We start from the raw sequence: 70453 nt of genomic DNA on the forward strand, positions 1-70453 counted from the left end.
GTTTGCCTAACATTCTTCCCTCAATTACAGTCTTCAACATCCTGCTGCCGGTCTATACCCCCTTCATCCACTTTTCCTGCCTCCACATGATTTCTCCCAACAAACAACATGTTTGCAGAGAAAATGATTAAAGAGGCATGGGAAGAACTGGAGTTAGGAATGAAAGTGGGCGGAGAATTCGTAAAATCAGTTAGGTTTGCGGATGACCAAGCTTCAGTTTGTCAGTCAGCCAAGGGGTTGCGGGCATTGCTGAGTGAATTAGAAATTCAGTGCGACAGGTATGGGATGAGAATCAATATTAATAAAACAAAGGTTATGCGATTTTCTAGAAAGAAAAAGGCTAAGCTAAACATTAAAATAGGAGGGCAAAAACTGGAGCATGCAGAACAGTTTACGTATCTTGGAACTGTTTTGGACCAACACGGTCAAAGTAGTAGGGACGTAAGGAGAAGAATTGCACTAGGCAAAGAGGCTTTCACAAGGAGGAGGGAGTTGATGAGAGGGACGTTGAGTAAGGATGTTAAGAAAAGACTCGCAAAAACTTTGGTATGGAGCGTAGCTATGTACGGCGCGGAAACATGGTCATTGAAGCAGGAGGATAGACGTAGATTGGAGGCTTTTGAAATGTGGGTGTGGAGAAGAAAGGAGAAGGTGAAGTGGACAGAGAAGAAAACAAATGAGGAAGTACTTGGTATGGTGGGCGAAGAGAGGGGTTTGTTGGAAGATATCCTGTGGAGGCAGGAAAAGTGGATGAAGGGGGTATTGACTGGCAGTGGGATGTTGAAGACTGTAATAGAGGGGAGAATGTTGGGCAAACGAGGAAAGGGAAGGAACAGGATAGGGATGTTAGACAGGATGAAGGGAGGAAGAAAGTACTCAGAGATGAAGAGGGACCTGATGTAGAGTAGGATGCTTGATGTTGTGTTTTGCTAGGAGTCACAAAATATTTATTTAGGAGCTGTGTCCATCCAAAAACCTACCTTAACGGGTAGATTACCTTATAATAATAGTAATATATATATGTCAAAAATGTTACAGGTTAGATTTCCAGATTTATACCACGAGGTCTACATGATTCTCTTTTTGGAATTTTGGCCATCTATCTAATAACTCTTTTTTGCATGATGAATACTTTGTTGACACCCATAGCAGGGCCCCAGTAGATGATTACATAGCACACTTCAGTTTGGAAATTATCAAAGTAGGCTGTTTTTAAAACTGCTTGATTTACAACCTTTGCTAGTTTTGTGAGGAAATGGAAAATTCTGGAAAGTTTACTACAATTACTTCAATTCTAAACAGGGACAGGAAACTAAACTAAAAGGTCTGAGATATAGTCTTTAGACTAGGAATAATATTAATCTCTAAAATCTAGGAATAATATTAATCTCTGAAAACTATAATGTTTGACACCCTGGAGGATTAATATTTGTGTTGTTACTGTTTGATTCATCTGTGTGTTTGGGTGGGGATGAGGAGCTTGCTGCTCTTAAGGGAGGATGGCACTGATCCATATTATTTACACAGTCAGAAAAGCTACTGTTTCTTTGCATTGATCAAAAAGAGAGCTGTAAGATTTTATAATCTCATTTATCACAGTTTGCAGAAAGGTTAATAGTGAAGGCTAAAATTTTAGGAACTGAGTCCTAGGTGGACAAGAAAAACATAAGCAAGGCTATTAAATGTTGAAAACTTGGCCTGTGGTCAGTGATTGCTTTGAAAGAGTAACTCTTATGCTGTACATCACCAATTAATCAACCGTAAAAAAAACAAGCAAATGTTCTTACCAAGTTTTTGAAAATTGCAGGGAAAAGTATTTTAACCAGTAAAAAGATGGCCTCCTCTTCTATTTTATGTTATTGAAGTTTATTAGGTGCATTATTTATAACTGGCCAAAATTCAAATTCCGCTTACACATTTTTAATGTATTTACCTTCTTCCTAACCACATAACTTGAAAATTTAGACATTTCATTTGGAAATAGCTGTGGGACTTTTAAAAAAAATCGCATGCATATTAAATACAGTATAGATGATTTCAGTTTTTTTGATATCTTGCAGAGGCTGGCACTTTCAATTTTATCAGTGCAGACATAGATATGAACCCATACTAATATTTTAATGTTCCCAAATATGCTAAAACTGTAGAATAAAAGCACCTCTTTACATATTTTTACTTTTCTATTCCAAATTAAAAATCTCAGCCATGAGTCCTTAGTTGACTTAAAAGGGCTTAGTTGACTTGATTAATCTAATGTAGCTTTCAGTATGAAATTGCATCCAATCTCATAAAAATTAAAGTTTCTATGAGCATTGGCTCTCAATTCTGCGGAGAGGTACTTCACTATTTACAGTAGTTTATAATGTTCCCCATGATCATTGTACCAAGTATGTATTAACTTTGTTTCATTCAATGCTCAGTCAAAAAGAGATATTGAATGGAAGATCTTCTTATATTAGTTCTTAAAACAGTTGTCATGTATATTATTTTTATTTTGCAATTACCTTGTTTGATATTCCACAACACTTCCCTTAAATTTTCAAAACTTGAAAATTTTTGTTTCCGAGGAGTTTTTCATGGCAATTAGGTATTCATAAATTTTAAGCGTATAGCAAAGTAAAAAAAACTAATGAGTATATTGCAGAAAATAGGAATAGATTGGAATGTCTCAGACTGCTCAGGTGCGGGTGGGAAACGGGGAGTCAGGATGGGCAGTGTTAGGAAGGGGTGTGAGGCAGGGTTGCCCATTATCACCGTTGCTGTTCAACCTGTATGCAGAGGAAATGATTAAAGAGGCATGGGAAGAACTCGAGGTAGGAATGAAAGTGGGCGGGGAATTCGTAAAATCAGTTAGGTTTGCTGATGACCAAGCCTTAGTTTGTCAGTCAGCCAAGGGGCTGCAAGCATTGCTGAGTGAATTGGAAATTCAGTGCGACAGGTATGGGATGAGAATCAATATTAAGAAAACAAAGGTTATGCGATTTTCTAGAAAGAAAAAGGCCAAGCTTAACATTAAAATAGGAGGGCAAAAACTAGAGCAGGTAGAGCAGTTTACGTATCTCGGTAGTGTTTTGGACCAACACGGTCAAAGTAGTAGGGACGTAAGGAGAAGAATTGCGCTAGGCAAAGAGGCTTTCACAAGGAGGAGGGAGTAGATGACGGGGACTTTGAGTAAGGATGTTAAGAAAAGACTCGTAAAAACTTTGATATGGAGCGTAGCTATGTACGGAGCGGAAACGTGGTCATTGAAGCAGGAGGATAGACGTAGATTGGAGGCTTTTGAAATGTGGGTGTGGAGAAGAATGGAGAAGGTGAAATTGATAGAGAAGAAAACAAATGAGGAAGTACTTGGTATGGTGGGAGAAGAGAAGGGTTTGTTGGGAGAAATCCTGTGGAGACAGGAAAAGTGGATGAAGGGGGTATTGACCCGCAGTGGGATGTTGAAGACTGTGATAGAGGGTAGAATGTTGGGCAAAAGAGGAAAGGGAAGGAACAGGATAGGGATGTTGGACGGGATGAAGGGAGGAAGAAAGTACTCAGAGATGAAGAGGGACCTGATATAGAGTAGGATGATGGATTTTGTGTTTTGTTAGGAGTAATAAAATATTTGTTTGGTAGTTGTGTCCATCCAAAAACCTACCTTAACCGGTAGATTACCTTAAAAAAAAAAGCAAAGTAAAGGATTTCCAAGATTATTCGGGTCTCCCACCGGGTCCACGTTCGTAGGTTTGCCGACGTTTCGATGGCCGAGTCGTCCATCGTCTTCAGGGCCCTGAAGACAATGGACGACTCGGCCATCGAAACGTCGGCAAACCTACGAACGTGGACCCGGTGGGAGACCCGAATAATCTTGGAAAACATTATTCGCCGGGAAAGTACCAGATCATTCAAAGTAAAGGAATTTCTGACAAGTCTTTTTTTCAGATAAAAAGGAAAAACAAATGCTCCTCAATGTAGCCGAGAAGTATTTAATTAGAGAGAAGCTGAAAAAAGAGAGAGATGATTTAGAGAATACTATCAGGTAATTTTTCTAAACGATTTTGAGTGTGACCACTAAGGTTAAAATTGCTTCACAATACTTGTTTCATTCTAGGTTGAGAAGGGGTGACTTAGAAATGAGAAACCTTCAAGGGTCTCGACTTCCATCATATGAACCCAATTCAAGTAAGTCTAAATGAACCATCAGAAAATGTTGCTTGTTCCTTTTTAGATCTTTGATCATGTTTACTTCTATTTAAAATTTCCAGGTTTGTTGAGATCTGATTTTGAAAATGACATGCTGGTTTCTGATACCTTATCGGATTTAATGGATACTTTTTTAACTGAGTTGTCGAAAGATAATGTAAGTTGTTTCCTGTATTAGGCAGTATATTTTTATGATATAAAAGTGAATTTTTTTTAAAGGTGTGTTCATGTGCATGTGAATGAAAGAATTGGGTGGCAGAGGTGTGATAAAAAAAACATAAGAGCCTGCTGAAATAGATACTCGCAAATATTTTGAAATTTTTGGTGTTGCAGCCACCTTCACCTCCTTCTGTGGATGGAAGGAGTGGACTAAGGTGGCAGCAGAGAGGGAGGAGGGAAGGATTTGATCAGGGATTTGAGAGGGGGGAAAGAAAAATAGTTTAATGGGTATTTAGTGAGAACATTGAGTGATGGATGATGTTGTGATTCAAAAAGCTCTATGAATGTCTGCTCTTGTGTTTTAAGTTGGACTGTGGCATCTGCATGGTGAGAGTGTGGGAATTAGAGAGCCATTGTGGCAATTATTGTAGAATACATTGTGAGGAGGCATGTTTTGTAACTAGGGAACCGGCTGACAGGGAAGAATCACAGCAGGTTAATTATTCAAATGTTGAGAGGTGTGGTGCAGTAACTCAAAACGTATGCTGAGCATAGCTTACATTGTATCAGGTAAAAATCATTACTAGAAGTGCAATAGGAGGAATGATGGAGAGTTGATAAGTGGGTGGGATAAGGATGAAGCAGGTAATCCATCTGGCCTGATTTCACAGAGTAAATATATGCATGCTGAAGTGAAGGATTAAAGAGATGCTTAACATATATGTAGTTGGTGTTAGTCAAGTTGGCAGAATATCTTTACAGAACAGAGGGACATGTAGAGAAAATGATGACTGTAGTCTTGTGGTTTTTGAAGGTGGGAAAAGATCTTTAAGATTGGATCGTATAGATATTATACTGGAAAGTAGGTTGTACAAATGAAAAGAGGGGGAGGATCTTTAATGAAGATTGGTTTGGATGTGCTGGAATAAGGAGTTTTGGAAATACAAAGACCATAGATAAAAATGGATTAGAGGAGTGGGCCTTTTGTAAGTGAGGGCTGCAGCTACTGTGATGAAGGTATTGTTGCTTTTTAGTAGATTTGATTTGAGCAAATGCCCAGAATTTATTTTTACTGAAGGAGACCTCAACATCAAGGAAAAATATGTCTATGTCATGTAACTTGAGCAAGAAAATGTCATAAATGTATCAGAGCTAAATGTGTGATTTCAGGAAGTTATTGGAATGTAAATTTTCGTCTGTGTGGCCTAGGTAGAGGCTGGTATAGGAAAAGCAATTTACTGCAATCCAAGCCACAGCCTTTGATCTGGAGGATAGTATTGGTCATCGTATCATTAGGAATTATGACTAAGGATTAAATGGGAAAAAGTTAAGAGTAAATCCATGCTAGGAGTATGTGGGGTCAGGCATTTTGAAGTAAAGTAATGGATGAAGTAGATACCTTCAGTGTACATGATGGAGGTGTAAAAAGAGGTCATGCCAATGATTGTGCTATGATTATTACAGTGCCTTAAGGGAGAGGGTTGAGTTCAGAAGTTTGAGCATATGGCAGGTGTCTTTGACAAAGGAAGGTTAGAGTTGGTCAATCAGTCAAAGGTGACGATCATTTAATGCAGAAACTCTTGTAGCCAGGGTGTTTTAGAAACGCAATGGAATGGTCTGTGCTATTGGTCATTTATATAGTTTTGTCCTAAATGATAAACTTTGGGAAGGACAAAAAAATGAGAGATACAAGAGTGAAGGATAGTAAGCATGGAGGTAACCATGCACTGATAAACCTGACTGACCAAGGCCCTTGAGAAAAAACAATGGTGCCCGGAAATATTGGGTTTAGTCATTTGGAATGGGTGTTTAAGAGAAGGTATCGGAGAGATATCTGTTGGTTTTGTTAATATACCAAGAGGTGTTGAGAACTGGTACTATGGAGCCTTATCTGCAGAGGTAACAACAATGCAGGGTTTATTAATATGTTATATAAGATTAGTGGTTTCAGCTGGGATAATTTTAGGTTTGCAGTTTATGAATATGAGGAAAGGAGGACTGGAATTTTGAAGAGGAGAGAATCACAAAACTTTCTGATAGTTGATTTGGGAAAATTAGTGTTAGGGAGGATTTTTGCTGATTTTTGAGTGACTGATTTCATTTGCATTTATTTCTCATCTTCTCATGGCTTGCTTTCAGAAAAAGAAATTATGGGGTATGTACTGAGCTAAGGAATGAGATTTTGGTTCCTGCAGAAATATTTCCTAGAAAACAGAGAAGCAGGAAATGGCCAAGGGCCAATTAAGTCCAGAGAGCTAAGAGAAAACAAAAAAACATAATTATTCATAAAATATCATATGTGATTACAAGCCCAAATGTAGAACAACACCATAATATTCAAGAAGTTCTCTCGGGTTTCCCACCGGGTCAGTTTGCTGTACACCGGCGTTTCGATGGCTGACTCTGCCAAGTTGATCTTCACCCTGAAGACGATGACGGAGTCAGCCATCGAAATGTTGGTGTACTGCAACCTGACCCGGTGGGAAAACCTGAGATCCTTCAACACCAGTATACATTTTGGTAAACAATGAACCTATGACTAAATCAACAGAAAATGTTTGATAAAAACTGAGGCTGAGGGTAATCCATAAGTGTTTAAAGCATCAAACAGGAACCAGACACTCAAGAGCTTATGTGAATGTTAAAGTTGAGCAGTTCAACTTCCCCATATTATCTCATTGCTGATAACTTTTCAAGCTTATTTACAGTTTTCATTTTTATCTATTTAAAACAAATTTCTCTTCCATTTTGGTTGAATATATGTCTAAAATGGGTCGCGGTAGTCCAGTGGGTAGAGCGTTGGACTGCTGACCAGTGGGTCCCGGGTTCGATTCCCGGGCAAGGCACTCTGGGCACCTACAGCTCCACCCAAGCTAAAGTGATTTTTTGGGTACCAGGTCTTCCTGGGAAACCATAACCGGCACAGGGAAAGGAACTGGCCCCCCTACCCTGATGTGAATTTTCACATGCCGTATAGGGCTTAGTCCTGGGTGATCTCTACCATCACCTACTAAACCGACCTTCGGGTTGATTACTGTGTTTTATGTCTAAAGTTCTCAGGGCTTGATGAGCTAGAGCTCACCTTGTTTTAAGCCTAATGGCATATGAAATTCACAAATCAGGCCAGTTCCTTTCCCTGTGCTACCTATGGTTTCCCCGAAGGATCTGTTACCCAAAAAATCACACAGCAGACTGCAGAACAGTGGGTAGGGGTTCAATTCCTGGGGATGCCTCTAGGCTCCCTCAGCTTCACCCAAACTGTATTTTTTTGGGAACCAGATCTTCCTGGGGAGCCATCGGTGGCTTAGGAAAAGGCAATGGCCTGATGAGTGAATTTTGCACACCATTGGGTTTAGTACTAGGCGTGGTCTCCTATCATTCCTTCCCCTCACCCAATCAAACTAGCCCCTGGCACTATGTATGTACATATGTGAAAATAATCTTCCCCAAAAAATATTAATGGCATAGAATAAGTTCCTGCTATCATCCTCTTTGGTGCTAGATTCAATAAATCTTCCCATCAAGTTTACTGATGATTATCAATTGTCATATTTGTAAGTTTATTTCATTACACAATTTACAGCTATCATTTGTTGCTGAAAAATCAAGGAGTGCTGATGGGAAACATGGAAATATTCTGCACAGTGAAGCAACCTTGAACAGAGGGATATCTGATCCAGTCCTGAAGGTATGAGATGGCTGGAGAGGCATGACATTTGGTAAATTTTAATATTTATATATCGCATACATTATGCATAAAAAAATAAAAGTTACATTTCTGTCTTCCTTTTTGAATCTTAATTGTAAGTAGTGTGGATCATTGTGTGTGCCAGTAAACATTTACAGGGATATTTATTAAGTTGAGTGAATGGGTACAATTATTCTGCAACATTTTTATTCAAATAATATACAATTGAATATTGCAATCCTAAAAACATATTCTAAAATACCTGGCATGCAGTTTATTTTCACGATGGATTTTTTTCCCAAGAACAATAAAAAGTGGCACATGTCTCAAAACTGAATCATGCATCAGCTTCTAATTTAGTAGTCACTGTGATGGGTTCACAATATGATGAATTTGCTTTACAGTATAGTTCGTGAAGAAGCTTTTGATTTTCCCAATTGGAAACTCACATTACACCAGTATTTAAATATGTTAGGATGTTATATGTGTGCTAAAGCATGTTAAATGTTCTGCAAAATGCATATAAACAAAGCACTGACACTTAGGTTTGGAGAAAATGTTGAAATGATTCCAGGGGCAGTGAATAGAGGTCTTGCACCAGATTATTGTAATCATTTCAGTGTCTTTAGATGGGGTCCCTGGTGAAAATATTGTTGAATATGATAAAACTAATTTTGTTGGTGATCCTGGAAAAACCAAAGTTATCGTTAAAAGGGAATCATGTTATTGAGAAGTAACAAAAGACACTTCAAAAGTTAACACATCCATTCTGATGGCTGCTTCTGCAGGTAAAGTATTTTCGCCCCCATACACTCTACGTGGGGGTATTTTTTAAAAATATTCATTACTAAGAAATATCTGGATTAAACTTATTCTGAATATTAATTGATCCTTATGTACATAATGTTTTAATTACAGCTGTTGATTTGTTTTGTTTCAGGAAGTCATAAATTGAAGTACGCAACTCTCAGTATGGAGAAAATAAAGGCTTGCAGTGTGATTATTTCCTTCATTTGAAAGGTTACAGTGCCCAGCAAAGACACGATAAAATGATGACTTTTATGAAAATTATAGCCTACTATATGACATGGTAGTGAGATGGAAAAGGAATTTATAAACTGGTCAGACGTCCCTCATAGATAATCCAAAAAGTGGAAGACCATCACTCACAGATGTTACAGGCCACAGTGAAGAAGGTGGACTTTATCCTACTATACTGAAGAGTAACCATCCAAATGATCATGAATGAAATGGGTCTAGTCACGGCAGTATGAGGAAAATTATTCATGGAGAACAGCCCATTTTAAAGGTGTAAGTTCACTGGGTTCCATGACTACTGACTCCTTTTCAGAAGCAAACATGGCAAGACCTGTCAAGGAAAATGTTGAATCTTCTGAAGCAAGATGAAGAGGATTTTTTCGGTCCCCTCGTGACAATGGATGAATCTTGGATCTATCAATATGATCCAGTGGTCAAAGATATGCGCAAGGAGTGGAAGTACAGCAGCTACCTGCCCCTAGGAGGCTAAATTGCAAAAGTCTGCGGGGAAGGTCATGTTGTCTGTTTTTTGGGACTGCCATGGAGTCATCTTAACTGACTATTTGGAGAAGGGTCAGACCATCACTAGTTCCTATTACTGCACACTGCTGAGCAAATTGCGCGATGCTTTGAAAAATTAACAGCTCAGTATGATCATCAAAGGCATCAAAGACTCCTTGCCAACAATGCACCAGCTCACTCATCTCAAGGTGCAGTTGAGGAATCAAAGCGATGCGGCTTTGAAATTTTGCCCCATCCATCCTATTCTCCTAATATCACCAAGCAACTTTTTCTTATTCCCAACTCTCAATAAACCATTGTGGGATTGGTGATGTGACAACACATATGATGTCATTCGAAAGGTGGAACCATGGTTTTCGACGTAATCTGCTGAGTTCTAAATTGATGGCTTTCGACAGGTCAAGAAATGCTGGGAGAAATGTATAGCCCTGGATGGTGACAATGTAGAGAATTTTTATGAATAATAAATAAAAATTAAGTTTCTATCTCCATTATTTGTTAGTAATTACTAAAAGTTAACAACACAACCTCATATCAGACGTAGGGCAGGGTCCTTAGGATCCTTATTATACTTGGATAGATGCAGGAATTTCTGGTTTTTATTTTTTAAATTTATGTTTTTTCAAGAGAAATACATCTGGATGGTTTGACATGGCAGTATTTGAGGATTGGTTTGTCCATCAATGTATGTTTTCCTCTAATGGAACACCTTCCTAGCACTAAAGTATTGCTCAGAAATTATTTGCCAAATCACTTGTTTGTGGCTGTGTTAAAATTGTGTCTGGAGTAAGGAATATTAGGCTTTTACCATTTCCCCCAAACTTGACACATCTCTGCCAGTTATTAGATACTGCATTTTCAAACCCCTTTAAGGTAATTTGGAGAAAATGCCTTGACCGCTGGAAAAATTCAATGCAGGCATTTACCAAAATATGAATTCCCAAGAATGCTGAAATCTGCTCTAGAAGCAATTGGCCCTTCTTTAAAGGATAACATTCATAGTGATATTGTTTTAGTGTAGTTTGCGAAAAATAAAAGAGATTTAATCTTTCAGCAAAGTAATATCCATGCTGAAAGGTGATTCCATTGAGGTTTCTTTCTTAAGGAAACACAAAAATATAAAAAACACTTATTTTGTATTCCTAGAAATCCAAGAAACTTTGTTTTATCAGTGAATCAAGTTGCTTATAAACTAAAACAACCTAGAGACATTTAAAGAGGACCACTTATTTTCTGTCATGTGGAGCCAGAGTTTATGAAGTGAATTAATGCTGCTTTTTTTTTAAACTTAGAAATAAAGTGGTAAAAACATATTTCAGTGTATATTTTGAAAATCTCACCATACATACATAAAAAATAAGAAGCCTTAAATATTGCATTCAAGCATTATAATCATTATCTTAAAAAAATATAATTTTTTGGACAATTATTAGGTAAAATATTTTGTGGCCAAAGTCACTCCACAGTGTGGTGTGACTTTAGCTACTGTACAAAAAGATTCTGTCACTTTAAGAAAAACTTTTTTCCATTATTTGCATTACCATGTACACTTTCATTTAATATAATTTTTCTGGGCATGAAAAACTAATCTACTTGAAGAAATTGTGAAAAACTGTCAAAAATGGCCGAAGTCATTTGATGGAAATAATCAAATCAGTCAAAGGCCCCTTTATATAATTTTATGGAATCTTTTGTTAACAATCATTTTTTTCCATTACAGCTTCTGCCTCTGCCTGTTTTTGACTCTCCTCCAAGGAAAATAAGAAGTGTAGGCAATCTTTTAAGTCCTCCAAAAGAATGGACCAGAGAATGTACTGGCAATGTGGAAGTTATTTCTTTGCCTTTAGCCGAAGTGGGCTCTAACAATTTACCTATGAGTGTTACTAGAGATGTAGGAAACATACTAGATGCTGAAGAAGAGCCAACTGATGCTACAGAAATGGATATAGATTATGTTGAATCCGATCCTTCAAATGTTTGTACTGTGATGCAAGTCTCAGAAAATAAAGCTAATGCTGAGGAATCACAAACAGAAATCGTAATGGAAACTGAGGTCTCTGAAGTGAATGATAAAGCAAAGGATGCCAAACCCCAGTTTGAAGGTTTTAAACTCTCTACAGATATTGAAAATTATGAATTGTTCAATTATTTTTGTGCTATTTATTTAAAAAAAATTTGAAACTTCTGAAATTTACCAAGCTCTCATACTGCTTGTGTGAATATTTTATCCCTCTTTTGTTTTAAATGGCTCATTTTGATTATTTTTTTATTTCAAAAATAATTAGAAGATGACCTCACAGAAAAAGAGAATATTAATGCATTTGCACAAAATCCCATGGAAAACATGGCTGGTAAAAATAGCATGATTGAAAAACCAGTATTCCCATCAGACTCTCCTGAGTTCAAATATGAACCGAGAACCAAGAAAACTGCCAAGGTAAAAATGTTTTCATTGTGAATTTTTGTGCAAGTTATGTGAAATTTCCATCCGAGTTACTCCTGTTGGTAGCAGCAGTATGTCTCACAAACCATGAGCAAGTTGGGCCACCAATTTAAGTGTGAATAGGTTTCAAACAAATTTTGCTATTGTGAGTCAGAGCATGCTAGGGAAAAGTTGTCAGTTATAATGTGTTGTAACATTGATTATTTGTGCCAACTTATGGGGAGGTGGTAGCAAATCATTTCAAATGGTGAATAAACAGATTCATGTAATTTCCTTTTATGTATTATTTCCAGGGATATGTTATGTAAAATCTCACCTGTACTAATGATGGAAAATGCCACATTTCTACTCTTTAACAAATGTACTATCACCCAGGTTTCTAAGTATATTCCTATTATTTGGCTATTAATACGTTCTAATCCCACCTGAAATTATGTAATTCTTTGCATGTATTGTTAATTGAATTTTTTTTTCACCATTTCATTGAGTCATTTGTTCATTCGTTTGTTTGTTTAATGATACAGTTACTCTCTCCCTCATTTTCTGAACTGTTCTGAAGTTAATGAAAATAAGATTACTAAAGCATCTAAAGCAGCACATTCAGCTGCTCCCTTACATCACAATAATACAGAGCATTTCTTTAGGTAACCCATCATATTTGAATTAGTGAATTACTTGTAAATTTGGATAGTCACCACTCAACTCGTGTAACTAATAGGATGTAAATGTGAGGAATTACCAGGAAAAAGTTATAATTCATTATGTAAGAACATCTACATAATACCCCGAAAGTCGGTGCAAGGGCTTGTGGGGGGTGTTAGGTCACCACCCATAAAAAGGAACAAAACCGCATGTTAAATCAACATGCATGCAAAACTATACCCACATTGGCATATTCATTCATGCAAATATCCTTTCATTCAACACACATGCAAATGCATATACGATCATACATTTACAATTTACTTAAATTATAACTGGACCTTGTGTGGCAATGCATGTGGTCTGACCAAATTAATATATCTTTGATGGGAACTGGTTTTTCGTGTCCCTGTAATTTTTTTTATCTTCTAGATGGAAGAAGGTTCTACACTAGAAACAACTTCTCCCTATTTTGCTGAATCTTCATACCTGAACTTCATGGATGTTCCTAAAAATATTGCCAAAAATATTAATAAGGCAACAACCGCTAAGCAAGATGATGCAAATTTTGATGGTGAAGTTAAAGGAGGTATACCAGTCATTGATTTAACTGAAAGTGTAGCTGAAATGGATGATGTGCAAAATGATAAGTCCAACAACGTACTCAAGATGGAGTCTAAAGCCAGAAAAATGCATGGAATGGATTTTGAATCTTCTCCCCACACACCAAATGTAAGTTCTAAACACAGTGTTTTCTCTTTCATAAACCTTTTTTCAGTCCTAATTTTCTCCTGTGGGAGCAATAAAACAAAAATCATTTTCTAAAACCTAGGAATCTAATATGGCGATTGCTGACGAGGGCTTGGCTCATAATAATGATTCCAGCAGCAGAAGTATCACTATCAAGCAACAAATGCCAACACACAATGATGACATCACAGCTAAACAATCTGAAAACGACCTGAAATATAAGAAGGAAAGAATTCACAATAATGCTGCTGAAGTTCTCTCTCCGCAGCCCTCTGATGATTTGAATATTTCTTGTGAGTATAGTTATTATTGAGTAAACCTTTGGCGGCAAATATAGCTATCTAAAATTTGATGGAAAATACAGTCATGTATGTTGGTACTATTATTAAGCTACAAATTGTTTCATTCCTTAGTCATAACCTAGACCACTATCAATATTTCTAAGTATTCCACCAAAATTGCTAATCAGCTGAAATCTCAAGGAATAGAAGTTTCAGTAAAATGAGATGGATTTCTGGGGAGTTCAGCATGATATTTCTTAGTTCATCAAAGTTCTTTAAAAACCTGAAAATTACTAATATGAGCACCAGCACTAAATTTCCATGCACTATTCATTTTGTCTTTCTGGAATATGCAAAATACATTTTCCCTTTGGTTCTTATGTTGAGGTTATATTCACTTGTTTGATACAAGAGATTGGTAGGCATCTAGATTCATACAAAAGTCATTGCAAGACTTCCATCCATTCTATGCCTACACGAGAGGGAGAATACTAATAAAAGAATCACTTGTACAGTCTCAGAGTCTACTTTTTAACAATTTGGTAATGTTCTCAAAATGGCTTTGAAACGAGCACAGAAACTTGACATCAAAAATAATTTTTGTTTTTACTCTCCACATTATTTCACCCCACACTTAATGCTTTGATCTATTGATATGCCCGACAATAATTTTAATCTTTTAATCCCTTGACTGTGTGGAATACTAATACATACTTGAACTCCTTCCTGATAACTCTCATCTCAAAGCATTATCAATGTGTAATGGGCACTATCAATGTATCACAAAGGTGTAATAAATGCAGGAATTTCATAGTGTAAAAACCATTTGCCTCGACTCAGATTCGGATCAAAGAAAATTATTTTAAAATTTGAAAAGCATTTGCTGCAGAGATGATTTCCTTCAATCCGTTTCTTTTACTTACCTGGCATATATAACCCTACCAGAAGCAATTATCATTGATTCTGCCAATATCTTGAGGATCATCGGAGTGCACATGCCCTCCCATTACATCCAGGTTTTTGGCCACGGAATGGTCAAAAAATAATACCCTAGGATTTAAGGCTTTCCCAGTGAAGAGGCTTCACCAAGATTTCTTGGTTTCACAGTAGCTAGTGTTGCAGTACATCAACATTTCAATGGCTGAAGTGCTTAGGATTCATCTTAAAGACAATGGCTAAGTTAGCCATTAAAACATCAATGTTCTGTAAAGGTACCAAGTTGAAAACCCAAGAAACCTTTTGAAACAATATTCTAACTAATATCCCAGTTTAATTTCTTCATGAAAACAGTACTTTCCCCTATACTATGAGTATGTATGGATAAAGTAAAAATGCATTTTTTATCTTTCATCAGGACATCTACAGATTTATCATCTAGATGTTACATTATTGGATTAAATTGATAAAAAATCTTAGGAAACTACTCTATTATGGCCAAACCTCCCCTGTGGCTCGACTCTATAAGAGATTGGGTCCCATGAATTACCATTACCCTTATTGATTCCATCCTCACTCTCCTTTGTTTCTTCTTATTTCTCCTCGCCATTAATGAACAGACAACACACATATCTTATCTTCTTACACTAAAGTTCATGAAGTGGGAAACAAATGCAATGTGCGTATAGTGCTTTAATTTCAGTAGTGGTGCACACAATTTGCTAGTTGAATTTTTTCACTTTAATTTCAGTGTGCATATGTGAACTTAGAGTGGAGTAAAATAACAGTGCTCTTTCCCAATGATTCCCCTCTAAAGCCTTCTTTCCCTATTAGCATGGCTAACCACCACACTCATATGCATGGAGAGCTACACTGATGCTTTTTAGTAATAAGTCTGATGGAACACCTTCACCAAGTAGTCCCAAACGTCATGCATTCAGTTACAGCACAGATACACTAATATTGTGATTTTATATGCTAGATTTTCCCAAGTTGAGTTATTAATACTATAGAGCCTAAGAATGATTATAAAACACTACCGATACACACTATGTCCAGCTAATCCTATAGTCAATGATGGCTTTTCTATCTTCCTTGCCCATTATTATTATTGGTTATAGTAGCATCTCTCCTTTCAGCCAAGGCCAGCTCATGCTTTATCAATGCTATGCTATGATATCATAATTTTAAAATTTGAAATTGCATCTTCACTTCTATAGATGGGTCACCAATGAACTACAGTCAAGTAAGCTATACTGATTCCATTGATTATCAAGATGCATACCAATCATTTTCCCCTGGTGCCTGTTCCATTGATGAAAGTCCTCAATTTATCCCAGGAAATCAAGGGCATAGTAATATCTTTGAGTCTTGTGCTGAGAAGTCAGGTAGGTGTCTCAAATACATAGAGTTTTAATGAAATCTTTGTTTCACTGCTTTATAGGTTTCCTCTAGCTCTAGCAATTGATTACTTGTTTCAATTTATTTTACTAGGTTTCAGTTATGGATTTACTTCAACCCCACACCAGTCTTCAGCATCATCCCTGTTTGGAAGCATTAATGTACAGAATAATGAGCCCAAAGAACAGAAACAAAATGAAGTTTTCAATTTTTCCTTTGATACTAAATCCAAAACACCAACAATGTTTAAGTTGTTTTAAAAATGTATTTTGATTTTGTCTCAAAGTTAGTGAAGACATATATGCAGAAACAAATGTATGTTTGTTTTTGCTTTTCACCATTATTAATGATTATACTATAGGAAGCACATTTTATGTTATCTCTTTGGATTATAAATATGATTCTAAATGTTAACTGTTCGGAAAACTTAAGATCACTTTATAATTTTGTTTGTACTGTTCACAGTTACATACTGTCTACATGCTACATACTGTTACAGTAAATACTGTTTACTGTGCAGAGATTCTTTTAATGTTTTAAATTTTGTTGATCATCATATTAGTTATGATTTGTTGCAAGCAATAAATATTTTTATTGTATTAACATGATGAATATTAAAGAATTTCAATTTCTTTTATGAAATTTTCAATAACTCATTGCACCTGTTACTCATTGAAATTTGTTTAATATCGCTGAGTTCTTTTCTGGCGTCAGGAGAGATATTAAGCATTAGATCATAGAATGCTATGCCGCTAGTTTCCAAGTGAAGTGGTGTCTTGAAGAGATTTGAATTGCTTGGTCTGTGAATGTGTCTGTCGTGAATATACTGAGTTCCAATTCCTGATTAACCTGCGAAAATTTTAAATCTAGGAAATTAAGGAACTCATTCTACTCTACTTCCATATTGACTCATTGAAAAAATGTGTAACATAGTACTAGATTTCCTTTTACAACAAATAATACCAAACAAATTTCATTTATCACACTAAAGACTAACAAATTACACAGAAATATTGCTTTCAAACTTAGGTGCAACGACTACCCAGCAATACACACTGGCCAAATACAGAGGCAGAAAGTTTTAAGAACCTAAAAATTCTTTCCAAAATGTTGGATAAGGACCCACAAGTGACTTTGAAACCACAATTTTAAACTTTCAAAAAAGAGACTCAGGCCTGACCTATTACTATCTTAACTAGAACTGTTCACAATAATCAGGAATACATCAAGAAACCCTTTCTTGGTCAATGGCATATTGTAGTCCACCAATCCCCACTTTTCAATATTGGTCACCACACCTCCAACCTACCTTCCCCTTTTCTCCAAATGACCCCGATTTTGTCATGCAGATTGTTCTTTCCAATCAATCCTTGCCCCCACCATTGTGCCAGGGCATCCATATTAAATACATAAAAGGAAAAACGTTTTTCATTTGATTACGACTTTGATTGAAGTTAAGGAGGTAGTCTTTGGACCAGGTCACAGATATGTGGTGAGAATACATATGATTTGGGTGCGGGATGAATTCTGAATTCACTTGCCTTCAGCAGCAAAACATGTAAGATTACATTTGCTAGTTGTTGATGAAGATACCTCGTGTAGCTTCGAAAGTATCATATTATCATCGTTCCTCCCTATGGATTGATACTATCGTGATTAGTTCATCATTCCATTGGGACCGGAGGCAAAACTCACCTTTCTGTGAATTAGGAAGCAGTTTCCAACAACCTACTATGATAGAACTGAATCAAGGCGGAGCAATATAAAAAAAAGAGTAGGCAGTACGACCGATTTCCTTAAGTTTGATTACATAATATATATGACCCTCACAGGAGGGGTCTTATATATTATAACTTCTACACTGGAGAGTATGACCTCTGTCACAGCCAACAACATGATAACCTGTTGAAAGCCATTCAATAAGGGCCTTCAGCCTTCCTAATAAGATATTTTCACCACCAGCTAAATTATGTGGATTTTCAGACTAAGAAACAAAATATGTGGAGGCCTTCTCCAGCAAAAGGAATTGCCAATCATCGGTAATGGAGACCATTCAGGTGCCTCTCTCCTTCCTGAATAATCACCAAAACCGAATCTGGGAAATCCACAATTATGGCTGTAGAGGTGTCTTTAGCATAAACTTACTCTAGGTATTTTTATTTTAACCTTTACCACATAAAACCACGAGCGGAAGACAATGCTGTGGGTGAATTGGAGACTGCGAAATAACCCAGTCATTCCCGAATTATATTTGATTACTTACCAATCCAACTACCATTTGAAGAGAGGCGTATCGGTGCCCTTATTGACCCACAATCAGAATTTCGACACCATTTAAGATGAGTCTTCACAGTTACATTTCATTTAATTTACAAACCTACTCAAATCATTGTTGATGGTGACAAATTAACAAATCTCTTGCTGAATTGAAGGATATAGTTCAAGTATAGATACTGAAATTTAGATAGTGAAGATATTATAATACAAACTTTAAAGTGCTAAGATTTTTTGTCAAGAGATAGAAATAAATAAATGCTTATGGAGATGAAAATAATTTGTTGTAACACCCAACTACTTTGAAATGTGCGGGTACTACGGACATGTTTTTCTTATGATCGATTCATGCGCTTGGACGCCATGGTTAACTCACTCCCCCAGCAAAATGTCTTCTGATTCTAGTGGTAATAATGAGTTCGTATGTGTTATCATGTAAAGCTTCAGTTATAAACTGGAGTAATGCTTTTCGGGAGCAATCTAGAAAATTAGAGAGCGCGATGGACAACTTGGATGACAAAAATGGCGTCAAGGAGCGGATCCTAGACGAAATAGGAAAAGCTGTCAAACTGGCAAGTATTAGTCATTTTGTTTATTATATACGTAATTTGTGATAACACTGAATTGACTCTTTGAAAGGCAACGTTTCTTTTGGCCGAAATTCTATGACATTTGTCTAGAGGCATTTTTTGTTGACTAAACACAATAGGTCATGCGACATTATGAGTCATCGTGATAATAAACATGAGTTCATCAACTCGAATGTCATTTAATTTCTCAATCAAAAATAACTAAATTAATCGAATACTTTTGCTTGTAAATAGCCCTTGTATTTATTTTAAAATATTCTAATAACTACTTTTTTTCAATAATAGATATCGTATTCGTTTGGTTATTGTTTATTTTCAGTTTGTGTTATGCGTCATTGTTTATTTCGTATTCTTTTTCGACTCCAGTAATTTACTTCGAATGAATGTGTCTGGTCGATTTCTGGTTTTCCCCGGATTCGTAGACCCGAGTGGGGTGTGGCGGACGAAAAATAATTACTGATGTGATTGCAGACAGATTCTTTACGAATTCTCAGGAGGATTCTTGTGAATAATTTTTTTTCTTGACAATACGTATAATAGGTCCAGTACCACGCTCTCTCGTCATCGGGATCTCCCGTCCCTCTTGGGTCAGATTCGTGGGTCGTCCAAGGCTTATGCAGATGGGTTGACAGAGCTCTCCTGCATGGGCTACGTAGACTGCAAGCTGGTTATTGGCCAGTTATGCGAGTCTTGGCCCATAGTGATACAGTCAGTGCCATCGAGACCCTGTCGCACATAGACTCTCCAGTTGGATTAGGTAAAATAATTAGTATAGTTGTGTATTATATTTATCATAATGCAAATTAATAGCGCTGTACCCCTTTCCCCTCTTTGCATAGATTAATAAAATAATCCAGGAACATACTTTGGAAAATGCTCAATTTTGAAATAATTCTGAATACATTAAGAGGAAATATATCACGTATCATTACAGCAAAAGGAAAAACCTCCAAATCCTTGGTGGTGTTTCCTCATATTCTATCACAACTGATCTTTGCTTAAAGGTGTAATCAGCTTTTTACGGTTGAAATGGATATTAGAAATCATGAATCATTTGTCAGCCCAAATGGACTGAGCTTATTTTGCCTAGTCTATTTTTAAATTTTCCTAGAAGGATTGGGAATTCCTGAGAACTTTATACTTAAGTATTTTGTAGTTAGTGGTAGATGAGAAGAATAAGTAGTGTACTAAATTGAATGAGTTTACCAAAAATTTGCATTAAACTATCATTGTGGCTAGTAATACCATCTCCAAAATCAGAATTAAATTCTGGAAACAGTGTTCCCACTGAGATTCATAGTAATGGCCGTTCACTAAAAGGTTATCACAGATAATTAACCATTTGAAATACCAAAATATGTATGGACACTGATTAGTCATTCAATATACCATTTCGGTATATGTCGTGTTAGGCTTCCAAAGTTTTACTTCGTCTAATTTGAAGATTTTGAAGACCCTGTCTCAGTATGATTTTCTGAATGAGGAAATTGCAACTAGACCGTGTAATGACATTTCCTGGTCACAATAAAGCAATCTGAATATCTCATTACAATCAATTTATAATGTTTGAAATATGGCATTCATTGTGCTTTTGCGAATTGTACGAACACTTACAAACCAACCTTTTATGGAAGTTGAGTAATTAAAGTTGATTGTTGATGGTTCTAGCGTAGGCGTTTGGAGGTTGGACCGAAGATAAAAATCTGCTACATTCCTGGCTGTACTAACAGCCCTTTGAATTTTCTCTTTGGTGCTAAAAAAAAGCATTAACTGTAATAATTATCTTAATTTAGTAATGTAGATTGTCATTATATATTTCATCATTAAATTATTGATTTAGTATTTCCAGTTTCATGCATCAAAGAAAGAAGACATTATTTGTCACATATTATGACAGCATTAGGTTTAGAATGAAAACAGTTTAGATGAAAGTATATAATATTTAAACTTAATAATATATTAAAGATGATAATAAAGTATGTCAGATCTTGTAAGCATTACTTTTAGCGATGGATAACAGAAACCATAGTCTATTTAAACTGTCAGTAAATTAAAGTTCAGACATACTACCTTGATCAAAAAGTTCCCGGAATAACCACCGTGTGGCGCTCCCATCGTTCCGATTTGAGTTCTGTTTTTTTTGTTAAATTGGTACATCTGTTGTTGATATTCCCTTTAAATCTTAGTGTCATAACTTGACATTTGCAAAAGTTACGTAGCCAAGAGTACATCTATCTCTGTGTGTGTTGGCGATTTTTTACAATTTCAGAAATGGATTTAAATTTGCAACAACGAACTTGTATTAAATTTTGCGTAAAAAACGGATTTAGTGGCGCACGGACGTTGGAAATGTTGGAAAAGTGTTTCGGCCACGATTCTCTAAAAAAAACGGTCGTTTACCAGTGGCACGAGCGGTTCAGGAGTGGTCGTGAGTCAATCGAAGATGATGAACGCAGTGGCAGACCATCGACATCGAAAGTCGGTGAAAAAATTGATAAAGTAAAAGAAATGTTGGTCAATAACCGCAAATTAACCATCAGAGAAATAGCGGAGGACTTGAACATTGCCTATGGATCCGCCCAAGACATTGTGGTTAATGATTTGGGTTTCCGTCGTGTAGCAGCGAAGTTGGTGCCAAAAGACCTCAATTTCATGCAAAAAAGAGACCGTGTTGACGTCGCAAAAGACATGATTTGCGAGGCTGAATCCGATCCCACATTCATCAAAAGGATCATTACTGGAGACGAGACGTGGGTTTATGAGTACGACACGCAATCCAGACATCAGGCAAGTGAATGGCGTTCACCAAATGAGCCGAGACCAAAAAAACCACGTCGTTTTCAGTCAAAAAAGAAGGCAATGCTGACGGTTTTCATGGATTACAACGGTGTAGTGCATCATGAATTTTTGCCAGAAGGCCAGACAGTAAACAAAGAGTATTATTTGGGCGTTATGAGACGTTTGCGTGAAGCAATTCGCCGAAAGAGACCAGAAATGTGGGCAGAAAACTCGTGGATTTTGCACCATGATAACGCACCGTCGCACAGTGCTATCATTATTCGTAATTTTTTGACGAAAAATGCAACAAATACCATCCAACAGCCACCGAATTCACCCGATTGGCTCCCTGTGACTTCTTTCTGTTCAATCGAGTTAAAAAACCATTACGGGGAACGCGTTTTAGCAGCCGAGAGGAAGTAATGGAAAAATCGCAGGAAGCACTGATGGACATACCGAAAACCGAATATAAAAAATGTTTCGAGGATTGGATCAAGCGCTGGCATAAGTGTGTTGCAGTCGATGGGGATTACTTTGAAGGGGACAATATAGATTTAGACGAATAAACTTGTATTTTTAATTTTCTGAATAAATTCCGGGAAATTTTTGATCAAGGTAGTATTTCAGGATTTCATTTCCTCTCCTCTACCAATTTATAAATAATTACATCTTCTCTTATTAAATATTTTAAAGTAACTGTACTTTTTGAACATTAGCTTATTTATTGGATCTCTGAATGGTATGGAGGGTGCAATGGGAAAAGTGTTATGACTTTAAAAGTTCAAAGTTATTTATATTTTAAATATTCCATATGGAAAGATGTGATTGATCCAAGGTGATTTAAATGAAACCAGTATTTCAAAATGGTGCTATAAATTACTGAAATTTTGCAATTCACTGCCATTTTAGCTTCCAAAGCACTGTATGTGGGCATTTGGTAGCTTAAGCTAGGAATTGAATTGTTGAGTTCCAGCAGATGTACTTAAGTAAGCTGTATTTTAAGATGCCAATCTATTTTTGGTACTAATGAAGTTATTTAGAATTACTCTATAGTTTTCTTACTATTTTAATGTTGCCATTTGGTTGTTGCATTATGTACAGTAAACTCAATTATCATTGCGTGGATTATCCTTTTTGCAGATTATCCAATTCTCTTTCCAAGACCTCAAAATTGTTATAAAATTACAATGGTAAAGATAATTAAATGCTTTGAAATTTTGATACACTTTTTTAAAAGCACAAATTTGAAATATCTGGACTTCTTGAAAGGTTTCAACTTCATGAGATCAGAAGAAGACGCCTTTTAAGGCGTGTAAATGCATTAGTTTTATCATGCAACAAATAAGTTATTGACTAGCGACACTGCATTATTTTAATGGGTATCAAATGACAAATATGAATCCGTGTCAGTGATCCTTTGTCAATTTGCATCCTTCATGTATCATTTATTTTTTCTGCCCTTATGTTGGTTTGGCTTTCTGAGGAAAACATGTTCTGCTTTTCACTGGATGATAATTCTGAGTTCTTGTGAAACTATATTTCCATTGTAATAATGGCTGAAAATGGAAAAAATTGTTCATTCCAATACTAAATTACATGAATTAATCCCAAGGAATGTAAAAAGAGTCTCCATGTAGTATATAAGTATTTGCACCATGACCATATTTGCCACTTATTTATTTTGGTAGTATGTTTTCTTCAATCATCCGTACTTCTCCATCTATCCATTAGGATGGATTATTGAGAATTTACTGTACGTACATCATTCATTGTTTTGAACTATCATGTTTTTATAAATTTTCCATTGGTATTTCTCAATAGTTTTTTTTTCAAAAGGTAGTTGTTAATTTTTTTGTGTTCAAGTGAATTCTGAGCTATTCACAGTTATTCAAAGAATTTGGGACTGTCATCTACTGATTACAGTGGTAAGGAGCATTTTCCTTAAAACATATCATTATAATTCAAATATGATGGTGGAATCTCTGCTGATTTTATCGTATTTTAGGAATGTACTATTGAGTCTGATTGTATCATGTCTTTAGTTAACACCTGTATTGATGTAATGCAGGTCGTTCTTGGCTACACATGGCCCTGACTGAAGGCACTTTAGAGAGTTACATTGCGGCTCTGCTGAGAGAGGGAGGTGATTGCCCAAGAGAGGAACTTGAAGAATCTCGTTCCCTTCTTCGGAAGCATTATACTCCCCGTGCCCTTCTTCGTGATCCATCTCGGGCATCACGTTTCTTAGCTGCATTATTTCCACTACGTTCCGCCCATTTTTCCCTGGAACTGGTAAGTTTGAGTTCCGTTTATCATTTTTGTGATGTTAATGTAATCTTTGTGATGTGAATACTCAGCTTTTGAAAGGTTTATGTGTGCATAGTGACACTTCTACTCATGGATCATATGCTTGTTGACTTAGCGTTATTCATTGTTTTCCTTCAAATTGTGGCAGCAATTCATCTTCAGGTGCAAATTGTCTTTGCTGCTTTTTTTCCATCATGAATTTTTAAACCAATTAGTCCTCATAATTAGAGCTCACTAAGCTAATTTCCCAATTATCATGATAGTGCTGAAATTTCCCCAATTTTGTCAGCTCATGGGATCAAGAAAGGTTTTCTGTCATTTATTATTTTGAAATTTATTTTGATTAGCTTTTCCTGCATCTCACTAATGTTCCCGGGGAATTATGCAGCAAAATTTGGCAGACCATCAGGTAGTGTTACAAAGGTGTGTGTGAGAATTAAATGATTTTAGAACCCTTTTTTTTATATGTAGGTACTGTTTTTTATGTATCAGTATTGTTTTTTTGGAGTAAGATGGTCCCAGAACATGGCACATCGTGCACTAAAAACCAATACTGATGAAAAACAGTACATGCACGTAAAAAAATACTGTTCTTAAAATCATTTACTTCTCAAACACTCTTTTATAACACTACCCATTGGCCCCACATTTCATTTTCATTGCAGTTTTCTTATCAACTGTATTTTATCGTACAGTTGATAAGATAACTTGTTGTTTCACATTGTGACTGAAATGTCAGTTCACAGTAGATGAATAGCCCATCTAGAGATAAAACTGATAAGACTTTGTAAAAAAGTGAGGGCAAAGATTCTTTTTAAATGTTATATATAATAGAACAAAATCTAAACTCCGCTATTTTGCTGTTAAAACCATCTTGTGGCTGCTGGTCATTGTCATTTTATAGTGTACTCTTAAAGATAGGTTTTGGATGGACGCAGGCTAAACACCATTTCAAAGAAGACTTCTGAGATATGCGGGTGGAAAAGAATGGAAAAGGTAAAAATGGATGAATAGGAAATCAATCATGGGTGCCAGGCATGGTGGAGGAGGTGAGAGGATTGTTTGGAGAAATTCAAAGAGGCCGGAAAAGTGGATACAGAGTATTTCGATTGGCAATTGGTTATTGAAGACTGATATAGAGGGGAGGACGAGGATAAGCATGTTGAATGGAATGAAGGGAGATAGGTGATATGCTGAATTGAAGAGGGACTTACTGTAGTGTCAGATATCAGGTTGTGTCTTGTTAGGCAGGGCTGAGAAACGGTGCTCTCTATCTAAAACCTACTTTAAATGGTAGACTATAAAATAAGAATAGCCAGCAGCCACATTTTTATTCTTAAAGAAATTTAAATAAAGAGTTTTGACATTCTTCTATTATATATGCATTTACAATGAATCTTTGCCCCCAGTTTTTTGGTCTTATCAGTTTTACCTCTAGATAGGTTTTCATTTCAGAATGTGAAAGTACAGGGACTTTTATCAGCAGTATGATAGCATTTCACTCAGAGTATGACACATCTTACTGTAAAAAAACCAATACTGATGTGTAAAAAATGGTACCTATGTGTAAAAATACAGTTCTAAATCATTTAATTATAACGCACACTTTAGTAACACCTTCCAGTCTGACAAATTTTGATGTGTCTGTGTTTTCCCAGTACATAAATAATTAAATCTACAGTTTTGTGCTAACCCTAATGGAATCTTAAATATAACTATTGATACTATTATTTATTGACCATATATGTGTTTATTATTAGCAAATATATATTGTGTGGTCATCAATAAGCTCAATCAGTCACATTAGGCAAGTTTAAAATAATTGTGAATATTAGGAATAACAATTTTGATGTATTTCACTTAATTATGTGTAGGACATTTTACATTCCTATCCTCCACTGTCAATATTCAAAATTACAATATTTAAATGCCTGGCAACTGATATGATAGATCGATAGATAGTTTTATTCGCCATAGAACAATACATAATTGTATGGGCTTCGTCAAAAATTCAATTACATCAATTGTATACAGGTTCTTAGGAATAATAATGTACATGACATATATGAGTATTAAGGATTTAAAAAAGTTGAATTTCCTACATTGGCTCTTTCTGTGTACTCTTGGACGCTATAAAAAACATTATTTAAAAAGAAATGTTTTAACATTTTTTTGAATTTATTTTCTTGGGGGAGTATTCGTTTTAACTCTTCAGGAAGCCGATTAAACAGTAGTCTTCCTGAAACTTCTGGGGTTTTTTTTAGTACTGCTACTCTGCAATGGCCATTATGAAGATTTTCCTTGCCCCTGGTGTCGTACTTGTGAACGTCCCTATTTCTGATCAGTGAAGGTGTTTTCGTGCAGGCATACAATATCACATTATACATATATATACTGGGAATGGTCATGATTTTGTGACATTTGAAATACTCCCTGCAGGATTTTCTTGCATTTAGTTTAAATATAACCCTTAACGCAAGTTTTTGAAGTGTGAGTATTCTATTGATGTTTCCATGTGCTGAACTCCCCCAGCAGACAATGCCATATCGAGCTATGGACTCAAATATACCATGATATACTGGGATTAATACTTCTGTATTACAATAGTTGGCAAGATTTTTTAAAAGGAATAGGGCTGAACATAATTTTTTACTACATTTTTCCATTTGAAACCTCCAGCTTAACTTGTTGTCTATTTCTAAACCCAATAAAGTGGTATATTCTAACTCAGAAATCAATTGGTTTTCTATTTCTACAGAAATATTTGACTGAAGGTCTCTATTACTAAATACCAAGTAAACTGTTTTTCTTGCATTTAGTTGTAAATTATTTACATGCAGCCATTGAGCGACTGAATTCGCCATAGCATACATGTCTATTTCTAATTGAGATGATTTAGTATGACCTGCTATTAGACTTATGTCATCTGCATAGAGCACCACGTTATTATTCTCTGGAGAGATTATAGCTTTTTCAATGTCGTTCACATACACCAGGAAAAGTAAAGGCCCTAATACAGAACCTTGTGGAACACCATATTTAATAGTTTTCATTTTTGATTTGTAGGTAGCACCATTTTTTCCGACAATTTCTACATACTGTTTCCTATTTTCCAAAAAAGATGTAAGCCAATGATGAGCTACTCCCCTGATACCATAATGTTCTAGTTTAGTTAAAAGAATGCTAGATTTTACAGAATCAAAGGCTTTTGATAGATCCATGTTAACCCCTATAACATGCTTTTTATCACTTAAAGCTTGGGCAATTTTAGTGACATAATCACTGCATGCAGTTTCTACACTTTTATTTTTTGTGAAGCCATGCTGTGACTGAGAAAGAACTTTATTTTTTATGAGGAATTTTAATAGTCTTTCTTCCATCAATTTTTCAAGTATTTTTGAAATACATGAAATTAGTGAGATTGGCCTGTAATTATTCAGTTGGTCTTTGGCTCCCTTTTTGTGTAGTGGAATAACTTTGGTTATTTTTAATTCTTCAGGAAATTGCCCAGTTAGAAACGATTCATTGGCTATATTGGTAATAGGTAAAGTGAAGGATTCTTGACAAAGTTTTATTAGATAATTTGATATGCCATCATGCCCACTGGATTTTTTTGTTTTTTAGTTTCTTGATTACATTTCTGACTTCATTTTCTGTGGTGGGATTTAAGTAAATTGATTCACTAATGTACATTAATTTTTCTATGCTATCATTTAGAATGTTTTTCTGCGCTGTTGTTTCGCCAATGATATCTACGAAGAAATTATTGAATTCATTTGCCACATTTTGAGGATCTCTAATTTCTTTTCCATCAATTGTTATTGAGAAGCATTTATTTTTTGCGGGCTCTGATATTTTACTGGAATTTTCATTATTTACTACAGACCACAACGCTTTTGTTTGATTGGTAGAATTCGAAATAATTTGTTGGACATGGTCATTTTTTGCTTTCCTAAGCAGCATCCTGTACTCGGACTTCATTTTATTTCTTAAGGGTATCAGACTGGCATCCACTTTACTAGCCTTAGTTAAGTAGTTAAGCCTATTTGTAGCAGTCAGAACCTCATTTGTTATCCAGTTATATCCTTTATTTGCAGATTTATTTTTTATGGCTAGCTTTTTCAATGGGAAACAAATATCCCAGTAGTACTCAATAATTGATTGAAATTCTTTGAACTTGTTTGTAACTAGAGTTGCATTTAGTACTGCTGCCCAGTCAACACTCTTCAAATCCCATTTAAATAGATTCATATTTTCCTGTGAGTATATACGTGTGTACACTGTATCTGTGTTTCTGTCACTTCTATCTGTTAGAGTGTGTGCGTTAAATTCAATAATTTGTGCATGATGGTCTGAGATAGTAGTTTCCAAAACTAGAGATTTGAAGTTATGCTCTGGTAGATTTGTAGCTATGTTGTCAATAACAGTTTCTGAGTGAGATGACTCTCTGGTTGGGGTAAAAATAGTTAGCTGAACACTGTAGCAGAGAAGTATTTCTTTTAGCTTTTGAGTAGAGCTGTTATCTTTTGAGACATCTATATTCAGGTCCCCAGCAATGATAATTTTATTGTTTTTCTTGACAACTTTCTCAAGTATTTTATCCATTTTTTTGAGGAATTCATCGACTGGTGAACTTGGAGATCTGTACAGACCAATAAAAAAATAAGTTTCATTTGTCTTGGGCCATTTGCACAAGGTTATTTCAAATCCCTTTTCTTCGCCGATTCTATTTTTTAAGTTTTTATAGGCTCTGGTTACTGATTCAAGACAAGTTTTGGCGAAAAAAGCAACACCGCCACCTTTGTTTCTTTCCCTACAGAAATGATCGACAAGAAAATAATCCCTAAGCTTTAGACTTTTCATTTCATTATCTTTTAGGCCATGCTCCGTTATACAAAGAAAATCCGGCCTCTCTTCCTGCAATAGGATCTCAATTTCCAGCTTTTTATTTGCTATGTTTTGAATGTTTTGATGTAGAAGCTTTACAGAGCAATTTTTTGTGCAATCAACTATATTTTTTGTATTTTGATTGGGGGTACTGATTATATTGACACGGGCTACCTCCGTTTTCCGTTTCCCTTGTATGCACAAATATTTGCTACATTTTCAATTGCCTTACCTAACAGATATGCCCCTTTGCAATTTAAATGCAAGCCATCGTGAGCTAAGCAGTGATCATTTATACGTTTGTTTACGTCACAGAATACAACCTTAAGAGCACCACAAGCCCATCTAAGATTATCATTTATGTTTTGGATATAACTAAAGTCGAAATCTCGTCGACGTAAAATACTATTTACCACAATAACTGATTTGGAGAAATGTTTCTTTGTGCACCTAATGAGCTCGTACATTTCTCCCATTACTTCATCAGGCGATCTTGAGTTTCGAAGATTGTTTGTTCCCACATGAAGAAAAATCGTATCTATCTCGTTGGTTTTCACATTTTGAGCGATTTCTTCCACCTTTCGACTCATTTTCTCAGCTTTGATTCCACAGAACACTTTTTTTTCCACTCCTGTGATATGGACATGTTTCACAATGGAATCACCTATTAGAATAACTTTTCCGAATGGAAAAACACTTGGGGACGTAGAGCTTGTTTCAGCACGGATCAAAGGGGTAACAGAGGCACTTTTTTTCGCATTTTCACCACTTTCAATGTTATTTCGCTTCGTATTTTCCCAAACAAATTTAGATTTGAATGGGACAGTTGTTGTTGATTTAGCCAACTTCTTACCAACAACCGATGGACCGTTTTCTTTGTAGAACGCAAGTTCCCTTTCCAATTTCTTAGTTTCCAGTTCCCACTTTTTATTTTTTTCTTGAAGTGCGGCCAAATCCTTCATTAAAATGGATATAACTTTGTCCTTAGATTCAATCTCCTGCTTATGCTTGGCGAACTTCTCTTCTTCCGAACACGAGGTACACATCCAGTCACTATCTTCTGAGATTTCATAACTTTCCACTTGAGCACACTTAGTATGAATCCATGAAAAACACTTATCACATCTTATGCCCTTTTTTACACCTTTTTGACAGATTTTGCACTTATTCACGGAATGTTTTTCGTTTTTTTGAGCGGGCTCTACGAGAAGAGTTGTTAAAGGCGCCATTTTGTATCGATGATATGTTTTTGTGGTCAAGTTATGGAGATATCACATCATCATATGTGGTTCTAGGCATCATAAACCTCAAAGAATTTAATTGAACAGTAAAAATATTGGTATGATGGTTATGATTTGGTTATTGGTTGAAGTGGTTCAAGTTCATGATCATACAATTTGGATACGTCTTTCACATTTAGCTGATGAAAAACTTTGTTTTTCTCACTCATTTCCCCTAATTTTCTCAAAGTAAGCTGGCAATGGTTTTCCACATCCCTAGTATTAAGACCATTTATATATCTGCTTGGATCTTGATACTGTCTGTACTGCTACTTGAAGAATTGTTAGCCCTTATGATTTGAATGTGTCATCATGAATTTAACAAACAAACAGTGACCCAACCTCATCCATGTGAGAGCAAGGTATAGATTCACAGATATCTATGCATTTTTGCTGAATCTAATGCATCATTGACTCTTTTCGGAAGCAAAGAATCATTCTCGCTATCATCTTCAGAGTCTCTCTTTTGCTATCTACTCTAGGGAGTCAGTGGTTTATTCAATGGCAATTCCTCATCAGCATTAATCCACTGATGGAGGGCTTTATCAGAAATATCCATCATGTATTCAGAACTCTGCATGAATTCGCTGAGGACTCTCTTTTACCTTCGTCACTTTTTTATGAACAAGACATTTCTAAGTTTTTTTCCTTGCTGTTTAGTAGTAACTTCAAATTACTCCAAAAACATTTTGAAATGTACTAATAACAGCTTTCACACATTTAATCGCAACCTCTGTATCTCCTTGACTCATTTGGTATGCTGTGCTTGATCAGTGATGTGCATGAATATGCCTCAAGAGATTGTCCATCTTAACATCAGCATAGTTAGCATAAAACTATTTTTAAGTTACCACTCCATAATTGCAAAACACTGGGGTTCACATGGTTCAGCTGCGCTATTGAATAAAACAAAATATATAATAGACCTAGAAAAGTTGAATGATGACCTAAATAGTAATGGTATTGAAATGTTTTTTTACAGTATGAATCTAGGCAAATAACTTTTTTCATCAATTGTATTACTTTTTTATATCGTTGTGATATATTTAATAATTCTGAAAACATAAGGATAGGCATATTTACTGATGTATTGTAGTTTAAGATAATAATCTATGGTATGTACATAAAAAACATAAATTCTACCCTTTGGGATCTTAAATCCTTGTGCCTGTTTTTCATCCGCTCTAGTCAGAAGGGGCCCATTTCATTTGTATAAAATATTTGTTTGGCAGTTAAATTATGCTCTGTGAATATGCTAAAAATGTTTCCAAATAATTGCACTAAGCTTGTCAGCTGAGAACTGTTCCCTAGGCACTGCAAGTTTCTGAATGATGGCACCAATGATGTACCAAACACTTATGTAACTATGAGCATCTATTCTTTTATGTATCTTAACTGAGCCTGTGTCTTTGCTCCTCATTGACGTGCCTTATATCATGTACATACTTCACCCACCTGGTATTTTTGTATTGTGATCTCTGGGCAAATAAAAAGTAATAATAATAATAATAATAACTTAATCTGCTTGGTCAATTAACAGAAAATTCAAAATATCCTTCTGGAACTATCAGTTCAGAAGTGTTTGGCCTTGTTCATTATTATGGTTCTTTAGGGGGTTTGTGCTTCACTACACTGTTGCCTAAACCACTGAAACAATATTACATCAAGGAGACATTCTTGGCTTGGCTTCCTTTTTGTGCCTGATTTGGTAACCTGTTTCAATCAAAAACTTTTCTTTCTAAGTTGTAAGATCATATAATTTAATCATTTCAATGCCATATTTTGCAATCAATTTGATTGCTGCTTCATCTGCTTTTCAACTTTTTGTAGATTAAAACTAAGTGAAGTTTACATCATTTCGATTTTGTGAACAATGTTTTTTTTAATTTATGTCCACAGCTTTTGCTGCTGGTTCTAAATTAGAAAGGAGAAATATTATCTCTAGTTATCTGTGATCTTTTACATATAAAGTACTTGTGAATGCCTATTCCCCAATGAATGAATTATTGAGATAGGTAAATCACTAGAGCCTTGTTGTCAGTATTGGGAAATCTTGGAGCTATAAATGAAATAAGTAATTCTCTGAAGGAAAGAAGGCTTTGGTGTCCTTTGGCATCAATAACAAAATGCAATATGTTTTCTTGTTCATGAGAGATGTGATTATTTGAGCTTTTGGATGCACTCAAGTTGCAGAATAAGTTTTTCATTAAATTTGGGAAGCAATGATTGTGTATTTAATATTGTATGTCTGTATGCATTAATTGGTTATTTTTACTTATTGATTATTTAAATTCTAATTTCATTGTTTGCAATTGCTAACTGAAAGCTTTCTTTCTGTTTTGTTCATTGTTTAAGGTCTCTGTGTTTAACAATTTTTAGAAAATATCAGTCCCTTTTTTTACATCTTCTGGTGCATTGGGACAAATAGAGGACCTCTATGTAGAACAAATAATCTTCTCTGTTGGTGTATAGGACACTGCAATTGAATATTTTTTGATATTGCTGCTACATTTAAACAGAATTTTAAATTTCAGGATGTGTCATATCTTGAAGTATCCTGCTTTGCCCCAGGAGTTGTTGGTATTGGAGGTTTCATGGGAGCCTCATGGGAGCAACCATATTCGGGCCCAGAAATAGAATCAGGTGGATGCAATACACCCATGACTTCATCATTAACATCCTCAACACTTCCTTCTCCCGGTGATTCTGGAGTGGCCCTTCTTCCAGAAGGTGATGATGCAGATGCCACTGAGGTAATTGCTCTTTCATTATTCAGTTTATCACTTAATGATATTTTTAAATTTGAACATACCATTGGGTTAATTGTTAATTGGACTTGTATTTTGAATTGATTTCTACCTACTTGAACCAAGTGAAAAAGCTCCTACCTAGAGTAAAATTACACCCAGACTTAAATTATGTATTTGGCATAGGTCTGGCCATGAGCTCTCACATCCTCTCTTTGAGGGAGGATGTGAGAATTGAATTAAGTAAGCTGACTAAGTGCAGAATGCACTGAAAGTGTTTTAAGGTTAAAATACTACATCAGCCTGTATTAAAGTCAATATTATTTCATGATTGCCCAAGAAGCGGGTATGTGTTTTGGGGGCGGTTGAGTTTTTTGTGAAAATTAATAGCAGGAAGATACCTTTATAATAAAAAGGGGAACTTTGCATTAACTTTGCATTGGACAAATGATTATTGGTATGCAATGTCTTGGGTAAAATTTATAAATAAAAGTGTTTTCAAGGCATGGGACTGGACTATGTCTTTATATTTCATTGTAGATGTACTTAGACTAATCCCTACGAAAAGGTATAAAGTCCTCTGCTTTCAGTCGGTGACTCCCCTTAGCTTAGAATCACACCATATTTTGAATTAAGCAGGATTAAAAATTGAAGTTGAGGTTTTACTGTCTTTAATAAAATGTCACTTCTTATTATTATCATTGTTCCATGTATCTTTTACATGCTCAGGATGATTCCAGCTACAGCGAAATAGAGGACAATCGCATCAACAGAATGTTGTCAATGGAAATGGAGTGCAAGAATGAACCTGATGCAATAAGCTCGACATTAGACATGGATTGTAAGAGTAAAACAAGTGAGGGGTGCGAAGCGGTTTCTGAGCCAAATGATTGCAAGAAAGCTGAAGTCATCCGACCCAAGGTCACAAGTATAGTTGGCTTTAGTCCCAGTCTACCTAGGCCATGTGGAGATACAAAAAATCTACAGCGAGAGAATAAGGACGGAGATGTAAATGAAGGAATGGAGGACCAATCACCCTCTCCCACCACTGGAATGTACAGCGAGTCCCTAGTCACTATGATGCCTAAATCTCCTACCATGACAGACTCGGGCATTCAGGCTGAGTCCCCACTGAATGAAGTTGTTAACAGTCCATGGATCCTTGAGGAAAACAGAGACTTGAATCCCATGGAAGAAGTGACACCTGTGCCTGAACAAGAACCAAGGGAAGCATGTGCTGTTATTTTGAGGAAAAATGCTCGAAGGAAAGATGCTCCTGTGAAAAGGGTATCTTTTCATGAAGACCTTCAAGAAAGTACTTCCGGAAACAGTGCTATAACCTCTGAGGTGTCTGCAGAGCCCAGTGTTCGCCACAGCTGGTGTTCAGGTGCTGAAGTGAATCTTAAAGATTGGGATAATGAAGGATCAGATGGAAACTTGTCAAGGTATTTTTTTACCAAAGGATCTCAGCTAGTCACACCGATTAAGAATGAGTCAAAAGAAAATGTTCTGCATGTATCTGTGCCCCCAGTGACTGAGAGGGGGGTCCCAGAAGGTCAAGAGGATCCTCCGAGTACAGGAGTCTGTAGATCACCTTATAAGCAGGCAAGTCGTACCCTTGCCAGCTCAGAAACTAACATCGCCAAGCATTTGGCAATGACCTCTTTGTCCAGCAAACCTATTTCTTCATCGGTCCACCTAAGAGGTAAACCAGTGGCTGCAGTACGCCCCCGTCGAAGATGTGATGGTCTGAGTAGGATTGGTTCATTGCAAAAGTTGGAGACAGAGAGTTGGGGTTCAAAAATCGATGGCCAAGGAGACAAAGGATGGCAGTGGTGGCCTCCCTTACTCGTGAATGATGCCTCTGTGAATCCGGAGTTATCCAAGTTGGTTGACGAAGAACTCGCAGAGGAAATTGAGCGAGGGGTTGGGGAAAAACCAGTGGTCATTGTTGGGGATTGTCCAAAGAGAGTCAAAGAACTTTTAGAAAAGGAGGTCCTCCAGGCTGAAGGAGATCAAGTATACAAAGTGAGTGCCAGCTTAATTTCTCATTAAAATCCTTACCAAATGTTTTTGCACACAGTAATCTCTTAAAGGTTGGGGAAAATTTGCTATACATTCACATATGCAAGCATAGGATACGTCAAATATATAAAGCCCAGTTTTAAATGAATATATATAGATATATATATGTATGTATATATATGTATATATGTGTATGTATATCACCGTTTTCAACATCCCTCTGCCGATCAATTTGCCCTTCATCCATTATTCCTGCCTCCATAGGATTTCTCCCAAGAAACCCTTCTCTTCGTCCGCCATACCAAGTACTTCCTCATTTGGTTTCCTTTCCGTCCATTTCACCTTCTCCATTCTTCTCCACACCCACATTTCAAAAGCCTCCAATCTCTGTTCATCCCCCTGCTTCAGTGACCACGTTTCCACAATGTACATAGCTATGCTCCGTATCAAAGTTTTTATGAGTCTTTTCTTGATATCCTTACTCAACGTCCCCGTCATCAACTCCGTCCTCCTTGTGAAAGCCTCTTTGCCTAGCGCAATTCTTCTCCTTACGTCCCAACTACTTTGACCGTGTTGGTCCAAAACACTACCGAGATACGTAAACTGTTCTACCTGCTCTAGTTTTTGCCCTCCTATTTTAATGTTTAGCTTAGCCAATTTCTTTCTGGTAATCGCATAACCTTTGTTTTATTAATATTGATTCTCATTCCATATCTGTCACACTGAATTTTCCATCCACTCAGCAATGCCTGCAACCCTTTGGTTGACTGACCATCTAAAGCTTGGTCATCAGCAAACCTAACTGATTTTACGAATTCCCCTCCAACTTTCATTCCTACCTCCAGGTCTTTCCATGCCTCTTTAATCATTTCCTCCACATATACGTTGAACAGCACCAGTGACAATGGATAATCCTGCCTTAGACCTCTTCCTAACACTGCCCATCTGGACTCCCCATTCCCAACTCACACCTGAGCAGTCTGAGACATGTACAGGTTGCGGATTAACCTCCTGTCCCTCCAATCTCTTCCTATTTTCTGCAATATACTCATGAGTTTTTCCCCAATTTACTCTATCAAATGCTTTTTCTAAATTTATAAAACAGGCAAATACATCCTGATTGTATTCTATATTCCTCTCGATTAGTGATCTCATTACTGCAATGGCATCACGCGTACCTCTCCCCTTCCTAAACCCAAACTGATCATCCCCTAAGTAATCATTTGCCATACTCTCTATCCTTTTATTTATGATCCTGAGAACAACTTTAGCTGCGTGGGATATCAAACTTATTGTTCTGTAGTCCTCACATGATATAGCCTTTACCTCTTTCAAAATAGGAACTAACACTGATCTGACAAAGTGTTCTGGCCAGATTTCTTCGTCATAGATACTACGAATCAGCCCATATAGCCTCTTCCTCCCACATTTTCATAAACATTTCAGTAGTTCCACGGGAATGTTACCCACCCCCATGGCCTTATTTAGTTTCATCTCCTTTAATGCCCTTTCTATCTTATCGTCGAGTATGCTATCTTCATCTACATCATGTTCCTTTTCTATGTCTAACTTTGTTGGTCTAAGTTCCTTGGTATACAGTTCTTCTATATATTCCTTCCATGTGTCTTGGATCTTTCCTGTGTCAACTATTATCTTACCTGCCTAATAGAACAATTGTTGAGTGGAACACCTTACCTGCAAAAATATTCGAGCCCTTTCCTAACAGAGTGTATACTTTTAAGAATAGATGTAAGGCATGTATGTAATAATTTGATTGATGTGTGGTGTAATGTATTATATGTAATAGCTTAATTTTATTTTTAATTTATCTTTTTTTTTCTTGCTGATTAATGGCTGTAAATGGGATGGGGATTCACTTGTTTTGTTAAAGAGATTTGTGTTTTGAAGTCTGGTTTTATGTACTATCTTTTGCAATTATTTGGGACTTGTGTGCCACCTGACAATGTGTATTAGCACATGTGTATTTTTAATAATAATTATCTCTAACTGTTAGCATAGATCTCCCTTTCCTACTTCCCGATAAAGATTTAACTTTGCTGTACAGCGCACCAATTTCACCCTTCCTCTGTCTGCAAACTTTCCATATCCTCGCGCTGTGTCTTCCACCGTGCTTATTTCGCTTTATTTGTTGCCCACCTCAATTTATTGTTTAACTATTTGTACTTCCTTCTGCCTAACTCTGTATTTCCATTCATCCATTTTCTTCTCTCATCCGTGATCCATGGTTTCCTTGTCCTTTTACCGTTAACAGTTCCTATAGTGTCTTTTACAGCTTTTGATATCCCTTTCTTGATACATTCCCATTTTTCTTTGACAGTACTCAGCTCTTAGCATCTTCCATGATTTTCTCTACAGCCTGCAGGTACTCCTTCCTTGTCAATCCATTTCCTAACCCACCGCTCCTGCCTTATCTTTTCAAAATAAATGCTAAATTTCATAACAACTAAATTGCAGTCAGAGTCCGCATCCGCTCCTGGGAAGTCGTACGAATTTATCACAGTGTTCCTAAACATGTGCCTAACCAGAATATATTCTAACTGATACCTTTCTGAGTCACCTGGCATTTTCTGTTTATACCTGCATCTTTTTTGGTATTTAAACCAAGTGTTGGTGATGAATAACCCCGCTCTCCTACAGAACTCAACTGCTTTCTCCCCGCGGTCATTCCACGTATTTAAACCGTAGTCCTCTACCTTATCACCGTCTCTTCCTTTGACTACCTTTGCATTCCAATATCCCATCACTATCAAATGTTTCCCTGCAGGAATACACATGATTATGCCCTCTAACTGATCATATATCCTATCGACAGCCTTTGTTTCAATTTTGTTAACAACCTTTGGCCAATGAACTCTTTTTCATCTGCCCTGTGAATTCTAATTTTGATTCAAATTCCTCAGTTTTGGGCAGTCCTCCAGGGCATGAGGTTTTCAAGCGGATGCATTTAGGAATAACACTTTTGTTCGTTTGTTACTGGGTAACCATCAAGGAAAACATCCATTGTTTTAGATAACTTTTCAGTTCCTTCCAATTATTTTTTGCCTTCCAATTTTAAGCCCCTCCTCCCATTAAATTCTCTTGTAAACGACTGCTTGTGATCCTTCTAATTATAAATTAGTAAAATTCTATCTTGAAAAGTAATTTCAGGTTTTCAAATTTATGAAATCAGTGGGAATCCAACATAATAACCTCCTCAGTAAGTCTGAAAGACAACCGAAAGATCAGTGTGCCTTTTAATTTACTTTTGTGATTTTTGCTGTGGTTTTATGTTGAACTTTGTGGCATATAAAATACTTGATTTTGTCATCTGTGTGTGATTACTATCAATTTCAAAAATTATTGTCTGTTGACACCTGGGCCATTTAGACTGTTTTTTTTACTTACTTACATGTATATGAATAGTTCTTGGAATGAAGAACTGCAGGAAATTTAATTTAAAAGATTTCATTTAAAATCATTTTTTCATTGCCAAGGAATGTTTACATTGGTTGCATGTGATAACGAAAACTATCGCAAGTTTTCTGTATTCAATCACTATAGGTTTATTATTCTGTCACCGTAGGTTTTAATCCAACAATTGTAGAATTTGAATGCAAAATTAAATACTGTGTGTGCATTCGGTCTCCCATACTTTGGGAAATGCTAGCTGATATCAAGTTTTATTTACTCATGTTATGTGATTCCAATTGTACTTTTGCACACATTACAATTGTGATTTAGTCATTAAATTATTACTCTCACCAAAGCCAGTGACACCCTAAAATTCCATGTAGTTAATATGCTGATGTGACTCCATATTCCAGGTATTTAAAGTGAGGAGTTCCTTTTCTGTCACATCAGACCAGAGTTCTCATCGAGCATGTGGATCTCCTTTGTTGGCTGTACTTTCCACGCGAGCTTTGTATATGGTTGGTAGTTTGGGAGACCTAAAACTTCGTCCAGGATCATGGTTAGCTCAGAAGGGTGCTACAACATATGAGAAGAGATTCGAAATTCTATACGATGACCTGGATACTGTAGTGGTGAGTCTTCTGAGATATAATTAGAATGAAATGCATGTTAATAAAATATTTTGGTGCAACATTACGAGGTTACAGTCTAACATGAAAGTGAATACATCATGGTTATGTACTGGGGTAATTGAGTCTATGGACATTGAATTTTAGCATGAAATCAATGGGAAACTGGTAGGCAACTTCATCTTACAAAAACATTAGAGCAACATGCCTTGTAAACAAATTTCACCAGGACTATATGGGGGTACATTTGATGCACATGAGTTAGTTAGGTGGAATGCCTCAAGTGCCTTATTTTTATTCATGTTTTATATTGGATTAGCCAAAATAATTTATCTTTTTTGTCAACAGGTGGGTCCTAATAATCAATCCTTGATGATATGCACAAAAGCTAATAACAGAGTTAAAACAAGTCAGAAATTGAAACATTTCTGCATCACTGTTGGGGAACAGGAGGTTACAATGGATATATTAAACCACTTAGAATTGGCTATGAGGAGATGGAATCAGTCAGCTTTAAGAAAAGCCATAACTTTAAAGCAAAAGCAAAGTTCTGGAGCTAATCCATGGCCTGCAATCGCTGTCCTCGGTTTAGATAAGTTATCCAACTATCTGGCAGCCCTGCAGCCCAAGGTAAGATAAGAATCTGAGATGTAATGTAAACATGCATACATGTAATTGAATTGTAAAAATTATGCATTGTATCAATTATTATTTGTGCTCCATGTTGTAAAAATCCAAGGAACAGTCCTTGAATAAGCAAAAACGTTAAAGGGGTTTGATTTCTGGTCACAGTTATTCCCAAAACTAAGATTAACAATGAGCTATCCTGGCGGTTGCTCATTGTTAATCTTACAGAAGGTATTGGGGGATAACTGTGACCATAAAATCATTCCTGAAAATAAATCCAGGTTCACCTTGGACTAAATATTAAAAGTATGTAAATATATATTTTATTGAGGATTCACAATGAGTAACCACCAGTGAGGTTGTTCATTGTAAATCCTCAATAAAAATAATTATACAGATTAAGAACTGGATTTTTAGTTTGCCTGGGAAATGAATGTAATGTCATCAAGAAGGCCAGTTGTGCATTTTATTTTCATGTAAAGTATTTTAGTCATTTATCATCTATGGCCTAGCATCATTTCCCACCTGGAAAGAATAATTATTTGAGGAATATTCAATATATTAATAGTCTGAATAAAAATTATTTAGTGAGCTTTATCCTTTAATTTAGGCAACCTTGGCAATTATGTTGCTGCATTGAATTTGTTTACTGTGATAAATGATATTTCTGAATTTTATTTACTTCGAATTCATCGCACAAAATCCTGACTCTTGTGTAAAGTTGCCTATTGAGAAGGATGTTACCTGAGAGGCATCCATTTATGTAAGAGTAAAAAGTAGAAATTGATATCTGACAATTTATTTTATCTATTCAAACAAAATGTGGGAGATGCCATGACAGTAACATTTAATAGAGTCATCCACTAATGCACATTACATAGCAACTATTTCAATGTTTAAAGACCTGGGCTGAGAAAAAGGCCGGTTCTTTAAAGCCTCCATAATTTTGGAGTGTAAGATGACATTCTGGTAACTTAATTGACTAAAGCTCTCGGCCAGACATTTAGAGTTCCAGTTTGGATCCTGGTCAAGGCGAATGATTTTTACTGTTTGAAATTGTGTCATTGTAATGTATCTGTACCTTAATTAAGAGCAGTGGGTTATTTGCGAAATGTCTTTTATTTTAATTATACTAAATACTTAATCCAAGCTGGTAAGATCATTAGTTAAAATAATGCACAATAAAAATTGTCTTGCACTTCTTTTCCTCCAGACTTCAAATTGTGTGTAGGGAAACAATCTCCTCAAAATTGTGAAAGTTAGTCCATAAATAATTTTTATCATTCCATTTTGCAAGTATTTGTATCGTTCTAGTGTATTTATTTGCTATACCCCTGATACTTTCGATATAGTGCAGGCAATTGTATAAAAGTAAGGTTTTAAGCATTTTGATGAGTCTGTTTTCTTTATTTTTGCATAATTTTATTTTTTAACATATCTGAGAGTATGGTTTTCCCAATATGGCGGTAGCATTCAACCATACTTGCCTTTATCATCAAATGGTGTTTGATATTCTCATTTATAGTGAAAAAATCTTGTTCTTTTTTCAATATAATTCACCTTTTAAATATTGTTTCTAGGGTCAGAACAGTGAGGCCTTGAAAAGAATGATTGGATTATTGGAAGGTGAGCCAAGCCTTAGTAACACCCAAACGCCATTTAAGGTTCTTCACTATGGTTTAGTTCATGTAGAAGATGAGCATCCAGCAACTCCACCATGCACACCTCTTGGGCCAACACGTAGAGGGCATTTGATGTTTCATGCTCACAGCATACTGCCTGGCCCTACACCTTCAGGTTCTTCTCCTGGATGGCAGCCTGCATATTTTCTTTTGAAGTGAGTGCACAAAAGAAAATATGGCCAACAAATAATCAGTATTTATGCATACTTTGTCCTGGAACAAACTACGTCAACAGTAATGTAGTGTGACTGAGTGTCTTGTTAATCAATTTGTCTCTGTTTTGAAAAGTTTTTTGGGGTACCAATATGCCATTTCAATAGCATTTTAAATTTATAAACAAGAATAAATGAGTGCACTCAGTTTTTAAGCATCTCAAATTAAACATAATGAAATACAGTAAGATATGTGCATCTGTCTTTAGAAAAAGCTTTTGGAATGTACCATCATGATAATATTTTGGCTAAATGCATTATATTATGTTCTTAAATCCGCTCTAAATAGTGGCTTCACATCAAGCCACATGCTGTTATGTAATCTTGCATGTAATACCACAGGATCTTCTGGGAATAATTTTGAATATAAAAGGAGGCACAGGATAATGAGAGAATGGAAATTATGAATACCTAGGCAATAATGATGAAAGAGGAAAATAATTTTGTAAGGAATGATGAATTCATAATTACTCGTAAAATGGGAAGGGACATGCTTAGGATGATGACTGTCCTTGGCATTCAGAGTTGCATTAATTGAAACATTCATAGTTTGTAGTAAATCTTACAGTAGCCTCTGTGTCTCTCAATGTTTGATGTCCAGGCCCAACATTTTTAGTAATTCGGCTATTAGAGATATTGGTTACTTTTCATAATTAACAATGTCACAAATAATAATACATTTTATTTGCCCAATGACCCTTTTAAAAAATACCAGGTGGATGGTGTATGTACATAATATAAGGCACGTCAAAAAAGAGTAAAATGCATACATGCTCAATTGAGATACAAAATGTGGTACTAACAATCACAGCATTCATGTAACCAACCCACACACATTGAATGTATTACACACACAAATATCCATTAAAAATCAGGGAGCATTAATATAAACTAGACTAAGAGCATTGCTATAAACTAAAAGTATGGACTCCAAGAGGAGGAATATTGTTGAGATATTTGTCAATGAAGTAGAACATGTTAATTGTAGATATCTTTTTAAGTTATGTTTCAATGCAATAGCTTCCTTAATTCGTTGTATAATCTGATTCCCATTTCCTTAGCCCTAATTTAAATGTTTAGTTTTAAATACTGCCGTAATGGATGTTGTACCTTTCTCTGGTGTAATGATGATGATAGAGTTGTGGGAATAGTTGGCAATGTCAGTAAGAGTTTCCAAAAGATGCTGTTTATTACTCATATTGAATAGTTAATTATTTTGCCAAATTGATGTACATTTCCATATTCAACGTAAGGAGTAGCCTAACAAAAATGATAGGAAAATGCATATGAGCCCTGGTTAGTCAACCTTGGAACCCTTTTGACCATTCTCTGCACCCCCTTTCCCTCTTGGCAGTATTCCATCCCTCATTGTGTATCAATTTTTATTGATGTTTTAGGGCTGGTGTATTGTACAAATTCGATGATGCCTTGAGTCGCCTGCCATCCTGGGCAATACCTCTAGAGGGTGGTCAGCCAAGTGGTCCTCATGGTTGGGAGTGTCAAGGTTTTAGGCGTATCTTGGATGAGCCTCGCCCTCACACCTTTGAGGTTTTACTTGGTAGGGGCCGTTCATTGAGGCTTGCTGCTGCAGATGAATACGAGGCATCAGACTGGCTGCAGGCATTTGTCCAGTCTGCATCATCTGGGGTAAGACTTCCAAGCATTAATTATTTTCATGTTTATGAATAAGTACATTGTACTAGTACTCCTTTGTACTAGTCCTGAAAGAGTTTTTTGCGTGGAGTTCCCTTGAATGGATTGAATTGTGGGGTGTCTTTAGTGGAGCCCACAATGTTTCATTCCTCAAGTGTGAAAATATGTAGTAAGGCTTGCACAGAACCAAAGAAATATGGGGAAAAAGAAATTTGGTTAATGGCTCTCCTTTTTTTGCTGGATATAGATTATGAGAGGTATTAACCCTCTTAGTGCGGCGGGGATTCCAGGGGTACTAGTGAGAAGTGTGAAGGGTAATTTAAGAAAATGTATCACCTTAGGAAAAAAAACATTATGAAGTTATTTGTTTAGATATCCATATGCAGCTTTTTTATGTTAAAATAAAATTTTGTTGTTAATAATGATGTAATATATTTACATCATCTGAAAAATAAATGTAATTATTACAGTATTATAAATTTGAAGAATATTTTTTTAGCAATAATATTTCGATTTTTAGACACAATACTAATATTTTTTTGAAAACATTTTTCAATAAAACTACGATATTTAAATATAATAAAGAATCAAAAAGACATGTAGAAAATATTATAAATAAGTAAAGAAAAACCAGTGAATTACAAATTTTTTTGTCAGCCTCTGCATAGTTCGATTTTGTTGAAAAGGCTGATCTCACTGAGTCAAATTGGGACTTTTCCCCTTTCCTTGAGACTGCGGCAATGTGCTTACAATCTAAAGGCGGAAAAAACCAAGTTCTAATTCACAGAGAACTGCTGACAATGTAATCCAATACACAGGGCGCAATTGATTAGATAGGATGGACGGCAAGAGAAACCAAAATGATTACAAAGCAGTGCTCTCATTTCCATCGTCTCAATAAAGTCTGAATAAGCAGCTGTATATCAACACCATGACACCATAACACATTCAAGAGATTACAGATTAAAACAGATTAGTAGCCTTTCAGTGGCTTTTCATAGTGGAAAGACCGCTCAGAAAAAAAACGAGCAAACAATGAGGCTTAGCTTCCTGACATGTACAAAACTGAACGAAAAATTATAGTAAGAATTATACTTTTTGAAAAGCATTTAAAATTGCTAATAAAAAATTAGTTAGGTAATTCTATGGAATTTAACCTATCGATAGTACAAAAACCATAAATTATTAAAGAAAAAACCATAACTTACAACGATTTAAACAATAGCCTACCCAAGAGCCGATATATTGGCCCGCCGCACTTTTCGCCAGGGATACGAAAGCCGATATATCGGCCCGCCGCACTAAGAGGGTTAAGGTGTTACTGTGAGAAAAACAGTGGTAATGCATACTTGGCTAGTTCCATAAGATGTACTGCTACTGCATGCTATGCTTAGCTACGAGTATGTACAGGAACTTAGCAGTTTTGCAGCATGAACAGGAATGAAGTGTCAACTAGACTTCCTTGCAAGAATTCCTTTTGTCAAAGAATAAACTTTACAGATAAGAAGGGAGCAAATGCTTGCCTTAAATTCCTGTACTTTATCATTTATTCCAATAAAAATGAGTGATAATTCTTGGCCTTAAGAAAAAAGAACTCTATGACAGAATGCATGATCTACTTCCACCCCCTTGTCATATGACAACCAACTTGTCATATTGACTAAAAACTGACTCCTGCCCATTTCATGAGGACTAGACTTTTAGGTATCTCTTTTTCAGTAATGAATCTCAGTTAATAAATAGAAACTATAAATGTAGCTAAATAAGATATTTGAATGCTGAAAATCTGATTATGACCAAATGCTGAATGAAAAGCACATCGTACTTGCTCTGGGGCTATTGCATGTATAATGCTTGAAGAGGCTACATTAAGAAAAATAGGTAAACCTAATAAGTAAGTTAACTAAGAAACTGAAACATGTAAATGTGAAAGTTATTTATCATCATGGAATATCTGAAAATATTACATACACCTTTGTGAAAGAGGATTATATGTAGTCTCCTTAAGTTAAAATGATGTTGTAGAGCTTATTAGGCATCGTAAAGGACAAAGTTCAGTCATTAGATAAATGTGGTATGTATATAAACTGAAAACAGTGATTGCATTGTATATGCATAGAGGGAAGACAGGAAAATCATTGGTAGTGCAAGCATAAGGGTTCGAACATTGTTCCACCACAACCAAAATTTCTAAATTTAAGAGGGTGATTTTATTTCGTGTTCACTAGTGGTTTTATTTCCAATGTCCTTCTTCAAGAAATCAAAGGACTTGCTGGATGCATGGGAGTGGTTAAGAATCAGGTATAATTGTTAAAAGTGAACGCTTAATGAATGGTAACCTATTCAACCTATTTCTTATGCAGTCCCCCTCTCTGAATGTTCTGTACACCCAAAGTTTGGTGATGTAATTATACATGAGCACTACCTCAAAACTCATCTCACTTCCTCCTCACAGTTTCACTTTACCCCTTAGGGTTCATTCCCCTCTGCCATAGATTTTTTGGTTTGGCATGCATTCTCCCTTCTGATATCCTTGCCCCCTATCCTCATCCTTGCCTTTCCTCTGCCCCCTCACCTCTCCTCTACTGCACCACATTCTTCCTCATCATTCATAGTCATCCTTCCCTCCGTCAATCTTATCCTTCCTCCCTCTTCCCCGGCTGCTTGACCAGTGTCTGTGAAATGCCAAATATTCTGTCAAAATGTACCTGATATCAGCTCTTCAGTGAAACCTTGTGAAGCCTGAATACATTTTCCATGGAACCCACTAAGTTTTGTGTTTTGTTCTGTCTAATGTAAGATTTCAATTATTTTTCACCCGATATCATATAATTAATTAAAATAATCCAATTATTTCAAGTGCTATGGGCAAAAATATTTTGTGAAATGTTATGTAGTGATAGTGAAGGATTACTATGTATTAAAAAGATTGCTTCAGTGTATTAATATTTGATTTTCCTTTGAAATTAGATTGATGGCTGTCCAGATGGACTTGTTGGTGATGTAGAAGGGCCTTTTGTACAACCATGCAGTGTGATGCTTACTGACAATGGCCAAGTTATCATTTGCCAAGAGGAAGAAGTTAAGGAGAAATCTAGAAAAAAAGTAATGGGGCATTTTCACACAGTGTCCATGGCTTATCTTTCTGATGTGACTTCTCTACGAGTAGCGCCAGATGGAGCAGGTTTCTGGTGTGCCTTGGTAAGTTGATAGCATAAGATTTTTCATATTATGATGATTAAATGCAGGCCAGTAGGCAGTCCTGCCTGTTTAAAAATGTTAAGTTGATTCAAGAATGATTTTTTTTTTTAATATTCTCAATATTTTTCTATGTCGAGTATGGTCATAACTAACTACCAGATAAATATTTTGTGACTCCTAACAAAACACAATCCAGCACCCTACTCTACATCAGGTCCCCCTTCATCTCTGTGTACTTCCTTCCTCCCTTCATCCTGTCAAATATTGCTATCCTGCTCCTGCCCTTTCCTTGTTTGCCTAACATTGTCCCCTCTATTACCGTCTTCAACATCTCACTGCCGATCAATACTCCCTTCATCCATTTTTCCTTTTCCCTTTGCATGTCTCCCAGCAAACCCCTTTCATCACTGACCATGCCATTAGCACTTCCTCTTTGGTTTTCCTTTTCATCCCTTACATCTTCTCCATTCTTCTCCACGACCACATTTCAAAAGCCTTCAATCTCATTCTATCCTCCTGCCTCAGTGACCACGTTTCTGTGCCACTCATACTCGTAACTACGTTCCCTATCAAAGTTTTGACAAGCCTTTTCTTAATATCCTTACTGAACGTCCCTGTCATCAACTCCCTCCTCCTCGTTGTGAAACCCGCTTCCCTAGTGCATTTCTTCTCCTTGCATCCCCACTAATTTGACCATTTTGGTCCAAAACACTTCCAAGATACGCAATCTGTTCCACCTGCTTTGGTTTTTGCTCACCTATTTTAATGTTAAGCTTAGCCTTTCTCTTTCTGGAAACTAGCATAGCCTTTTATTTATATTGATTCTCATCCTTTGTCTAATGCACTGAATTTCCAATTCACTCAGCAATTTTTGCAACCCCTCGGCTGACTGACAAACTAGCCTTGCTCATCAGTAAACCTGACTGATTTTACGAATTCCCCACCGACCCTCATTACTACCTCCAGTTCTTCCCAGTCGTATTTCATTTCCTCTACATATACGTTGAACAGCACCGGTGACATTGGGCAACCATGCCTTACACCTCTTCCTAACACTGCCCATCCGGACTCGGTCCCCCACTCACACCTGAGCAGTGTGAGAGATGTACAGGTTGTGGATTAGTCTCTTGTCCCTCCAATCTGTATTCCTATTTTCTGCAATATCCTCATTAGTTTTTCCCAATTCATTCTATCAAATCTTAAAAACTGCTTCAGTGACTGTAAACATGCATCTACCCAAATGATGATTATGTGGAAAAATAGAGGAATGTTCTAGGTTTAAAATGGTGAATCAATTAAAGAAAATAAACGTTTCTTTCTATTTCTAAAAGTATGGAAGACATTTCTTTTAGGATTATCCCATACTGTGAATATTATACATGCCTTGAACATACATTGGAAATTTGTTCAATGTTAAACCTAATCTGAAAACTTTAGATTTCCTTTCTTGGATCATTCATTCTTTTGAATATTCATTAATAATGTAGTGGACGGATACATTTTCTGATAGGGCTTATATCAAGGATGATTTTCTATCAATATTCCTTGAACATGAATCAGATCTGATATTAATCACATTATCTGAAAAGTATGCAAAATCCAATTTCATGTCACTAGAAGATATTTTTATGGCTGAATGGGTACATTGACAGTTGGAGAAAATGAACATTGAAAGAAAAAGGAACATGCACCCATATGTACTACGATGCTCCAACATTAGATTCTGGTCCCCTATAGAGATTATACAAATCTAATCAAAATCCTTCTTATATAGAATCAGGTTAATAAATATGAAGTACCAGTAGTTAAGTTTTGTGCATAGTCTAGGGGGTTCGTGGATTTAACCACAATAACTTTGCAAAAATTGTGATAAATAATACAAGGAAGCTCCAAAGTAAATACTTTCTTCATATATTTCCTTAGCATTCAGTTTAAAAATTGGAAACATATTGTTTATTCTTTAAAGATCTGTATTGACTAATTAAAAGATCCAGTGTAAGTATTCTATCTTTCAAGAATGTTCATGAGGTCAACTGGTTATTATTGTTTCAATGATAAATCAAACCAGGTAGATCTCTGTACTCTGAAATTACCTTACTTTCCATCTTTGCCCTGTTATCATTATTAATTTCATTGCTGGATTAGATGTGGAGATGTTAACTGAATGAGGAAAATTGCTATATGCAGCATGGTGTATAGCAAACTGGAAAATTTCATATTTTTAGTATTTTTAATGCATGGATTCTTATTAATAACAGGAATTTGACTGTCGTGAAGTTCATGAACGAGGTGGAGATTGGATTCTGCATTTCCCATCAATGAATGAAATGCAAAGTTTCCTAAAGACTTTAAAAGATATTTGGAGTTCCCTCAATTTTCAGGTAAGAATAAGTAGCCATGCTCACCGCTGGATTTTTATAAATCAAACTAACATGTCTGCCCAAATAGTAGCCAGCCCCAAAAAATTCCCAAAAATTTTTTGGAAAAAGTGTAATTGTTGTAGATTTTATGCTGACACATTCCAGGCATGCGTAGTCAATCTATAATATGTTATACATCACATTTGTTCAAGGCTTGAGTGAGAAATACAAGTGGTAATATGTGGTATTAACATCAGAGTTAACTGGTCATTGTTAATGAAAGTGTATGCTTTTTATGAATATAGGATTTGACCGGAGGGATAAACATTTCATTCAAATTAAATACTTACTGAAGTACAGTTGCATGCCTTACTCCCCTCAATGGCTTGAGTTAAAACTAGTACTTTCTCTTATTTTAGGAAGCCTTACCAATGAGTCTTGCTGATGAAGATGAATTGGTAAGTCGATGTGCCCACTCCAGCCGCCACTTATCATCTTCTTGGGATACTCTCCTCCTCTCTCCACATGGGGGCAGAGAGCTTGAAGAAGTGAGAGATAAACTGAAAGTGAGGTAGTCCACTCATATAGAGTCTACCAAAATACTCAATTTTCAATACCCAGGCTGCTGCCAGTGCTGAATTTTTAAGTTTTTGGTGAATGAACCTCTCATACCCTTTGAGTTACCATAATGATTTATTTGATCAAATTTGGTGCTTGTTTTTTTAGTTACTTGCAATTCAAATCTTTATCATGTTCCTCGTAAATCCCAGAAGATTGAATGGAAACATGAATGGGTGTGTGATTATTATTATGACCAAGTTTTATTTGGTTTACATTTTATTGTTGTAGCACACAAACCACTGTGATCTATCTTGACTGTGACATTATAATGTCATGCAGTATATATTTATGAAGGTTGTTATGGAGCAAAGAAACTTGCATTTTAAAAAAGTATTATTTAGCATTTCTTACCCTGTAATTTTTTTACACATATCTGTTAAATTTATTTTATAAATGGTAAAATTATTTTTTTTAAAAGAGGGTTTGAAAGTTTTTAGAGAGACTGTATTATCAAATGTCTACTAGGCTAATTTATGAGCAGCTTCATTTAGTCTGTACCAAGTATATACTTTGCAATGGAACAGGTATATTGCAAAGTTATTCACATAAATATATTAAAATAATACTCGTATTAAATTATGCAGTGCAATCGTTTAAAAGTGAAATGTGCTAATTTTAATTAATAATGTGTAAAAAAAACTACAAAGCTAATCTTGAGATTGATGTAACTTCTGGCACAAAGTTTAATACTCGTCTGATTTTCATTATTGAAAACATTCTTGGCAATGACATTCCTTATTAGTTTGCCTCAAATATAATTACTGTTTTATTTTTAAAATACACAACAACTGAAAGCACAGGTACTTGCCAACCATTGTGTCTTTTAAATATTGCAACCCAAGGTCATTAATTCATATAATATTCATCTGAAATCATAATGTAGATATTAATCCATGACTTTTCCCAATAACTTAGCTTTAGCTTTCCAAACTGCACATTTTATAACAGGCTGCTAATAATCAACTCTTCATTTACTAGTCATGATGAATTCTTATTGGTTTCTGCAGGGTTTATGAGTTGACTGTAGGTAGATGATTTCTTATGAAATTAAAAATTGTTAATAAAAACTTGCTTATAAATAATACTCCTATAGCATAGAGTTGTTGATTTGGAATATCCAATAAAAATGTAATGATTAAGCTTTTCCTGATTAACAGCTGTAATATTGCTCTGTTATTTGTTTCCTGAATTGTTAAATTTTCATCTGGAGTTGATAAGGTGAACCTTTTCATAGATGCTTATTTTATACAACTTTGTAGATAATATTGGTTATATTTTATTGTAGTACTATTTATTTGAGTTATCAATAAAATTTTCTGCAACTTTTGAAGATAATACTGCGTAATTTGCTGATGTGTTGATAAATTAATCAATGAAAATTTCTGTCCGAGGTGTTCAGTATTTTAGGGTGTATGGGATCTCTCCTCATTCAAGTAATCACACCATCAACCTTTCCTTGATGCTAATAATCACCTCACTCACTGATTCATAAAAATGTTGGGGTGCTTACCACCAAGGTAGCCAGATAGATGCGTTTTGTAAAAAATGATGTGGAAACATTCTTGTCCACATTTAATTAATACTCTAAAAAAGCATGCAGATCTTGGAAAACAATTTTGTAAAAAGTATCAAGAGAATTGTGTTTTTATGATAGCCAGTGAGGTATGCTCTACAGTTTAAACAGGCATACAAAAGGTATGCTGATAATAGATAGCTTATAATGCTTAAGTCATCAATCAGGATCATATGTTTGCTCTGTGAAGATGCAAAATAATGTGCACAAATAACCTCATAAATTGATTTGTTTACTGTCTGAAAAGCTTAAGATTATTATGTATTACGTAGAATTATTTACTCAAATTGGAAGGAAGGACTTTTTGGTCAGCTCCAAGTTTTTCTCTAGCACTTGGTTCTCTGATATTGTCAGGGTAGCATCTGGAACTTAACCATCCTTCAACAGAATCATTGTAATACCTTTTCTTAAAAACAGACCAACCAAAATTATTGGCTATGGAATATCCACGAGTACACAGATGGGCAAGATCAACAGCAGTGAGCCAATGCTCAAACTAACTATATTGTTTTTAAGTAATCCAAAATAACTTTTATCTCAAGCAGCATGAATTTGAAGCATTGAACATTAAGCAGGAATGTGAATAGAATAGTGCATATGTTTAGCAAGTCACACTGTTAGATGAACGTACAATGATGGCATTGTTAAACTGCACCAGTGGTTGTATGAGACACTTCTTAACACTTAAATGGACATACAATAATGGCATGGTTGAACTTTGCCAGCAAGTCTTGGGAAATTTGAAAGACTGTTAATGAATCAATGAAATTTCATGTCTCCCTAACTGATATGTCTCACCCAGATATAGCTGCAGCAGATTCACTAATCATTTTACTCATCTTCCACCATGATCAACCTACTAATCAGTTGAATTATATATTCTTAATTTGCCCACCTCACTGGTTCTCATTCTTTGGACTATAAATGAATTTACAATTATTGTAAATAGCTATGGTAATAAATACAGGGTTCGTCCGGAAAATAAGTGTACTGAGCTCAGGAAAAAAAATGTATTACACTTTTACATATCTTAAGCTAATATTCCTCAAAATAGGACCCTTGTGAGTCGATACACTTGTTCCAGCGGCGTTCCCATTCCTGGAACGCTCCCGCGAAGGCATCATCGGGAACCTCTCGAAGACTCGTCGTCGACCTCTTCTCTGCCCTCCACGAACATCTTGTGCCACCGAAAGATCATGTTTCTGGACATGGCTGACTCACCGTAAGCCTGGTTAATCATACCGCCAGTTTCGGTAGACGATTTCCCGAGCTTTACCGCAAATTTGATGGAATAACGCTGCTCCAAAAACTTCGGCATCGCGTTCCATGACGTGGGTCGAAGCGTGGAGGTTCGCGTTAACAGAGCTCCTCACTACACCACAGCTCAGAGCCGACTGCCTTTTTCAGCGTCCCTTGCCAACATACCCCCCTCCAATCGCAGCCCGTCAGAGCAGTGCTGGGCGCGCCTGGAGCGGCGCGCCTAGCCCAGGAGTCAGTACACTTATTTTCCGGACGAACCCTGTACTGCACAGGCATTAATAAAATACCTAACTTTATCATTGAGCTTTTTTTTATTTCATTAAAGACTCTAGGTTGCATTGCATAAAAATTCCAATGTTGAAGGCATCTTCCCTTCAGTATTAAAAACCTCAAAAGATACTTCTTTACAAGAAAAATGGTAGTCCTCTTAAGATTTCAGCTCATCAATCTATCACTATTCAAAACCAGTTCCCAAAAATATTTGAAAAATCCTTCAAACGAGTTAGTTTCTTATTTAGAATCCTCCAACATATTGTCTCTATATCAACATGGGTTTCTTGAAGAATAAATTCACCACGTTTTCCGTACATAGTACCATTAATCGCACAATACTTTGGATGATAAACTCAACACCTGCACTTTATTATTTGATTTTACCAAAGCCTTAGGTCTAAACAACCAATATGTACTTTCTGAAAAATTACATAGGGCTGATGTTAGAGGCTCACCAAAACACTGGTCGATGCCATATTTACAATAAGAGTTCAGGAATTTATTATTTATAAGGATGGTGTAAAATATACCTCTGCCCTAAATAATCAATGAAGGCATTCCCCAGGGATCTACCCATGAAACCACACACTAATTTACATTAATGATCTACCCAATATGTACAAGATCTGTCTGGAAGCTATCCAGCCATGCAATATTTGAGAAAAATAGCCTACCTAGAACAATGAACAATACCTTAGTCCCCTTCTAAGTACTAACCTTGGGACTTCAATTCCAATCCCAGCATCTCTTCCACTTTTCAAAATAATCAGTCCCTTTCCTTTTTATTGGAATGGTCATCAGCTGCCTCGCTGTATTCTTTCAAAAAACAATTTTCTGTTCATGCGTATGTTGTGACATAAATCAAATTCACAAGCTTAATTCAATATCTAATTTGAATAAATTCCAGAAATTTTCAAAGTGAAAGAAATTTGCCAAAGCCCCCTAGTTATGCTTTAGTCTGCTTAAGTACCAAAGAACCCTTTTTCGCTGTTAATCCTGATACAGATGAATGATATCTTCCCTGCAGAATTCACATACATGTGTACGGCTAAGCAGGTCTCCACTAAACTTACTATTATATTTCCCACTGTTAATTTAAATTTGATGAGAAAAAGTATGAGAGAAATTATTGAATTCAGACCTCCCATTAGGTACGACAAAAAGTGGAGAGCCAGCAGTCTGGTAATACATTCTAAATTCCAATCGAAGTTCATCCTTACCAATAACATATAAAGTAGAAATTAGTTGTATTTAACATATAAAGTAGAAATTAGTTCTATTAAGTCTTTTACATTGGACATACATATTGAATACAACATGGAATTCTAAACATTTCCTGCAATCAATGCATAAAACCTAGCATACATCAGGAGCACTAGAATATTTCAAATAAAAAGAATCACAATTAATACAATGATTTATTAAATCACAAGAACTGGGTAATTTCATGTGGTTATTCCAAGTGAAAGACAAAGATTTCATGTTATAAATAACTGCAAGTGAACTTTACTAAAATGCATGATGACAACATGAATATTACCCTTCACGAATTGAATTCATGACTACCATAGGCTCTCCTTTGAATGCGGGCTTTTTCCAGGTCTACTTCAGGATATTGCTTACGAACAGCTTCCAAATCCAAATGAGGAAATCGGCGCATCAAATGCTGAACATGATTTAAATTACGACTGAAATGAAAAAAGAATTACAGGGATATTTTTAAAGCATCAATACAGAAAAATGTCTACTTGTTAATAGAATTCAGGATTTTGGCAATATATCCTTAAATAAGAATGCCACCTACTACTAATGGTGTCTCACTATGCCATATACTTATGGTATAGTGAGACACCATTTGTGTATAAAAAATACACATTCCATACAAATAGGATTATTTTTCAAAAAATGTGTCAACTTTGATTATGATACCAATTTCTTTGATACAACAAAATATGAAGAATAACATGATTTCATCAATAATAGGATACCTGCAGATAAAATTTGCGAAAAATTAATTTAATCAAACCAAAGGATAAGTCACTGGGTGCCAGTATTTCATGAAAGAATGATCACAAATGTTTCAATCATTCCTGTATAAAACAAACTAATTATTTAACAGCAAAAATGTAACAAGAAGAGTAAACATTTTTGGAAGGCACCTGCCCACTATGTATTATGAAATTAAAAAATATTATTAATATTCTTAACGCTCCTATCATGGAAATAGGATACATTTATTCAAGTAGTTTTTTTATTCAACGGGGCATAACTGGTCAGGTGGGGAAACTCGCTAGTTACACTAATCGTGGATGAATTCAATCAGCAAGTTACATATTGAAATTCTTCTTTTATTTGGAAACAATACCATTACCTTAACAATGTCCTTCACATGTGAAAAAAATAATGAGACCACTTTGGATTTATACTTAGTAAAATTGATACTGATATTTGAATTGTGAAATTGATAACTTGAATTCTTTTGCACCCACTTTTGACTTTAAATATGGGTTGAATCATTATGCATCACTGCTGGAAGTTTATTTAATCGTATGCAAGCATTTTTAAGCGTATGAGGTCTGCAAAGAAGCAATCTTCATTTTCCCTAATAATCTCATTCAATATTAACCATAATCGAAGTTGAAGTATAAAGCGGTGAGGGTCATTATTGAGAAAAAAAATAGGGGACAACATATAAAGGCATATAATCATAACTTACGTTCTCTTCCTCTTCTTTGCCAAATATAATTGTTCTCTGTATAGCCTTAGGAAACTGCCGACTGAAAGAGGATTATCGTGACCCACTTGAAGTCCTCTCCACCACTTCAAGTTTCTCTGGTGTGGTATTGCACGTTCCTTCATTTTATAAAAAAACCTAATGCCTGAAAAATTACAAAAAAATCGTCAATGTTGCAAGACACTCAGTGAAGTAAACATAAATTCGCCTGAGAAAATAATATTCCCTTTTTATTGAAATATTGAGATCGATTTAATGCATTCAGGCTGTAGTTTAGTTGCTAAAGTCTGACGTATCATTACGTCTATACTGTCTTCCCAGCTTACCCAAGCGGTTAATAACGAGACGAACAGGTCTTTCACCATCTTCTCCGGTTTCTAACATATAATACGCTCGGTTTCTTTCGCGAACAACTTCTTCCAAATTAGTCATGCTTTCTTCTACTTTATCTAACCTTTCTGGATTAGGGAAAAGCCTCATCATTTCCTTAGATTCATGCTCCATTGATAAGAGCATATTCTTTTCTTTGAGAAGTACGAACCTACAAATTACAAAAACATAAAATGAATAAACATCGCAAAGAAATTATTAAATTAATAGACACATTTTATGCTACATATATGTACCATAATTTGTGGAGATCTGTATTGCTTTTTATTCGAAGTTCGTCCTTGCACCAAGCTCTCCCAACCTTAATCTCGTTTTCTCCCCAGTTCTTTTGGTCATCGAAAAATTCCATCAGCCTTTTATTAATTTCGTCGGGATTAACTTCAGTTGTGTTAGGTGCGTTGCAAGACCTGAAAATATGAATGATAGGGTTCATTAACTTGCCCGTGAAACAACAACAAGGCAGACATATGAAAAATTAAGACAGTACATTGCCACAGATTTCCCAAAATGTCTTGAACCAAATCTTTCAACTATAGAGCCTGAGGCGCAGGTCTTCAGGGCTAATTTAGTACGCGCACAGAGAGTTTGAACACATTTAATAAAAGCCATCGCACTGAAATGTTTCACACTACACGCAAGATTTTCTCAAAACATCCCCTGGCATAACCAGGAATGAACTCGATTTAAATCTTGTGGTTCCTTATGCTGGAGTTATTCAGCCATCGTTCGTAATACACAAAATATAATTTCTTTCGTAATACACAAAATATAATTTCGTTCGTAATACACAAAATATAATTCACAGTTTCCAGTAAATCGTCCATACGATGTCTTGCCTTCTTGAAAATTCTACTCACTACCAAATTTTTCCTCGATTATAACACATTTTCATTATTTCTGAGTAACACAATCATGACAAATTACTTAAAATGTTCTACCTTCACCTCAAATACTGCCGATATTTTTGATCTTCCGTTTTCCGTTTGTCAATTTTTTACCGATACACATGTGAGCCGTGAGACGACATGCGTATCGTATATGAGTGATATATCGATCTTGCGCCTCCCTCTAGCTACATACGCTACAACGAAAGAGCGCGAATTTGAAGTTCTAATAAGTTCAGCATGAAAGTTTGCCATTGTGTAACACTGACGCATTCTCGTTCAAATACTGTAATAATATTCCGATATTCAAATGCAATGTATTATTCAACGCGTAGTTATTGCATATATTTCCAAGGGCAACGCACTAGCGAAATATGAAAATAGATTTAACAGATCGTGCATACATACCGAAGCATACTTTTTAGTACAAAGATGAGATGTGTATTCCCAATTTTTGTGTGACAGTTATAGTTTCCAAACTATTAAAATACTTCAATATTTTGTAGAAAAATAGTGGAATATAGTTTGTTGCCATTTTACCACAAATTCTGTAAACAATAATGGATGTTTTAACTAAATACTATACTCATTTTGGTAAGTAAAAAATTATGTAATGCTCTATTCCAAGAATCATTTTTATTTGATAAATCATATTTAAAATTAAAATAATTGTGATTTTGTTCTGTCCGGCCTTGATAAAAAGCAAAATTCTAATTTCAGGTGAAATTTTGCATCAAGTTCCGGAGGAGATTCTTTCTTCATTAATATCTACCATATGCCCTGTATTAGTCAGTGATGAATGGCAAGAACTTTCAGAATTGTATAATAACCCAAATTTAGAAGCTGCAATGAAAGGAAATTTGCATCATCAATTTATTGAAATAATGAGAAATACAGATTCCCTTCAAATTTATCGACAGCTCCTCAACCTCAATTTTTCAGTAATATCAGTATCATATAATTGGAGTAAGTATCTAATAGTGCATATACATGTGTACAAATGCTTGTGAATTTACTTAGTGGACAATCAATTCTTACTAGCATAATTTTTCAATAATTGGACAAATATTACATTTTCATAGGTGTGCAAGCTATGTCACAAAATTTTATTGAAATACTTCTTTTGCATCTAAATCCTGATCATTGCATTTATTTTCCGAAAAGAAAAAAGAATGTACTTGGAGAAATGGCTGACATAGACTGTATTGTGAATGATACTCTTGACATAATACTTTCCCTGCTGGAAATATATCATATTGAATCAGGAAACTCTCCTCTTAGAGAGCAAAGTCTTTCCATGGAATGTCTCATGTAGGTGTACCTATGGCAAATTTTAATGTATAACTGGGACTCAGTTGGTAAAAGTTATCGAAACTTCCGTTTGGGGATTATGTATTATATAATTACAATAGTGATACTAATTATATTAGTCCGGTAATTTAATGCTGTCAAAAATCAGGTTTCCAAACTCAAAAATAGGTTTTAATTATTTAGGTAACATGTTCTCAGGTCTAAGCATGGGAAAGAAAATGTAGTACTGACCCATGGGAATCTAACTCTGTAAAAATCTATGATAATAACATATCAATAATATTAAAAATGGAATGGACTCTCGATGGGTCTTTTGGAAAAGAAATATATATATATTATATATTTATATATTCATTCATTCACATGGAAATAGATATAAGGAAAAGGGATAGGAACACACATAAAGGATGAACACAGGAGAGGAGGGGAAGGTGGAATCTAGCAAATCACTAGCACAAAAAATATTTCTTACCTACCTCAACCGGTAGATTTCCTTAAAAAATATTAGTGAGTGGAGTATCCACGCCAAATTAAACTAGAAAACACAATTATATGCCCAGTCCTAGTCCCTATACCACAAAGCCACCTAAAATGAAATCAGTTATCACCAATATTTGCTCCAAAAATGAATGATGACAACTGCAGAAGTAGTGTATAAAGATATTTGAGTGAGTACATATCTACTCTATTAACATATATTCTATTCCACACCATATTTAGCACTGAACTGTAACTGAAATGATTTTGTCAGTATATTATATATATTAATGGACATTATATATATTGATGGACATTAGTAAAAATGGTTTAGCTACACCTAGGTTTTTGAACCCCATTTTGTCCTCAGCACCTTATTTTGGAAGTGTTTTGGTTGAAAGATGTGTTCTTCTTTCTCTTAGAACTGCTTCATAAAATGAATTTCCATTGTTTCAAAACCATTTCTACCATAAAGTAGGTAAATTGGCACTTAAACCAATTAACTGTGGAACAATTGGAAAGGTACACCAAATATCATATTGGTTTTGAATAAAATACCTAGGTATCTATGACATAACTGACATGGCCGTAAGCCTTACCTCAGAGTTTCAGGGTGGCAGATGAAATAATTACAGATTTTTATCCAAATAAGAAAAAAGTGCACAGAGCAATTAAATTGATTACCATCTTGAAAGGAATAAAAATGGCAATTAATTGTTTTTTTTAATTTACAGATCATTAAATGCTGTTCTTCACTATTATCTAAATAAGAAGTCAGATAAAAAACGCCAGATAAGAAATGGAATTGTGCATCTTATTCTTCTTTTGGCAGAAGTCTTTTTTATCCCAGATGCCATTGCATCTGGGATTTCAAAAGGTAAGTATGACAAATTATTTTAGAAGTCAGTAAAGTCATTTTAACACTTACCTTCATTGTGATTATGTTAAATCTGGCCATGATAATATGGAGAAAGTAAGTCATAAAAGAGTCTTTAGAATGATGTAAGCTGTAAAAACTTCATTTCTGGAAATCTCCATTAGAATTTTTATGTATTTATTATTTCATCTGGTTATTTTACAATGGATATAAATACAGGAAAATGTATACATACATGGCTATAATAAAAAATAAATGGAAAAAACTTGTCAAGTTCTAGCACAAAATATTCATTCAGGTCATAAAAACAGCTCTTGACTAAAAAAGATTTTAATTTTAATTTAAACATCTGGAATGAGTTGCTATCTTTAATGCCTGCTGGTAAATGGTTATAAATTTTAATGCCAGTATAAAGGGGTCCTTTTTGAAACAGAGAAGTGGAATGCTCTATTACATGCACCTTCTTTCTTTGTCTTGTGGTAAACCAATGGATACTCTCATTTTTTTAAAAATAGATGCTTGTTTTCTCAAACAAACACACATGCATGATATATATGTATGTACAATCATGTTACAGATATGATTTAATGATTAATAAAATGTGGCCTACATGATTCTCTTTTAAGAGTTTTGGCCATTTATCTAATAACTTTTTTTTTTGCAATTACCGAAGTAGACTGTTTTTAAAACTGCTTGATCTTCCTTTGTTGGGTTTCTCAGGGCATAAGAGATTGTGGAGAGTTTACTGCATAAGTGCCTTATATGTTCATTTCAGTTTAAGCTTTCATTAACCATTAAATCTAAAAAGTTGGTACTGCTAACTTCCTTCAGAAGATTATCTTTGAGATAAAGATTCATTTCAGGGGTTTCTTTTTTTCTTAAATTGTATATAATTGGTTTTTTTTAATTTCAAAACAAGCTCATTTTTTGTGTAACATTCTCTCAAAAGGGCAGATGAATTATTAACATTATGCAATGTGTTATTCTTTTATTATTTCATCACTCATCACATAGGTTGTTAAATCATGTATATCAATTAAGAACAGTATGGGACACAGTACACTTCCTTGCAGCTCACCAAAGTTTGCTGATTATTTAGTGGATAAGTAACTGCTTTGTATATATTGTTGGAGAAGGTACCTAGAACCTCCACCGATTGCTATCTTTAGGTTTAAGGTAGGATTTGGATATTCTGTTTACTATTCCCATCATTCCACAATGTTATATTTTTTCCGGCAGCAAAGGTTGGTACACACCATCAAAGGCTCAAGAGGGATCATTAAAGATTCCCATAGTGAATTCATTTTTATCTAAGCCTGTCACAATTTTATTGATGAAACTAGCTGAAGCAGATCTGGTGCTTCTTCTCTTTTATGTTGTGCCATGTTGTGTTGAATTCAAAACTTTAAACTTTCTCAAAAGTAGAGCAGTCTTTCTTTCATTAACTTGTAAATAATTTTGGAGAAATTAGGCAGAAGCAGTATTGGCCGATAATTCCCAACTTTCTCCCTGTCTCCCTTGTTAAATAGAAGCTTACTTTTAGATATTTTAAGCAGATCTGGGAACTCTCCCTTTGCGAAAGACTCATTTATTTTATGAACATATTGTTTTCAAATTACACTGATACATTTTTTAATAACCATGATAGGAATATCATCAATCCCAGTAGATTGGTTATTTTTGATATAATGTGCGACATTCAGTTGCTGCTATATTATTCAAAACTGTCGTAATGAGCAATTGTGAAAAAAATATTTATGGCCATGCAAAATGAACCTTTACATTGTAAACATTAACCATAAAAGAGAAATTCATTGTGGTTTTTCACAGATATGTTACTTCTCTCTGTGGCAACAGAGATTCCCATTTCAAGGACAAACCAACTACCTTGTTATCATTTTGAAGCTACCAATTTAGACATGGAATTTAAGAAGGCATTACTACTATCAAGTATTTCATTTATTGATATTCCTGGAATTTCAAATGTAAGAATATTATTTTCTGATTTTCCAGTCTGATTATTAATATCCTTGTGCATACCGCATATTATTTAGATTTTCCAAGATTATTGAAGACTTGTAATTTCATATCTTTGTGTTTGGATTTAATCCAGAACATAATCTTCATCTGCACATGCCATACAAGTGAGTGCAAGAGCATGGCATGGTAACACTAATATGGTGGCATGATAAAAAATAAAAAGAAGTTTCCAAAAAATTGAGCAACTTAACATTTGCTGTAGCGGTTCTGCTATCAAATGAATTTCAAACGGGGAAACTGAAATTGATACTAGTACCTAGCCTCACTACCGAGTTAAAATCCTAGTTTTATCATGCATATGCCTTGTAGACCTATTTGAGTGTGCCAGATCTAACAGGATCAACAATGTCCTGAATATTATTTCATCTAATGAAGGCTTAAGGAATGTCTGACTCAATGGCAAACAACAATGTTAGCCTGCTCCTGCAGGTAACATTTATTGTGCCCCTAGAACTACCTCCATGAGAGAAAGGCCATGAAATTGCATCAAATTTGGCATTAAGTTTTGGGATCTAGCTGTGTAACTCAGAAAAACTGATATTGTACAGTATTTTATTTAGATACTGTCCTGATTTCCATATTCAACATCATCTCCAGGTAACTATTCTTACAGATTCTGTATACATCACACTAAGGTAGGGGTAGAGAGGTGGGCAGGACTTGGAGGGTGGGTGGATTCATTGTTTGGAGGTGAGCTAGTGAGGCATTGTGTGTTGGAGGGCAGCGTAGAAAGCAGTAGAGAAACCCCTATAGGGAACACTAATCAAATGGTGAAAGAATATTGAGGGGGTCTGGCATAAGCTGTTCATTGACGACAATATTAGACTCATTACACATCTCATATGTCAAGGGAGAGGGTGGGGAAGTGAAGGGGTATGTCCCATCAGATCACCAGGAGTGGAATATTTCATGGGGGAGTGGGAGGAGAAAGTCATTGACAATGTTTGCCTTAGAGTGTACTCTATTTTAAATGGCCCAATTGTTCTAAACCATCTAATCTCTGTCCTTTATTTTTCACATGTAAAATTTCATAATTTAGGTCACTATTGTGATATATATAGATGGATGTCTGTTAGAGTCATTGCCTAGAGAGATTTTTGCACAGTAGCAGCACTGCAAAAAACTCCGGAAGTTTCAGGAAGACTGCAGTTTAATCGCATTCCTGAAGAGTTATAACGAATACTCCCCCAAGAAAATAAATTTTTTAAAAGTTGAAAAATTTCTTCTTTAATAATGTTTTTTATAGCGTCCAAGAGTACATAGAAAGAGCCAATGGAGGGAATTCTGTTTTTAAATGTTTAATACTCATATATTTCATGTACATTATTATTCTTATGAATTTGTATGTATGTTAATGCACCTATAAATGTAATTGAATCTTAACGAAGCCCATACAATTATGTATTGTTCTATGGCGAATAAATCTATCCATCTATCTATCAGATGTTGACATCAAAACCAGGGTAGAGAAATGAAATGCAGTGGAATCACAAAGTAACAGTTTATCATTCAAAGATGGTAGAATGAAATATTAATTTCATAGATTAATCATTAGTCCCATCTCTTATGGAAACAGTTATGCTAACATGTTCAGTGTAGAATCCCATTCTATTGTGAACCAAGATTTTATATTTGGCACCAACTTGGGCAAAAGGTTTAATATAAGGGATGTACATTTAGAAACAATTTCATATGCAACTACTGTAAATGTCACCTTCACTATCCCCAAAACTTAAATTGAATGATGCATCAATTCACAAAATGGATATAAATTATTTTTTATTGCCCAATTAGGTGATGCATGAGGTAAATTTGCTTCAAGGTTTGTTCATGATTGTATGCACTTCTGTACCGACTCAACCTATTCCATGGAGCCCAGTACTTTGGAAAGAAATTCATGGAACTGCATTAAGAATTCTTCCCATATTAATTCCAGTTTTAATTGAAGATTTAATAAATAATGACTGTGGAAAAAAGTGAGAAAAATGCTGCTTATTTATTTCTTATTGAATCTAATGAAATTATTATTATTAATGATAGTCTAACAGTTTAGCCAGGTTATTGATGGACACAGAGAGTAACCATTGAAATACTGTTGTGTCTCAAATGATTCGAAGCAAGTACTGTAACACCTTATACTATAAAACACCATTCTTCAACTGTTTCTACCTGATACTTTCATTCAACATGTGATGCATGAAGTTTCTTGTAGAAATAGGAGAGATAGGGTGTGGAATGAGAGGGCCATTGAATAATGTGGATTTTATACCCCGATTACGGACGAATATGAATGATGTATGCTATACTGTTGTGTATGATCAAGTCTATAGAATATATGAGAGTCATATCCTTCCTTCTTAAGCAAAACATCCCAATTTAGGCCTTTGATTCCTCAAAATTTCCCTCATTTGCATGGATGGATGGATTTTTCTCCCCTTTGCAGGACACCCATCTCCCCTCTCTGGAATATGCCAATGCCCCTAGCTCTGTGGTATCCTCAGCACATGTCCAAAGCAATTGATTCTTTTGGCTTTAATGAAGAACATTATCCCTTGACCTTGGAGGATCATGTCTTTTTCACCATTATTCCTCATTCTCTGATCTCCCCTGAGTTTATACTTTTTGTTGGTGGTTTCATCCAGAAACCTCAAGTGTCATTTATGTCTGCTGCTGAAGGTATTCATACTTTACCAATGGTCAAATTGAAGTTCTATTGAGTTTCATGCAGGATATCACCTGGAAAACATGCATGGCAAGTCTGTTCTCCTCTTTGTTTCCTTCAAGGTCTTAGTCTCTCTTAGCTCATTTTCAAGATAAATGAAATTCTAAACATTTTTAAATGGATGTCCAAAACTGCTTATGTACTGCCTATCCTCTTGTTTGTGATTTTGTCATCTTTATGTATTTTGGTTTATCTTCATTCATTTTCCAGCTGAGAAGGCATCAGATGGTTGGTTTCACTATGATAATGATCTTTTATCAGTGTGGACCAAAACTGAAAAATAATGAGCTTCCTTCCTGAATTCTTGACATTTCTTACACCAGGTATATATTTCGTCTGTAAAAAGGGAACCAATGATATCTTTAATTCTCTGGATGTCACTTACCATGGAGAGCAACAGGTATGAATTGACAAATGTTATGAAAACATCAAGTATAGGTCACGCGATTCATTTCAACTCACACCCAACATTTCACAGAAATTATCAGCTTTCCATTTCCTTATAAATAGGATGTTAAAAATCCTATTATCACAAGAAAATTTCAACTTGTATTTAAAAGCGATTGAATACATCACCGTGGACAACGGCTATAGTTTTCATTGGATTGGGAAAGATATGGTCCATCAAAAATTGGGTTCTTTTATACAGTGTAATGGGGGTGTCAGAATTAAAATGTAAGTGTAAATTTACAAGGATTACTTTAGGATTACCTTTGTAATAGGCTATTTTTTATTTTACTTACCCTGAAAGTAATGGTATAAATAGTGCATAAGTGAATAATAATAAGAATAACACAAGACAGATGTACATTTTCTTACATAAAGGTCAACAGAATGAATGATTTTAATATGCACTGTTAAGACAAGATAAATGCATTTTTTGTATCTCTGTCTTTATTCAGGCACTCCCATCAATTACCAATTGAAGGGTGTCATTGGATTTTTATGTCACAACTAGGAAATGAAAAGGTTACGAGTATAATCCATTATTTCAGGCCATGAAAACGTCATACTATGCAGATAGAGTGCTTAATTAATTACTATATTATTTACAGAATAATGGCTATCTCAATGCATTCTTTAAAAGAGATGGATTTTGAAACAATTTTGCCTTGCATGAAAGCGCTTGGTGCAGTTCATAAAGCTAATCATTTGGATTCAGTGACCTACTTACTAAAGATCAATACTGTCACTTTTTTAAAGGGTAAGGTTGTTTTTATTTTAATGAATAGTAGCTATGAATATGAATCATCTCATGATCAAAAAATATTTCAATGTTATTTTTCATATTTCTAACAGATATGATAATGCAGTTACTGGAAACAAATACTTTGGCACCAAAAATACAGACAATTATCTTACATGCCATTGTTTTACTGCATTACCTGGTTACAAATAAGTGCTATAATTTGAAAACTAATGGGAAATCACTTATTAGCCTGTCACTTGACATCATTAACAGTTATTTAATGCCTGTTAATATTACATATTCAAATGTATGGTAAGTTAGATTGTCACAATGCATTATGAACTTTTACTATTTTTTGAGATTGGCCATGATTTCAGCCAAAAATACACACATGGACATAAATGGTCTAGACCCTAGTGATAAAAAGTTACAGCAAAAGATTGAGTTAAGACGTGGGAACATTGAGAACCCCAGCCCTCACCAATTTCCATTTTCAACCCCGGTTGACCAAGGGTGGAAAAGCTAAATAAAAAATTTGTAATTATGTGTTTATTTTATCCTGTTAGATTTCAATTTGTATCCATTTCCATAACCGTATACTTCACCTGACATGCTGTAATGGGATTACAAGGTTTGTATAAAAAGTGTCAGTAACATTTTTTCCTGAAGTGTGCATGATGTGCTGAGTACAGACTGTTGGTTAAGTGTGTGTATGATCGCAGATCGTATTGCATTGATAAGATAACAGTGCACACTGTTACCACTGAAAATTTGGTGATGCGAAGGATCTGTGCTGAACTCACCCCGAAATCGTTAACAGGCGACCAAGAGCAGAATCGAGTGTCTGCTTGTGAAGACCTCCTGCAACACAAGGCGAGGATACCCCAACCCCCTTACAGTCCCAACTGTGCTCCAGCAAACAATTTCTTATTCCAAAAAGTGAAATCCTCCCTCAAACTCAATGGACACCATTATGGGATCCTAAGTGCAGTCAAAGAAGCTTACACATGTACCCTTGAGGACCTTCCAGAATCTACCTACCAGGGATCTATGAGCCTGGATTATCCAGAGCCTATGGATCGTGGAAAAGCCGCTGGCAACAAAGTCGATGCTTAATGGATGTACTTGGAAGAATTTTGAGACATTGTAGCAATATCTGAAATAAATCTATTTTTCTGATACTTTTATACAAACCACGTAAGCACAATGAAGACTTCCTACCTGCATACCAAGGATCACATTTTCAGGAGCATTGTTAGAAAATTTATTTATTAGAATTTTTGTGTCAACCAGAAAAATTTTCACAGATCTTTGAATATTTTGTTTTAATAATGGAACTGAATTGGTGAAGTGTTTACTGATATGTGTTGGTGTATACCAACATGTCTCTCCAACATACACCTGTCAAGATTCATTTTAATAAAATAGATATTATTTATGTAGAGCAAAATAAATTGTTCCACTTAAAAAAAAAGAAATGTAAAATATGATTTTGATAAATTAATGTTCAATTACAATTCTGTTTCATGTGATTCATAAATGTGATGGAAAGCTTGCTCATTTTGACAGTGGATTTGATTCAAGAATGTTGTTTAACATCTTTTATTCTGAAAAAGTTCTTCATTGAAATGGGAGGCATTTCCACTATCCTGAATCTAATCGAGGTATGATTTAATTAATATTTTTAATGCATGTTAATATTCTGAGTTAATATATGTTAAAATTTGCATTGCATTTGGGTGGAAATGTTTAAGTATGCAGTTTTTTCTATACTTTTGGCTAGAAAAGCAGTAACTTTTCAAGCATGTTTTGGTTAGTTTAATTTGGCCTCACACTTATGTCAAAAAACTCTATGGTATCAAAATCCCTTAACAGGAATGTTGTTAGACTTACAAGATATTTTAGAAGATAGAAAATATGCATAAAGATAGACAGAACTGAACATACATTGAGAAATTTGGTCTGCCAATTGCAAATTGAACCTGATGACACAGAAAATGTTTATGGTACAAACAAATTAAAACACTCCGAATGAAAAGAGAGAATTTTAAATTTAGTTCAAATGAAGTGCTCTTTTAAAAAATGACATGGTGTATAAGGAAGCTATAATATTGAGCAAAAATCAAACAGCTCACTTTTTCTAAGAATTTTTGTATCCTACTGCATGTAGATATGCGTCCATCATTTGATGATTACTTTGTGTGGTATGCCACCATTTTACAATGGCAGATAAATGATAAACTTTGTTATTTAGGTTGTTGAACGTCAATTGGAAAGGGTGGAATTAAGAAATCAATAAAGGCATTTTCACAGTGTAACCCTGGATGGAAAATGTTTACAAATGAATAGTGGGTATCATTTCAGACATGATCTGTTTCTATCCACATTTTTCTTCAATTAAATACGTCTAATTAGGAAATGATTTCCTTATGATGTATTTCAATGAAAAACCAGCATCTTTAGAGAACTTTTTCACTTTGGCAATATTGGATGAAAAGAAATTAATTACCTAGGGTCAGTTACTTTTACTGTTGACCTAACAACCTAAGTTAACTGCTATTATAACCAACTTGTAATCTAATATCGGCTAGAAACTAATCTAGTGTGTTAAAGGAGGGTTTACCTTTTCTGGGACTCAATCATCAGCCAGATTTGTGGAATAGCAATGTGTGATGCTGAGACTTATGCTGTCATCTCAGTCAGTTTTTTACCTGTCCTCAATACGTATAATCATACTTATAGTTTCAAGGAACTTAAGTATTTTCTTTCCACTGCTTTTGGCTTTGACCTACTGTACTGTGGCTACATGGGCAACGTCTCAGTCAACTGCTGGGAATTGATTTCTTAAAATGATGGCAAATTCTGCATCTAATAAATTCTATTTTCAGTTTGTGGTCATTTAATGAAATTCTTCCCCCATGGATTACAGCCTTGATATGGGGAAGAGCTTGTGTGTTCTGATGACCCCTAGACCTGAGCTGATAGGAGCAATTATAATTGCTTCTGGTGAAATCACCCTTTCCAAATAGGTTGAAGAGTAGGATCCAGATAAAAGTAGTTGTGCAGCATGTGTTTCCCAAGACATATTTCTATACAGGATAACTCCCAGGAGTAGGGACATCAGAAGAAGAATTGCATTAGGCAAAGAAACTGTCATTAACTGGAGCTGGGAGGAGAGGGGAATTGATGTCAGGGATTTTGAGTAAAACTGTCAAACAAAGACTCACTAAAACTTTGATATAGAGTGTTGTTTTTAATAGGTGAGGAAACATGGTTATTGAAGCAAGAAAACAGGCATAGACTAAATGCTTTTGAAATGTGGGTGTAGATAAGGATGGAAAAGATAAAATTCATGGAAAGGAAAATGAAGAAGGTAGTGCTAGGCATGGTGGGGTAGGAGAGAAATTTTTTTGGACAAATCTAAATGAGGCAGGAAAAGTGAATGCAAGTGTGAATGAATTTAATGGTGACAGAATATTGAAGACTGTTATTATTATTATTATTACTTTTTATTTGCCCAGAGATCACAATACAAAAATACCAGGTGGGTGGAGTATGTACATGATATAAGGCACGTCAATGAGGAGTAAAGACACAGGCTCAGTTAAGATACATAAAAGAAATGATGCTCATAGTTACATAAATGTTTGGCACAAACCCATGAACATTGGCTGTAACATGCACATACAATATCAAATTTAGAAAAATCATTGATCATTAACCATGACCATGACCATTGCTAGAAACTAAAAGTATGAACTTACTGGTTGGGAATATTGTTGAGATATTCATCAACCGAGTAAAACATATTGCGCTGAAGATATATTTTTAATTTATGCCTGAATGCAGCAGTTCCCTTTGTATCCTTGATACTTTTGGGTAGTTTGTTATATAATCTGATGCCCATTTCATTGGGTCCTAATTTCAATGCTTTAGTTCTTATATTCCCATTATGAAAGTCATTCCTGCCACTGGTGTGATGATGATGATAGGCAGAGTTAAGAGAATAGTTGCCGATGTTATTTTTTATATATAGAATTAAAAACATAATTGATAAAGTGATAGAGGGAAAGATATTCAGTAAGTGAGGTAGAGGGAGAGTGCAGACTGTTATGTTTGACAGAATGAAGTGAGACAGAACACCCACCTTAAACAGTAGGCAACCATTAATTCTCATTCAACTAAACAAAAATATGTACCTTCTATGATCATGAGCCATTTCTGTGGTGAAAAAATTTAGACTATTTTTGTTGAGAGTTAGAGGAAGAGCATGTAGCTAACCATACTTTATTTTTAATCTTGTAGTCAAGTTATAAAATTAAAAATAGGTAAATGATGTTCTGTATAAAGTGTTTTGAACTAACGATTGGAATAATATGAAGTGTGCAAAATGCCTTCATATCAGCTTCCTGAAATAGCTAAATTTCTGAATGGTAGAGCACTTATGATAAAATCTTTCCTAACTTAAAACTATAGCAAATGAGATTAATATATTGCTGGATTATTTGAAGCGCTCACCTTTTCTTTAGATTTTACAATGGGTTTATTTGAAAATGAAGACTTTGAATGAATCATTTCAGGTAGCCCCTTTACTAGCAAAAACAGTGAGCCTTAGCCTCTTGGCAGATTTGTCCCTACAAAGAGATTGTATAACACACATGCTTATGTGGAAAGGAGGTCAGTGCCTTCAAATGGTAGAAACTGCAACAAGGGAGGCCAATCCCTCTGTAGCATTAGGAAAATGCAAAGTCTATTCCCAAGATATTTGGTTGCTGCCTTTGTTAATGAATACTTGGAGATTGGAAGAAGAAAAATTTCATGTTCTGAGGACATCAGAGGGAGTAATTAAAGGTACCTAATACTTTGCTATTATCGTTAAAACACTGAAACACATTACTGCAAATTAATATCATTATTTCACTAGGGTGGTACCTATGAAATTAATGAGTGCCTATGTGCATAAAAAAACTTGTATTATCTGGAAAGCTGGTTATGTACCAAACCTTATCAGGTTTTTAATTTTGATGGGCCCTGAGTAGTGATCTTTATGGGCATGCTTGAAATATATGATCATAATAAATGTAGATTGAAAAATTAATTTATGGAAAATTTTAAATTTCTTTGTACATGCAATTATCACTTTTTCTATCTCTAGAATCTTAACACAAAACAAATAAGTTTGAATCAAATACTGACATTATTTTCAGTCAACTACAACTGTACCAATATTGTTGTGGGTAAATGAAAAAAATGAAAGAATTTTAACCAAGAAATATAAAAATATTACACTGTCACCTGTCGCTAATTTTTACCGGTATTTCATTCGTGTATCATTCTGGAAATAATTGCCACAAAATTATTGTAGAAAATTAATGATTTTCTATTTAAACTTTG

At 35.3% G+C, this 70453-nt stretch overlaps 2 protein-coding genes across 2 annotated transcripts; one reads left to right on the plus strand and one right to left on the minus strand.

Annotated features, from left to right (window-relative positions):
- Positions 1-18710: 18710 nt before the first annotated feature.
- Positions 18711-50664, plus strand: prd1 (pruning defect 1). The gene is made up of 12 exons (XM_071595188.1): positions 18711-18891; positions 19450-19666; positions 23756-23979; positions 32696-32914; positions 33638-34936; positions 38758-38976; positions 39322-39603; positions 41181-41437; positions 42892-43141; positions 46118-46348; positions 48607-48729; positions 49128-50664. Exons 1-12 carry the CDS (start codon positions 18733-18735, stop codon positions 49281-49283), a joined length of 3636 nt encoding a protein of 1211 aa, XP_071451289.1. The 5' UTR covers positions 18711-18732; the 3' UTR covers positions 49284-50664.
- A 1915-nt stretch (positions 50665-52579) lies between these two features.
- mRpL47 (mitochondrial ribosomal protein L47) lies at positions 52580-56497 on the minus strand. Its single transcript, XM_071594947.1, has 5 exons — positions 56047-56497; positions 55796-55966; positions 55496-55710; positions 55152-55314; positions 52580-54123 (listed from the first exon to the last, which is right to left on the minus strand). Exons 1-5 carry the CDS (start codon positions 56166-56168, stop codon positions 53979-53981), a joined length of 816 nt encoding a protein of 271 aa, XP_071451048.1. The 5' UTR covers positions 56169-56497; the 3' UTR covers positions 52580-53978.
- Positions 56498-70453: the final 13956 nt, after the last annotated feature.

The sequence above is a fragment of the Hetaerina americana genome, unplaced genomic scaffold, assembly GCF_022747635.1.
Source record: "Hetaerina americana unplaced genomic scaffold, ioHetAmer1.1.p SCAF_7, whole genome shotgun sequence".
Classification (NCBI taxonomy): Eukaryota; Metazoa; Arthropoda; class Insecta; order Odonata; family Calopterygidae; genus Hetaerina; species Hetaerina americana.

Coding starts and splice junctions, on each gene's coding strand:
- mRpL47 (XM_071594947.1), bottom strand. CDS start 56,168: ATGGCTTTTATTAAATGTGTTCAAACTCTCTGTGCGCGTACTAAATTA. Junction 55,711..55,795: donor ACAGATCTCCACAAATTATG/GTACATATATGT, acceptor TGTAATTTGTAG/GTTCGTACTTCTCAAAGAAA. Junction 54,124..55,151: donor GCAAAGAAGAGGAAGAGAAC/GTAAGTTATGAT, acceptor TTTTCATTTCAG/TCGTAATTTAAATCATGTTC.
- prd1 (XM_071595188.1), top strand. CDS start 18,733: ATGAGTTCGTATGTGTTATCATGTAAAGCTTCAGTTATAAACTGGAGT. Junction 32,915..33,637: donor ATGATGCAGATGCCACTGAG/GTAATTGCTCTT, acceptor TTACATGCTCAG/GATGATTCCAGCTACAGCGA. Junction 48,730..49,127: donor GGAGTTCCCTCAATTTTCAG/GTAAGAATAAGT, acceptor CTCTTATTTTAG/GAAGCCTTACCAATGAGTCT.